Source organism: Lycium barbarum, chromosome 12, assembly GCF_019175385.1.
Source record: "Lycium barbarum isolate Lr01 chromosome 12, ASM1917538v2, whole genome shotgun sequence".
NCBI classification, from domain to species: domain Eukaryota; kingdom Viridiplantae; phylum Streptophyta; class Magnoliopsida; order Solanales; family Solanaceae; genus Lycium; species Lycium barbarum.
Window position 1 is genome coordinate 42,319,011 of NC_083348.1, and position 72,089 is coordinate 42,391,099.

The following is a 72,089-nucleotide window of genomic DNA, read 5'->3' on the forward strand; positions in this document are numbered from 1 at the left end:
TTTCTGTTTGGTCATTCCAATTTCAAAATCTTCTTCCTTATCTTGGTCTTGGCTTTATCATTTCTTTGCTGATTGAGTTTTAAATGGCATGTACTTTAAATTAGTTGTTTTCTTCTCCTCTTTGCTATTTTTGTTTTAGAACCAGTGATACTTTTGACTAAGTTATTCCCCTTAAATACATTTGATGAAGTTGAAGTAATCCATTCCTAAAGTTCGTGACCACAATCTCAGTTTATTTGTGCTTGTCTAGTATAGTGTTTCAGAATGTTTATTGTTTCGTTAGCTGGTGTATGGCTAAATATTGCTCATGTTTTACTAAAAAATGAGATAGGCGTTATACATAATCTATGATAATCTTTTCTAGTTTCTGATTGAGTAAGAGTGACTAGCCATTGACAATTTGGGGATTCAGATGAGAATCAATAGCGTTTTTGTTAACATGGAAATGTATCGAGTTGGAGATATGCACGGATAAAACAAAATCATGCTTAAATGTTGGATTCTTTTATCAGTTTGATAGTAAATTATTAGGCTGTGATGGAGTTTTTTTTGGCTAATCTGTGATAGTCTTAATAGTCCATTTCCTTGATTATTTTCCAGTAGACCATGACAATGTTAACATCTCCTTCCCCTTTAGCACATTGAGACTCATTATTTCTTTTCGTTAAAAATGCTATGCGTAGTTTCGACTTCCAGAATACTTGTCTTGCCTTTCCAGTGGTTTTGTCGTCTAGTTTTGGTTGATTTGCCTGTATGATTACTAGTTCTTCTTTAAGTAATGCTTTATTTTGTTTAGCCAATTTCATATGAGTAAAAGTTTTGGGTAAGCCAAAATATCTTTAGCTTTGTTGTTAGATGTTTATCCCTTCTTTTCATTTTTGCAGTAGTTCTCATTATAGGAGAAGATGTTCTCGATGACATTTGTAGAACTGATATATTCAATTTTGGGTTATAGGGGAAAAGGGTAGAACATCTCAAGTTTGGTCCCTATTTTGTTTCCCGTTCTTTGAATATCTGGAACTTTCTTTTTTTCGGAAACAAGTTTTAGTAACCAGCACATGAGTTGATCCAACTTTCTTATCAGCTTCATTCTTTAACAAACTATTTCAAAAATCCATTTGAAGTATTCTCAAATTGAAGCAATTTTCTTCTGATAGTTGTGGCTCAAACATTTTCTCAAGGCATTTTTCTTATTAAGTGTTGGCATTCAAATGTTTGTGGTTGATTAGTCAAGTTTAAGCCTCTCTTTGTTCAACTCTCTGTTTCTAGCAATCCCATACTTATGTGGCCTTAATAAACATTTCTGTTGTAAAGTGCCCGCAGTTCGTGTTCAATTTTGAATATGTGTCGAACCAATTTGGTTTTGGCAAGTCACTTGCATGCTGTTTCATTTTTTTTGAAGAACATTCTCGTTACTAATCTTTGATGTCTGTTTCTATGCATAAATATGAACCCGTTCATGTGTTTGAGAATTCCATAATGTTTGTTAGTGGAGCATTTTATCGACTTTTAGATTATTTATTGATTTATGATATCAATAGGTCTCTAATCCTTACCTTGTGTTTTTTGTTCCATACGAACTTCCGAATGAGTTCATTGGACTTCAACCATTGCATAGTCTGTGTTGGGCTTAACATCAATGTTAGAATTTTATCGAGTCAGCCTCATCCGGTCATTGGCATCAGACGCAGCCACAGAACAACGAATCACAGAAATGGGCCAAAGCTCGACTAGCTAACTCTTTCTCTACTTTACTTTGTTTTATGTATTCTTGTAGTGAAAATTGACTTAACATTTTTTTTAATTTGTTTTTACTTACTTAAACCAGAAGAATCTGTAAGCGTGAGTGCAATTAATTGATGGTGCCAAGAGTCATTGTTTTGAAATTAAAACGAGTTTCAGAGTGTTTCGGAAGGTTAATTAGTTTCAAACTTTATCATTTAGCAAATGATTTCAGAAACATGAATGGCATATGCGCTATATACGAACGTGCTGGAAAAAATAAGATTTTCTCAAAGGTCTCTAAGCCTAGAAGTTTATTTTTCAGAATTATCAAAATTAAAGGGTTCAAAACCCAGCACTTCACACGCTGAATGAATTGCAATAGTTCATGTTTTTTATTTTAGCTCAAATGTTTTTAGCTAAGATAAAGGTCTAAACACTCATGGTTAAATAAATAACTTGAAGATTTTTATGTCTTTTGAGTTAAAAACAAATGAGTTCGGATTAAGAAGCGGAGTTATAATTGTAATTCAAAGTCTTGATAAACCGTGCATATTTTGAAGAGATTCAATCCTTCATAATTAGCCAATTATATAATTAATTCACTAATTGAATTGAAGATATAATTGAAATGCTAAAAATAATTTTCAAAGTTAAAACACTTGTCAAAATAGCTTAAAATCTCTATCTTTTGAGTTATAAATGAATTCACTAATGAATTAAGAAGTTGGATTATACTTATAATTCAAAGTCTTAATAAACCGTGCACATTTGAAGGTATTAATTCCTTTATAATTAGTTCAATTATAGAATTAATTCATTAATTTGAAATTAAGGACATAATTAAAATGCTAAAAATGATTTTCAAAAGTAAAATGCCCCCCGAAAAGCTCATTTTCCAAAAAATAAAATATGCCTCCACTTTTAATTAACTAGCCATGAATATGCATTTTTTTTCTAACTTTATACATATGACCACATTTTTACAAACAAGTTATACAATTTTTAGCCATAAAATGTTAGATCCATAGGTAAAACTGCATTGGGCGGATCCTTAATAGCGGGGAGCCTAACACCTTCCTCAGGGGATCACCAGAACCCTTATCCATTTCTCTGGATTTTTATTTAAGGTTTTGTTTTCAAAAAATTACCTTTAAATTGGTTTCTTAATTTCCATTCAATGAATTAGGCGGCGACTCAGTTTGTTCACGACAAAGATGCCAAGTTATGAGAACCTTTTATGCGCGAGCGTAAAAGCCGACCGTAACAGCAGTCCGCTACAGCGGGACCGCTCCAACGGCTCTACTCCTGCTACCGCGAGTCTGCTACAGCGGATCCCTCCGCTGTAGCGCCTCACTACAATTTCACACAACCTCGCCATAGCGGCCAGGCCTCACTACAGCGGGACCACTACTGCGCATTTGGTGCTACTACGGCGGACACCAGACACCATAAAAATTCTGATTTTTCACTAACTCAATCCCAAAATCCGACAATCACCCGAGACCTCCATATACAAACTAAACATGCAATCATACATAAAAATACACCACTGACTCACTCATGGTCTCGAAATTCCCAACGGAGGCCTATTTGACTGGGTCAACACCCAATGGCTAAAGACCAACTTTCCAACCAATAACCCAAAACGTTCCCGAGTGCCTCGGGAACCGAACTGAACATCCCACCAAGTCATAATCAACCATCTTGACCTCTTGGAATTGACGAATTTTCGAAAAAGGTCCGTTTACTCAAAAGTTAACTATTGGTGAAATAATTTTCAATTTAAGGCTCTATTTCACTGAAGTCATCATAAATTCCGCCCGATCACCTCGGGGACCATACCATCCATCCCCACAGGTCAAAATCATCCTAACAGGGCTCAGGAAAGGGTCAACGGGGGTAAATGGATCAAAAGCTATAGCCACCAAAGGGGTTGTTACAATAGCTTCCAAATTTTATCTTATGCGTACAAGTGGAATAGGTTGTCGGCTTCGAAGGTATGTTTTTATTCATTAAAGTTTATCCTTTTATGTAGGGGTGTTCATGGTCCGGTTTGACTCAGTTTTTGGTTAAAACCAAACCAAACCAAACCAATTAAGTCGGTTCTTTCTAATATTCAAACCAAACCATTAAAGTATAAATTCTATCGGTTTCGGTTTTATCGGTTTGGTTCAGTTTTTGCGGGTTTTTTTTGGATTTAAAGAATGTATTAATACAAAGAACCTTTGAATCAAATGGTAACTAAATACGGCTTTGACAGTGATCCATTCAAATCTAAGAATCTTCTTAATTAATTAATTAACTTTATTTAGATATAGGCCTATGGCTATGGGTATAGGAATTATAGAAGCATAACATTTACTTTTCATTATTGTACTTACTTCCCTATATATAGCCTTTTGATATTACGCAGCCCCTCCGAAATTTTTGTTATCTAGATTCATCATGTTTATGAAGCATTGAGAAGAAAGCACAAAAGTTAAAACAAAAAATGATAAACAGAAAGACAAAGTCATGTACCAAATCTTTTTAAATTCCAATTGTGTTGTTTTCTTCCCTTTAATTTGTTACGGATAAAATGCTAGCTTATTAGTAGTCATTCAGATGCCATGTAAATGAGGGAACAGTAAAACTGAATAAGGGGGAAATTCTATTTTACCTTTAGCAAATTTCTTTTTATTTTACCTTAAACTTAAATGGGCTACACTTTTCTTACTAATTATTTGAATTTGTATTGGACTTGATATATATAAATATGTATATGTATGTATGTATGTATCGGTTTGGTTCGGTTTTGGTTCGGGTTTTTTAGGTTTAACACCAAACCAAACCAAATGTAATCGGTTTTTTAAAATTTAAAACCAAATCAAGTCAAACCAAGCCGGTTTTCGGTTTATCAAGTCGGTTTGATTCGGTTTACCGGTTCGGATCGATTTTTCGGTCTCATTTGAACACCCCTACTTTTATGTTGTTAATATCTTGGTTAAGTTTGTTTATTGTTTTAAAGGTGGACCTTTTCTTTGATTAATATCTTTCTATTACAACAATTTTCTTATATTACGTTAGTTTTTGTGTTGAATGTGTTTGCATGGACTTTTAATATGTGGTCCCAAAATTAGAGGGTCTACGGTTAAATTTAGGGTTTGCTTTTGGTTTTTGTTTTTGTAGGCTTAGGATTAGTTTATTTGTTGTCCCGGTGACAATGGTATTGCTGATTAAAGGGTGGTATTGTTGATTGAAGGGTGTATATTGTTTAGGGTTGTTCCCTTTTTTTCCACAGATTCTTTAGGGTTTTAGGCTATTTTTTGTTAAATAAAGGCTGAGAATTTAGGGGATGGGATATGTTAACAATTTCACGTATTAAAATCTGTCCCCTTTTGTTCTTTATACTTTGTCTAGATTTTTTATTGTTTAGTATATTTTTTGTTTGGATGTGTGTAATCTTGTGGTCCCTTTCTATTTTTTATTCTTTAGCGTTATTAACTCTATATTGCAACATCTCTATTTTTTTGTTTATTTATCGTTTATCTTTATGAAGTGGTCCTTTATTGTTATAATAATGTTTGTGGTCTCTAAATTTGACTTGTCTTTTCTTTTTCTAATCGCTTTTCTATTTTTTCTGTTTTGGTTTTCTCTTTTTTCTGTTTATTTATTTCATGTTTTTTTTTTTTTATCTATTTGTTAAATATTTGCAGGTTATTAATATGGTAAATGTTAACTTATTCTTCCATCACCACGTGTTGTATGACAAAAAATGGGTTCTCTATTTAGAGAAGGTATGATCTTGATCTCTTGTCTTTTATAGACATTGTGAATGAGTACACTTCTAAGTTAGGATTTGTAGGTGCCCAAAAACTAATTGTAGTTGAACCTTCTGGAAAGTACTTTGAAATAAAAGGGATGGTGGTATTGGGAAATTATTATCTTTTGTCTCTGAAGAATATCATGCCATTTATTTTTTTGCTATTAGTGAATGCAAGTTAGTTGTAGATGTTTTTAATATTCTTCATGATGAATTATCTTTCTTGGTATCTAATCCAGTTAATGAAGTTGGGACAGACTGTAGTGACATATATGGTGTTTGATTGTCTAGAATATGGTAGTGAGGAATTAGACGTACTTGCTATCCAAAAAAGAAAGGCTATAGGTGAAGGTTTGCATGATTATAAAGAGTTAGTTAAGGGTATGACCTTCAAGGACATACCAGAAGCAAGAAAAGACATTAGACTTTATGCAATGACAAACAAGGTAGAGTTACTTGTAGAAAAAAGTGATTGGCATAGGGTGAAATAGTCACGTGCTGGTGAAAGGTGCCCATTTATATGCCACATTTCTGGGGAGGGGAAGTCCTGGGGTGAGTAAGAAGACTCTAATGCCTCTTAATGAACGTGCTACAACATGTGATAACTCACTTACTGACTACAGTATCATAACTCAATATTTAAGGAAAGTTACAAGATAACCTAAAATACAAGGTTCAGGAAATGAGAGCTGACTTAAAAAGAGTTTTTGAGTTAAATGCAAATGAAAGAAAGTGCAAAAGAGCCAAAAGAGTGGTTCTGGAAATTCTACAAGGTAGCTTCACAGGTTAAAAAAACTGGAGGGTTATGCTAATGAATTGAGGGAATCCAATCCAAGAAGTGATGTTGTGATTAATTTATCTAAGGAGGCACTAGCTCAGGGTAGGAGAGAATTTCTCAGGACGTATATCTGCTTCAAATGAGTTTTAAGCAAGGGTTAAGACCATTTATTGGTTTAGATGGTACATTCCTTAAAGGAAAAGCCAAGGGATAGTTATAAGTTGTTGTTGGTCAAGACAATATGAACCAATTCTATCCTTTATCATGGGCAGTGGTGGATAAAGAGACCACAAGAACTTGAACCTGGTTCAGTAGTTTTTGCAGCAGACACTTGAACTCCAAAATAGTGAAGGTATAACCTTCATATCAGACATACGCAAGGTAAACTCAACTATTTAATTCAACCATTTTCGTTTAATTTATTTCATTTAGTTTATGATTACGGCATTACTTAAAATTTGATTTGTTTGCTTTGGTATGTAGGGACTGCTTGATGCAGTAAACAATGTTCCGTCTGAAGCACATCAGAAATTTTGTGTAAGGCACTTGAGATAAGCTAGTATAGAAGATGGAGTAAAGGTGAGCTTAAGAAGGTGTTATAGTAGAGTGCATGGTCCTCTTATTCAGAGGAGTTTGAAGACCAACTTGTTGAGATGAGGCAGTTGGATAGGATTTAATTAGCGGGTATCCTCCCAAAGCATGGGGTAGAGCTTATTTGGATACATTCTGCAAGAATCAAGCAATGGACAATAACCTAACTGAGTTATTCAATGCCTGAATAATTAAAGCATGGTATATGTCCATCATTGAGATGTTGGATGACATAAGGATAAAAGTGATGAATAGGTTGAGAGAAAAGAAGAAGTGTCACGACCCAAAATCCCCAAAATAATGACTAAGTCTTAAAACATAAATTAAATGCGGAATTTAGAAAAGAACAACCTATAATAAGTCTCATACTAATAACATAGAGTAAGTCTAAGTCAACACATATAGCAAAACCTCGAAGTTATAAGTACAAGAGCTACTACTCCGGAATACAATTATGAAGGTAATACAAAATACTGTCCGAAATGAAGAAAGATAGAATAAAAGATAGAATGAAGTCCAAAGCTATAGATCAGCCAACAGCTCACCCTAAACTCAAAACGCGCCTAAAAAATCGGTTGGATCTCGTCCTATACTTGAGCTAGGATCCGAACCTACACACAAAAAGATGCAACAAGTGTAGAGTGAGTATGAGAAGCGCGTGTACCCAGCAGCATCGTTGATCGACCTTAAACTGAAGGGACGACGAAGGTTGGTTCTTTCGATACTTCTATCCTTGCTTTGTTAGTATTAAGTTCCACAGTTTATAAACACTCAAGCACTTTGTTATATCCCGTATTTTGCACATTCGGATAAGTTGAGATAATTGTGACTAGCAAGAGATAAGGCAATATTTTGATCTTATTTAATACATAAGTTGTTCATGAAAATATTGATGCGGAAATATTGAGGAAGGTTAAGGGCAAAATTGAAAATTTGGAAAAATAATTTCATGAATCACAAAAGTTAGCCATGGAAAAATTAGGCTTGGAAAAAAAAAAAGAAATGAGCCCAAAGCCCAAGTGTGGCCGGCCAAGGCCCACTTGGGAATTTTAATCCAAGTCAATAAAAGGGATGACTACTATTATTATCATCCCATTTCAAGAACCTTCAAGAAAAAGAAACTTGAGAGCAAAGGAGATAGGGGTTTCGGCCAAAGAGAGAAAAAGAAAGAAAAAACAAATTCTTGAAGCCAACTATCTTGATCCAAAAAAATATATTCTTCTTGTATTCCTACTAATTCAAAGACCCTCTTTAACGTGGTATAATTGTTGAAGCAAGAAAGCTACTCTTGGTGGCAAGTTCAAAATTCTAGTCAAGTGGAAAGTTGAGGGAAAAGGTAAGAATTCATATTCTTTTATATGTTATGGAAGGTTTATGTATGTTGTAGTAAGTAGAATTGAATGAAAATCATGGAAATAGTGTGTGTTGTGTGTTGTGTGTGGCCGTGTGGGTGTGTGTGTTGAATGATGGTCGTGTGGTTGTTGAATGGTGGAGGAGAGGTGAATTAATTTTATTTAATATGTTAGTTGTGTTGTTGTGGACTTTATAATGCAAATGAAGGTTTAATGGTTCAAGTCGGCAGTGAAATTGGTTGTGGGTTGTTGTAGGAAATAATGTGATTTTAATATGGTTTTATGTAATTGTGAGAATGAAGTTGCTAAAGTATAAATTGTTGTTGTAGTTTATGATTTGGAAGAAGAAAATGTGTTGTTGTAGCTTTTGTTGCATTTGTAGAGTTTCGGGTGGAATAGAGTTTGGTTGGATCGTTTTGAATGTTGTGCGAGTTACTAATGTTAGAATATGTTCTAAATTGATTGTTGGTATTGTTGAAATGATTGTTGGTATGGTTGTTGATAAATTTGGCCGAGTTGAATTCTCGGGGTTGTTGTATTTACAGGGGAGATGCTGCCGAAATTTCGGTAGATTAAGTGTCGGCTTAGAATTGGACTCCTAAGTGTTTATGGCTAATGTTTGGTATATGTTAATATTGTTGTAGATCTTGCGAAGCCAAAGACTTAAGTTCGGATTAGCGTAGGAAGCGGGCAAGGTATGTGAGGCTTACCCTTTCTTTCTTGTGGCATGATCTTTATGGAACGAACAAATGACGCATATGTATGATTGCAAAGAAATTCCTGTTCTTAGAGCCACTAGGATGGCTAATATCCTTGATTTCCATAAGCTGTTTCATATGATCTTGATGCGTATTTATGTTGTCCGAAAATCTACCTGATATGTTTCCGAGTCTTTCTATGATTCTTATTTACTTCTGACATGAGTACGTTCGATATAGTTGAACTTATTGTATGGTTAAATAACGAGATGAGCATAAAGAGTTTTGTCCCTAAAAGAGTTCTGTAAGTTTCAATGTCCCTAATTTTCGAAAAAGGTCTCGGATTTGCTTTGAAACGTTCGCAAAGAGAGTTCTGTATGTTTCCGAATGGCATTCGAAAGATAATTGATATGACTAAAGTTTTGATTTTTCAAGTGATAGCATGTTTGATTATTCCAGCGAGTCTTTGATACATTTTGATGAACATATGGTTCCAAAAACTTTATTCGATTTGATCCATAACGATATCTGAAAGGTACTTGATATGTTTGTTGCTTCGATTTTCCAAAAATAGCTTCTGAAACGCTTGTAGAAGGTTCTGTACTTCAAACGCTCATAACTTTCTTATACCAAGTCGGATTGATCCGAAACTTGTTTCTGAGCCTTCAGATGTCGGTAAGTGTACGTATCTATCGAGTCTTGATTTGTGTGTATATGGTTCCGCACTACTCTGTTCGTGCAAGCCTCAGTATGTATTTCACTGCGCCCCGGGCCAGGTTCTGTTATCGTGCATCTTCCTCTGCATTGTTCACCCCGTCCCTCTCCCTTGCGGGCCGGGTTCTGTTATATGTACATCTGTATATGATGATATGACGATATGGGGGTGGCGGCCAGGATGGCATATGATGATTCTGTCCACCGCGTTCCGCAATAGAGGGCCGGGATCTGTTATGTGCATATATGATATATGATTTTGACTTGCATTGATGATTCCGTTCACCGCGTCCCTCACTAAAGGGTCGGGTTCTGTTATATGCATATATGATTTATGATGTCGATATATATGATGACTCCATTCACCGCGACCCTTACTAGAGGGCCGGGATCTGTTATATGTATATGTATACGATGACAAAAGATGTCGGCACACATGATCTGTGTTTGGAAAGTAAGTATTTTGATACTCTGGATGGTTTACTTATTTTCTGTACTTCTCTGATATATGACCTCGATATGTGTGATCTACGTTCGGAAAACAAGCACCTTGGTATTCTGGCTAATGTACTTACCTTTTGTACCATTGTTTCAGTTATGTTTCTATTTTCTGTGTTTCATGCCTTACATACTCAGTACATATTCCATACTGACCCCCTTTCTCCGGGGGCTGCGTTTCATGCCCGCAGGTACAGACGTTCGTTACGGTGATTCGTCAGCCTAGGATATCCGTTTTGCTGTTTGAAGTGCTCCCTTGATCCGGAGCCATACTTTTGGTACAATTCTATCTGTTGTATATATTTATGTATGTGTGACTATTCAGGGGTACGGCGGGGCCCTGTCCCGTCATATGATTCTGTTGTCTTTGTTAGAGGCCTGTAGACATGAATGTGGGTCATGGGTCATTTTGTCCGGATATGCTAATATGGTTTACGTCTCGCATTTCTCTAATCTACAATAATCTGATCGGTTTGTGTACTATGTTATAAGTAACGATATAAGTGATATGTTGCTTAGTTTGCACGAAAGTCTTTAATATGTTAAATACAAGTAAATTTTGGTTAGTAAGTATGTACGAGTGCCCATCTCGGGCACTAGTCACGGCCTACGGGATTGGGTCGTGACACACTTAAGATACGAAAATCCACAATTCAGATAATTCATAAAGCTTATTCCTTTTCAAATACTCATATAAGGATCTCAAATAAACAATATAGTCAAGTATGAATGTTATGATATGCAATGCAATGCAATGGAAAATATGCACCAGTATATACACACTCCTACAATAGGTTTCACGTAACCCATAGTGGACTCATGAGGTCCATATACTCACTCAATCTAATATCCTCTAGATTAGCATCGGGTCCCAGCCAATTTAACATCCTGTACTTTTGGGCTAAGGTTTGACCTGTAATATGGTGATATAATGGAACCAATATGGGAGGTGTAGGAAGTGTATTGAAGCCCAATCAAGTCATAAGAAGAGCCTTAGGAAAAAGCAAAGTTGGAAGCCACTCTACGGAGCATGTTTTGTAGTGAGTTTGTATAAAGGCTTACTTCAAGCGACTACAAATCCCTTATTAATTGGGAATTTAGGAAACCTTCCTTTATTGAAGTTGTAGCCCTTTGAAATACATTTCCATACATATACCATGGAGGTCAAACGGAAATCTGTACAAAATGTTATGACCGTTTTACTGAACGGACGCAGAGCCGTCCGCTTGACTGAAATGCCTCGCAGATGACATTATGCGGGCGTGTTTGCGATGCCTTTTGGACGCATCTGGACCAAAGAGTTGCCACATATTCTGTTTTGAAATGATTTCAAAATGCTCCAGCGTTTGGCGATATGCGGCGCAGAACGCTAGAGCAGATCGGCTCCACCTATAAAAACACCAGAACGTGTAGTTTTCTTAAATCTTTCATTCTACTTCATTTTTGTCCGACTTTTTGAGGAGAAAAGACCTTATAGCTTCCCCTAACCTCCTAAGATGAGTTCTTCTTCAAACCCCCAAGTATTATTCCATCACATTAACAAGGATTAACACTCATGTCACGTCCCAAACAGACGTGAGTGTCACCCACACTAGTCCTATAGTGGGCGAACCAATCCCTTAACTCATTATCAAGCCAATGCCAATTTCTGAAACCAATTAATAAACACTGCTAATAAATAATAGCATAAAATGTCTGATAATAAAATAAACTAAATAGTAAGTGCGGAAGTCTAGCTATTACATCCCTAAAATCTAAAAGTCACCGTACAAGGACTCTAACCAACAATGTATAAAAAAGAAGTACTGTCTAAAAATAACATAATGTCTAGGATGGAAATAGACATCTGAAAATAAAGGAAGATCTTCAGGCGGCATGGAACGGATAGGACCTCACCCTCGGATCTTGATATGAACAACCTCAACTAGATATGAGGTCTAGAAGACGTCTCTAGCTCAAAATCTGCACTCACAGAAAAAGTGCAGCAAGTGTAGGTTAGTACAAACAATACGTACTGGTAGGTATCATAGGTCGACTAAGATTAGTATCATGCATACATACATAAAATTAATGAAATAGGCAGACAAGCACAACAAACATGTAACCCAAATAAGATCCTCAATTTATCCACTCGCAGAATAAGTCTCCAATTATCAACAATGAAATACCAATGCGCAAGCCAAAGAAAGTAATATAAACAATAAAGTTCCAACTCTGTCACATATCTGTACACACATGCTAAATTGTGGAACAACAGTTCCCAATATCTACTAACAACACGTGGCATCAAGCCAACATAATAGAACAATCAAGTCACAACACAACAGGGTGGCTAGCCCCAATCACACAACAAGGCCCAACCTAAGGCAATATCTAACCCAACTTCATACCCGAAGGTTTACATGCTGTCACCGACAATATCATCTAAATATATGCTTCGCTACACGAAGTCTCACCAAGGGTAAGCCATAACCTACCTAGATGGCCGAACAACAAAACACCAACAATCACTCTTTAGCCTTGCCCTTCCGCTGAGCCTCAAGATCAAAGAAGTCTAGGCATATTCAAAATCTAGATTAGAAATCATGAAGATCGATACCTATATTGCTATAATTCAAATTAGGTCAAAACCAACCCTAGAATTTGGGGAAATTGGGCCCACAAGGGCAAAACGGGAAATTCGGGGGTAAATTATCCAATTAACACTAGGTGATCAAAACCCATCAACTAATTGCGAAATTAACTCAAGGATTCATCCAATTTCGAGATTCAAGCAAAACCCCCAATTTTGGGTATAAACCCTAATTCTTTGATTCAAGGATCCAACACTAATAATAAAAGATATATGATTAATAACCTTAGATACATCATAATCTAGCATAAACCTAATCAATTTCATCATTAAAAAGCCTAAGTAGAATATCCATTAAATCCACTTTTTATCTTTAATTACTAAGGAACTAATAAGGAAAGGTGAATTCTAAGATAATTAGGAGTAATGAATTAGTAAGGAGATTAGCAAGACTTACCACTAAGGTTTTCCCCCAAGAATCTTCTAGCACAGTTCCAGAGAGCTCCGTAATGGTGATAAATGATAGACTAAGGGATTTTTAATACACACTTAATGAAATAACAGGCCTGATCCGCCACGGCGGCATTGGGGCCGCCCCGGTGCCTTCCCAGACCATCGGGACGGTCTGGGCAAAACATACTTGGTCGCCCCAGCGGCCATCCCACCGTTATGGCGGTGCCGCTGGGACGGCACTGGTGCCGCTCTGGCGGACACCAAGTACCAGAATCCTACTTATTTTTCCAAGTTCCAACCGAAATCTCGACCAACTCCCGAGGCCATCTGCTCACAAACCACATACACAGACCTATATAAAAACACGCTACGAATGCACTCGTGGGCTCAAAATTTCCAATGGAGGACTTGTTGATCGATGCAACCCCCGATACCTCATTTCTAACTTCCCAACCCAAGTCCCAAAATGCATCCGAGTGCATTGGGAATCAAACTAGATATACACACAAATTATAAACAACCATCCGGACCTCTCGGAATCGACCTATGAGCCTCAGACAAGATCAATTGAATCAAATCCCCAACACGAGGAATGCACACACGACCTTTAATCCTCAAAATGCCCTCAGGATCAATCACGGCCTCCTTGGCCTCACCCTTCAAAACTCTATCTCGAATCTTACTCAACTGGTCCAATAAGGATGACCTCACCTCTACACAAGCCAAAACCTTGCCTGGGGCTGAAATATCAAGGCGAATGAAACTGTTGGGCAGAGTCTGAACCTCCATGCCCACCGGATGCTCAGAAACAATCAAATGAGCTAAACTCCCCATACTCACTGCCTTGCGACTCAAGGCATCAGCCACCACATTGGCTCTCTCGGGATGATAAAGAATAGAGATGTCATAGTCCTTTAGGAGTTCCATCCATCGGCGCTGCCTAGAATTAAGATCTCTCTGGGTAAACACATGCTAAAGGCTACAGTGATCGGTGAAAACCTCACAATGGACACCGTACAAATAGTGCCTCCAAATCTTCAAAGCGAAGACCACGGGCAACGACTCCAAGTCATGGGTAGGGTAATTCTTCTCATGAATCTTCAACTGACGGGAAGCATAAGCTATCACTCTACCCTCTAGCATCAACACAACACCCAAACCCATACTGGATGCATCACAATAAATCGCGAAATCCTTACCCTCCACGGGTAATGCTAAGATCGGGGCTGAAGTCAAAAGAAGTTAGAGCTTTTGAAAGCTCTCCTCACAATCATCTGACCACTGGAATGGAACATCCTTCTGAGTCAATCTGGTCAAAGATGAAGCAATAGTAGCAAAACCCTTCACAAAGTGACGGTAAGAACTGGCCAAACCTACAAAACTACGAACCTCAGTAACAGTAGTGGGCCTTGCCCAATCCCTCACAGCCTCAATCTTCCATGGGTCAACCATAATCCTATCCTTAGACACAATGTGGCCCAAGAATGCCACAGACTCCAACCAGAACTCACACTGCTTCTTCAACAACCTAAGAACAATATGAAGAAGGCTCTCATGCTCCTTTCTACTATTGGAATACACCAAGATATCATCAATAAACACAATTATGAAGGAATCAAGGAATAGCCTAAAAATGCCATTCATCAAAGTCATAAATGCAGCCGGGTAAGCCCAAAAGACATCACCAGAAACTCATAATGGCTGTCTTCGGAATATCCTCAGCCCTGATCCTCAACTGGTGGTAGCCTGAACGCAAGTTAATCTTCAAAAATATTGAGGCACCCTGAAGCTGGTCAAATAGATCATCAATATGAGGAATAGGGCACTTGTTCCGAATGGTAACCTTATTCAGCTGGCGATGATCAATGCACATCCTCATGGTCCTATCTTTCTTCTCCATAAATAACACAGGAGCACCCCAAGGGGAGACACTCGGTCTGATGAACCCCTTGCTCAATAAATCCTGTAACTGCTCCTTAAGCTCTCTCAACTCGGCAGGTGCCATCCGAAATAACGGAATAGAAATAGGTCGAGTGCCTGGATCCTAGTCAATACAGAAATCAATGTCACGATCGGGTGGCATACCCGACAGGTTAGACGGGAATACCTTCGCGAACTCGCTCACTATAGGAATGGACTTAAGGGGTGGAGATGCAACAGTCGTGTCTCGCACATGAGCCAGATTGGCTAAACACCCCTTATTGACTAACTTCTTCACCTGAAGGAAGGAAATGATCTTCTTCGGAGCGGGACTAGGTGTAACCCTCCATATAAGTCTAGGAATGCCTGGCATGGCTAAAGTAACTGTCTTACCGTGACAGTCCAATAACGCGTGATAAGGAGAAAGCCAGGACATACCCAAGATAATATCAAAGTCCACCATATCAAGAATCATCAAATCTACCCAGGTGTCATACCTCATAAAAGTAACCAAACAGGACCGGTAAACTCGATAAACAATCAGAGAATCTCGAACCGGAGTAGACACTTAAACAAGTATATCTATGCTCTCGCAAGGCAAATCCCAACCAACGACATGATATGTAGACACATACGAATAAGTGGATCTAGGATCAAATAACACAGATACTGCTTTATGACGGACATAAATGGTACTTGCAATAATAGCATCTAAGGCCTCTGCCTCTGGCCTAATCGAAAACGAGTAACAATGGGCCCCACCACGTCCAGTCTGAAATCCCCTTCTCGCATTCTGGGACCTACCTCTAACTTCCTGGGATCCACCTCTAGAACTCTGAGAACCACCGCGGCCTGACTGAGCACCGCCTCTCTGAGAAGCACCACCTCGACCACCAGACGATGTCAGAGTCATTTGTGGCTGATAATCTCGTCTGGGTCAGGAACATATCCTAGAAATATACCCAACCTCTCCACATGAAAAAATAGATCAGAGGGGACGAAGGCTGTTAAACTGAAGCTCAGGACCCGGATGAAACAACCATGTCTACCAGTCAAGAAAATGAACTCTCGGGAGCTCTCTGTCTGGGTGGCTCACTGGAGGAAACCTGGAAAGCTGAGTGCATAGGGCAGCCAGAATATGGCTGATACGGCTTAGAAGACTGATTGGCGCCCCTCGAACTAGAACCACTATCACTCCCAGTCTGACACAGTCTTTTGGCACCACTACCTCCAAATGCAGGGGCCTTAGCGACCTCAACCAAAGAAGCATGCTTGATGATGGACTGGAGGGAAGCCCCCATGGCCTCCATCTGAAGGCAAGGAATATGAAGAAGACCGACCAACCCACTAACAAAAAGCCTAATCCTGTCAGACTCAGTAGCGATCAAGGGGTGGAATAATGGTCCAGATACAGATAACGAGTCACATAGGTTTCACAGTCATACCCCTATGCGGTAGATGTAGAAACTCGTCCCTACGCGTCTCTCTTAAAGACCGGGGCACATATATCTCAAGGAAGGCCCGGTAGAACTGAGTCCAAGTCAGGGGAGGGGAACCCTCAGGTCTGCATCAAGTTATCCACTCGAGGAATGCACACGTGCCCCTTAATCCTCAACACGCCCTCTTCATCGATCATAACCTCGGCCTCACCACTCATTACCTTGTCCCAAATTTTGCATAAACCCGGATCATCACATTGTTTTGCCTTAATTTGATCTAGAAGAGATGACCTCGCCTCAATAAAAGCCAATACCTTGCCAGAACCGGATAAATCAAGCCGCACTAAACTGTTATCCAGAGCCTGAACTTCCATGGCTAACAGACGCTCTGAAGTGACCAAATGAGCCAAGCTTCCCATACTAGATGACTTCCTACTCAAGGCATCCACCACTACGTTTGACTTGTTCGGATGGTATAAAATAGTATTATGATAATCCTTCAACAATTCCATCCATCTATGCTGCCTAGAATTTAAATCCTGCTGAGTAAACACGTGCTGCAGGCTATGATGATCAGTGAATATTTCCCAATGGACACCATAAAGATAGTTTCTCCAAATCTTCAATGCAAATACCACTGATGCAAACTCTAAGTCATGAGTCAGATAATTCTTTTCATGAATCTTCAATTACCTGGAAGAATAGGAAATAACTCTCTTATCCTGCATCAACACAACAGCCAAACCTGAACGGGAAGCATCACAATAAACCACAAAATCCTTACCCTTCACGGGTAAAGCAAGAATCGGTGCTGTAGTCAACAGCGTCTTGAGCTTTTGAAAGCTCTCTTCACACTCATCGGACCATTGAAAAGGTACCTCTTTCTGCGTCATACGGGTCAAGTATTATGCAATGGAAGCCAATCCCTTCACGAACTGGCGATAGTAACTAGCTAAACCCACGAAGCTGCAGATTTCTGTCACTGATATGGATAGGCCTAGCCCAATATTTGATGGCCTCAATCTTCTTGGGATTAACCATAATCCCTTATTTCGAAACCACGTGTCCCAAGAAGGACACCAAATCAAGCCAAAATTCACACTTAGGGAATTTAGCATACAACTTCCTATCCCTCAACAATCCAAGGATAACTCTCAGATGTTTTTCATGATCTTCCCTGATCTTCGAATAAATCAGTATATCATCAATAAATACAATAAGAAAAGAATCTATGAATGGCTTAAAAATTCGGTTCATCAAATCCATAAAAGCAGCGGGGGCATTAGTGAGCCCTAAAGACACGACAAGAAACTCATAATGCCTGTATCTAGTCCGAAAAGCTATCTTAGGGATATCTTCCGCCCGAATCTTTACCCGGTGGTAGCCCGATCTCAAATCAATTTTAGAGAACACACATGCTCTCTGAAGCTGGTCAAACAGATCATCAATATGAGGAATTGGATATTTATTTCAGATGGTGAGTTTATTTAACTGGCGATAATCAATGCACATTCACATAGTCCCATCCTTCTTTTTCACAAAAAGCACAGGAGTGCCCTATGGAGAGACACTCGGGTGAATAAAACCCTTACCGAGAAGCTCCTGAAGTTGTTCTTTCAATTCCCTCAACTCTGCTGGAGCCATACGATATGGAGGCCCGGCTCTAAGTCAATACAGAAATCAATGTCACGGTCTGGTGGAATACTGGGTAAGGCCGTAGGAAATACCTCTGCGAACTCACAACCTACAGGAACTGACTTAAGTGGAGGAATCTCAACATCAGTATCACGAATATGCGCCAAATAAGCCAGGCACCCCCTCTCAATGAGTTTCCTAGCCGGAACATATGAGATAATTTTCATGGGAAAGGGATTAAGGTTTCCTTTCTACTTAAGTCTGGGTATCCCGGGCATAGCTAAGGTAACAATTTTAGCATGACAGTCTAGGATTGCATGGTAGGGAGATAGCCAACTCATACCAAGAATAACATTGAAATCTACCATGTCTAATTCATTATGGCTACCCAGGTACCATAACCCATAATTGTGACAGTGCAAGATCGAAACACTTTATTTACAACCACAGAAACTCCGATTGGAGTAGACACAAAATAGAAGTATTAAGCAAGTCACAAGTCGTATCAAAACTCCTAGAAAAATAAGTAGACACATACGAAGAGGTGGAGCCCGGATCGAATAGTAGAGAAGCCTGCCGGTGACAGATTGAGATAGTACTTGTGATAACCGCGACTGAGCTCTCGGCCTCTGGCCTACCTGGCATAGCATAGAGATAGGCACACCCACCACTAGTTTAAGAACCTCCACGGTCACCCTGAACTGTCTGAGTACCACCCATACCAGCCTGATTACTGCCCCTGTTGGGCTGAGTGCCACCTCAACCAGTCATGTGACCACCCCGTCCAGTCTGAGCATGGTTCCCACCAAAAGATCCCCCTCCTCTAGCCGGAGCAGCTGGGGGTCTGGAAGCCTAAAATTGACCACTCTGGATATCCTGCCTGAGTCTAGGACAAAACCTCTTGATGTGCCCCTACTCGCCATAATTAAAGCAGGCACGCTCAAGGGTGGGCCTCTTAACTGACACTGAAGAAGCTGAATAACCTCACTGATTTGGAACTCGGGACTGAGAGTCCCCTGCCTGGCTGGTAGAGTACTGAACGACTCCAGATGAGCCTCTAACCGAAGCCGGGATAGTCTGCTGAACCTGATGACCCGAGTAACTCTGGGATCCCCCTCCCTTAGAAAATGTACCACTGAAATTACTACCCTTTTGGGCCTTCTTCTCTGCATATTTATTGTAGCCATCTTGACAGACACCTTCAACAGTCTTTATGTGATCCACAACCTCTTGAAAAGTATAACCCCTAGTCACCAGCTGAAGAGTCAATAACTGAAGGGCAGTATTCAACCCTTTGACAAAACATCTAACCCTCTCCTCCTCAGTAGGAAAAAGCTGGAGAGCATAACGAGCCAATGAGTGAAATCGGGACTCGTAAGCAGCCACAAAAGAATTTCCCTGCTTGATATTACTGAACTCATCACGCCTCCTATCCCTCAAAGTATGAGGAACTTACTTTTAAAGAAAAATCTATTAGAACTAAGTCCAAGTTAATGGAGGCAAATTCGCTGCTCTACATTCTACAAACTCCCTCCACCATAGCTTAGCATTTCCCATGAGCTGAAAAATAACAAACTCTACTCCGTACTTCTCAACTGCCCCTATCTTGTGGATCCTCTCGGGGCAATTGATAATGAATTCATAGTATCCTTTGCCTCAGTACCAAAGAACTCTGGAGGCTTCACTTAGTGAACCTCCAAAACAAATCATGTTCGTCACCTGTCATCATCGGTCCTCTCATTGGCCTAGGAAATACCTCAGGTCCTGGGGTGATAACAACGCGGTTAGGGAGATCCCGAATTTATAATTAAAATATAAGAAGTGCGGAAGCAAATATAGAAAAGAATCTAAAAACTAGAAAATAAAAGATATGGGAAATTCGAAGGAACAATCCACGAATTTCCAAGAACGTTAGTTCTAAAGTCTTGACAAGATCCAAGTAACAACGTATAGATTTATAGGAAGAAATCTAACGCTTTTACTTGAGATAACAAATCAAAAACAATAGATTAGGATCCTGACCGCTTTGTGAGTAACTTAAGACAACAATTAGTATTTAGAACTAACCGCCTTCGAAAGAATACCAAAAAGAAATCAAAGATATCAAGGAAGAAATTATCTTACTACCTTGAACTAGGAACTAGTTAGGTTGAAAGATAAATCCAAAAGTAATGCCACAAAGGTTCAAAGAACTCTCAATATAATATATTCTTCAAAATCTGACTTACAATGAATGATAATCACCCCTATATATAGTTGTAAAGGAAGGAACTAGTCAAAATAGAAATAAATGGGAATTATCTTCCCTAGAAACATAGAAGACTTCCCACACTAGGACCAATGTAGTCAACATAGATTAAAACAACCTAGAAGACTACCCACACTTGGACCAATGCAAGTCAACATAGATTAAAACAACAATTAATTATTTATTCTAGAAACTAATTTGGGCCAATTTGGGCTGCTGGAAACTTCTTCTTTTGGGGCTGATTTGGGCCTCATTTCATCTCACTTTGGACTTTAATTTGGGCCTCCAAATAGGTGTAAGACTTGAGGAAAAAAATCTGAATAGGGCTGGAGGTCTTCTACCATCACAAGACAATTTTTTTAATTGCTAATTGAAGCCCGTTGATCTTGACATAACATTTCCTTGTCCTTCAATGGAGTTGAGCTTCCATGGCTGCTATCATTCTCCCCCTCTTAAAGAAGATTCGTCTCGAATCTTGGTGGTGACCTTATTTTCTATTTAATGCATTTGAGCCTTCATGGTTGCTATCATTCTTCCTCTCTTAAAGATTATTCTCGTCCTTGAATCTTGATATTTTCCTGCAACCAACATGATAATCACAATAAGTAGAAAAACACAACAACCACTTGGTATGAGTAACACAAGGTAGTGACCATGCAACCATTTAATCCACTTATTATTTTTATGCACAAACACTCCTTTTAAAAGTCCAAGTATAACATCAGCTAACAGGAAAATGTAATCACCAACACAAGCACTAAAAACACAATTCATAAGATCTTTAAATTGCAGAGGTTCATTAGCTAGACCAAAAGCGTATGAATACAAGGAAAACATACCATATTTGCTCTTGCTAAATAATTTAACCTCACCATTAGATATACCATAATCAAGATATGGACCAAAAGTAATTTCCTCAAGAAGTGGCTTGGAATAAACCTGCAAAAAAGGATCGACGAAACAAGATAAAGATATTGTGAAATTAGCAATGTGTGAGCACTTGTCCTTTTCCACACTTGAACTACTACATTCTGCACCTAGCTCAACTTTCTCAATATCTACGGCACCAAAAGCTTCATGTGTCTCAATGTCTTTATTGGAAACTTCATCACCTTTGCTTCCTTCATTGGAATCCCAAAGTGGACAAAAATGTACAGTAAACTCATGTTTAGTATCATCCCACAATGGGTTATCCCACACTTTAAAACCTTGACTAATGAGATTAGTCATATCCCCTTCCATTGCTACAACTAAAAGATTACTAGCATAGTGCACATTAGACATGAATGAGTTCTCATCAACAACTGCATCACTAGAGTCAAATAAAGAATGACCTAAACAAGGAGAATAACTCTCATCCATAGGTGATGAAACAACAGATTCAAAAATTGAATTATCACAACTCTTACCTACAATTCCTTCACATTCAATGGCTTTTAAAGCACATAAAGTATTAGGTTTAGCCATTTTACCACAAGTTGCTTCCTTAAAGGATCCTCTACCTTGGTCTACATGTGATGTAGCACTTGAAAATTTTGCGGAATCTTCTTGGCAACATAAGTTCTTTATCTCTTTTCTTTGCTGTTCTAAAGACCGCATGGGCGCTTGTTCCGAAACCTGCAATGTAGATTCAAAAACACTAGAAAGACAAAGAGTAAGGAGGTTAGAAGATAAACTAGAACCATTCTCACTTAAGCTCTCTTTTGATTCTCTCAATTCTTGTAACAAAACACTTTTTGTTCTAACATCTCTGCCTTCACTCTCATTCTTTTCACTCTTGCTTTTGTTTTTATCTCCATTCTTTTCTTGTGACAACTCACTCGCTTTTCTCAACTGAAACTTTCCTTTTTCCTCTCTTGAGTTACCATTTTGCACTCCCTTACTCCACCCAATTTTGTATCTCTCTTCCTTATAATTTTCTTTTTCACTCAGTTCTTTTATTCTCTCATCTTCTCTTTTTTCTGGAGGTTTAGGAACTTCTGTTAGTGTAAGAGAAGTTACACATGATGAAGAGTCACTCTTTTGTTCACAACTTGACTCCTCCTCTTGGAAGATTACATACTTAACCATCTTATTGGAACGAATAGGAATTTTGGAGTTAGCTTCATCTTGGGACAGTGTTATAGAATGAATGCGCCTCAATTCCTCCTTTAAATCACTCCACGTCAAAAGTAGCCGATTAAATTTCACCCAATGAGGGTTACGATAATCATCGACTATCTTCCGTAATTTCAAGGACAATGCCCTTGTGGCAAACTCCAATTTTTCCATCTCCCAAAAATTGTTACAAGCAAATATATGCTCCATATAGTATTCCCATTGTAGGTAAGTTTCTTTACTAGCACACATGCACAATCTTGGTAGTACCACATGATTACTGCCGCACTTGGCCAATCCTTCATAATCATAGATTCTTGCAATTGTGAAAGACATAGTTATTTTAAAGAAAATGTATCACTCAGTTTTTTTTTTTTTTTTGGCTTTTTTCCTCAATTATTCTCACCCACTCTTGCCTTTTTCCCCTCAAATAACCTTTGGGAAAACACTTTGTGGATTTATAATTAAACCCCACTAGAATCAAGCCCTTAGTAGTAAAATAAAGAATTTTAGGGCACTAAAAAAAAAAGTGAAGAACCAATGCTAGAAAGAATTAGAATTTAGTTGAAACAAGACTCGAACAAAAAGGACTTTTTTTTTAAAGGAGCAAGAAAAAAATTGATTGGTTCTTAGCTTTAAAGATCTAGGATCCCCTCTTCTTGTTTTCTATCTTAATCTTTAGAAAACAAATAAATGGAAGAAATTTCTTGAAGAGCAAACACTAAACTTTTTTTTTTCTTTTTTTTTTCGTCACTGTTCACTGCTACAGTACTTTTTATTATTTATTTTTTTGCTCTTTTTTTTTTTCAAGAAATCCCCAAGATTATCAAGAACGGAATCTTGATAGAACCGCTCTGATACCACTTGATAACAACGCGGTTAGGGAGATCCCGAATTTATAATTAAAATATAAGAAGTGCGGAAGCAAATATAGAAAAGAATCTAAAAACTAGAAAATAAAAGATATGGGAAATTCGAAGGAACAATCCACGAATTTCCAAGAACGTTAGTTCTAAAGTCTTGACAAGATCCAAGTAACAACGTATAGATTTATAGGAAGAAATCTAACGCTTTTACTTGAGATAACAAATCAAAAACAATAGATTAGGATCCTGACCGCTTTGTGAGTAACTTAAGACAACAATTAGTATTTAGAACTAACCGCCTTCGAAAGAATACCAAAAAGAAATCAAAGATATCAAGGAAGAAATTATCTTACTACCTTGAACTAGGAACTAGTTAGGTTGAAAGATAAATCCAAAAGTAATGCCACAAAGGTTCAAAAGAACTCTCAATATAATATATTCTTCAAAATCTGACTTACAATGAATGACAATCACCCCTATATATAGTTGTAAAGGAAGGAACTAGTCAAAATAGAAATAAATGGGAATTATCTTCCCTAGAAACATAGAAGACTTCCCACACTAGGACCAATGTAGTCAACATAGATTAAAACAACCTAGAATGAATGCGCCTCAATTCCTCCTTTAAATCACTCCACGTCAAAAGTAGCCGATTAAATTTCACCCAATGAGGGTTACGATAATCATCGACTATCTTCCGTAATTTCAAGGACAATGCCCTTGTGGCAAACATATATAGGGGATCTACCCCTGGTGCCTCATCCAAATGGAGAGCCACAGCTGCAACATGTTCTACCCCTGGTGCCTGAACTGGAGCCTGAGCCAGACAACCTACTCTCGCACCCTAATTACGTGCTGCTGCTGGCAACACACCTGCCTCTGCTAAGCCATTCAATAGGTTTAGCACTCGGACCAAAACATCTGACAGCACAGGAGTAGCAATTATATCTGGCTGAGCTGGTGCTGCTGCAAACTCTGCCTCCTCATCCTGAACAACCGGAGGCTCAGGGGACTCAGCGCGTTACTGACTAGCCGCAGGAGCCCCGTCTCCGGCTGGTGCTGCTGCTCCCCTGCCTCTATCACAGCCACGGCCCCTGGCTTGGCCTCTTCCTCCACGAGCTGCGGCTATAGCGGCCTGACCTCCCTCACGAGCTACTACCCTAGCGGCCGGCGCGGGTGCCTCGTTTGCTGTTGTTGCCACACGAGTCCTCACCATCTATGAGAGAATAGAAAGAAAAGTCAGATACCAATTTGAATCATCTAGATACCAATTGGAATCAAGTAGCACGAAAGAAAGAAAGAATTTCCTAGTGTCCCATAGCCTCCCGAAAATAAGTATAGACGTCTCCGTACCGATCTGCAGTACTTTACTAGACATGGCCTAGTACGATGAGATCAACGAACCTAAAGCTCCGACACCAACTTTGTCACGTCCCAAACAGACGTGAGTGGCACCCACAACGGTCTAAAGAATACAATTCAAGTTTATCAACCTCAACAATGGGGAAACACTTCATACAATTTAATCATGCAACTAACAACAATCACCCAAACTCCATGTCCAAAGTCCTAGACATGCTTTCTCTCATAGATTCTATGACATATACAATCAACTAATCAAAGTCTAATTCAAGTAAATCGTAACCTACCTCACAGCCGAACTGGAACAATGCAATCACTCTGGAACAATGCAATGCAAATCTTCAGAACGTTTAAAGTCTAGAATTACAATTCTAATTTAGTAAAGGATCATCAACTTAATAATAACAAATTAGGGATGACAATCCTACCAATTTTACCCTTAATCAAATGGTTTAATTATCCTTAGGTTCATAATAATCCTAATGCTAGTCTCAAGCATCATATTGAATCAATTAATGGGTTCTCTAATCATTTTAACCCTTCTAATCTGATTTCTAGCCAAAGTTCACATTTTTATTGGAACCCTAGGTCTCAATAACCAATTTCCATCATTGAATATCAAGTTCTCATGCTATGAAGCGATAATCTCTACTCCTAGATAGTCGAACAATCAATAATACTCATTAATATTCTAGCGTTTCCTTGGTATGTGTGTTCGACCTTTCAATTCCCCTTAAAGGTCCTTTGATTGAAACAAGAACACCAAGAACATTACGCGTAGAAAGTTAGTGATTAAGGCTTACCTTTGATGAAGAATAGTGCCCTAGACTTAAAAGGTCGCCTCTGTGCTCTTGGGAATTATTTTTGGGATTATGTGAGGAGTGGGGTCGAAATAAGGTATTTAAATCGGGATTCTGACTTACTGAGGTCCGCTGTAGTGGTCCCCGATTTGCTGCAACGAGACACCCCCTCGCTGTAGAGACCATTTGGAAATCAACCCTTCGTTGTAGCGGGACCCTTCCCCGCTGTAGCGGTGCAATTTAGGCAGTGAGCTCAGAATTTTTTTGCTTTTCATACTTAGTCTCTAAAAATCATTCTAAGGCCTTATTAACATAGCCTAAACGTAGACCAAGTTAAAACACATCGCATAGTCACTGTTACGATCCGCTTTTACACTTGTGTATAAAAGCGTACCAATAACTTGGCTCTTTGTGTGAAAACAGAGTCGCCACCTAATTTTAATGGAATTAGGAAACCATTTTGGAAAAAAGATTTATTAACGGAAAAGAAACCTTTTAGTACCAAAGAAATGGTAAGGGTTGTGATAATTTCCCGAGGAAGGTATTAGGCATCTCGGGAAATCCGCAAAAGCGGTTACCGGCAGATTTTAAATATTTGGCTAAAAAAAATATAACTTGTTTAAAGAAGGCAATTTAGGGAGGAAAAGTTATTAACTCAATGAAATATTTTATTTAGAAAATATTGGCTATAACTCGTTTAGAAAGTGATTTAGAAAAGAAAGGTCATTAACTTAAAGAAATATTTTTTTTAAGAAAGGTTCCAAAAGAAACGATAGAAAATTACTCAATACTCAGACACTTATATTACTTCCACTTAGTGAAATAATGTAAACGTTAAATATTTCATGTAAACGCAAAACCTTATAATTATCCGGGTTTCGATCTTGAACAAATTCAATTTCACGAAACTAGACAAACAAAAATATTTTCAAGACTTTTAAATAAAGAAAACCTTTATGAAAACCTACAATTTGCCTAATGCAAAAGAATATATTTTTCACAGAACTGTAACCTTAAAAAAAAAGTCAAGACTGTGATGATTTCAAACAAAGAAGATTTGATTACTTAGAAAAATAAAAGACAGATTTAGAAGTTTTAGACAAGAACTATTTTTAGAAATTTTCAGCAAAAAAGACTATTTCAAAACTTTAGGAATTGACCACTAATTAATAGAAAAGAAAAACGAGCAATCTTGCTTTTAGATTAAACCTGCTGATTTTAAAAATAGTAACGAAGAAAAACTCCAAAAGAATTTGTAAAACTGATAACGGGACAGAATTGACGAAAGCTGAAAACGTAAAATAGCAACTTTAACGTATTTCAAATGCCTGCTGGGGCTTTATTTAGTTCTCAAAAGGGGTTTCCACAGAAATACAAATGATATCAGAAGTTAAAGGAGAAAGAGTTAAAGAGACTTGGATTTTTGGCTCAATCCAAGATATTATAATACTCGGGCTTAGTCCGAGAGAGTCTAAAAGCCCTGTCCTAGGTTCTCTCATACTTCTGCCCGAGATTTGCAATATTTTTGTCACTGCGAGGCTGCTGCTACTGCATGTGCTTTTTGCCTGCTACTGTTTAGACTTGAGAGAGAATGCAAGGATTTAATGTCAGGCCCGAGTAACAGGCCCGACTCACGATGAAAATAATCTAGTAGACTCCCGATGATATGTGCACAAAAGGAAAAAAGAAGGAATTAGCAAGTGTAATAATAACTCATTAATGCTAATCCTAATTCTACATTAAGTACTTAGTAAAGGAGACCAGCGGGATCAAATGAAATTTGACTTGACACCATTTAAAACAATAATCTTTTAAATCTTGGACACAACAGACATCTAATCAGAGCAAACCTTTACAAAATAATAGATGTTTTTAGATGGGCCTAAACTTCGAGTAACATAGTTGACACATTAACTTAGCAAACAAAGAGTAATTATCCTTCACCCAGATTCTGAAAAAAAATCTAGTGGATTAGCAAAAATTAACTTGGAGAAATCAAGTGTTTCAAAATTGTTTTAGCAAAAAAAAAAAAAAAAAAAAAAAGGGGAGGAATCATATTAATCTGAAAACCAATTCTCTTGGAAACTGAAATACCAAAGTATCTCTTGTGAGTAAAACACCAATGCAAGGATATGGTTTCAAGATACTTAACATACTTACAATGAGTAGAACATCCTCTCTATTATCAAATAATGTTTCTCAATTACTGGACAATAAAAAAAAATCTTGGGAGTAACTAGTTTTCAGATAAAAGAAATTAACTTCTAACTTTAACAAATCCATACGTAAACAAGGATTAAAACAATAGCATTAATGTTGAAAGAACCATAAAAACGAGCTAGAGTAATCACATAATAAAGCTAAAATAAAGGGGTGGACAGAAAGTAAAAGAAACAGAAGTTAGAACTTATAAACTTAGGCAAGTTACAAAAAAAAAAAAAAAAAAAGACAGAGCCGAAGTTAAGCAAGCTCAAGAATAGAGGATTAAGGCCATGGATCCAAGGGTAAGGAATGAGAGGTTTAAAATGCCAAACGCACTTAAATCTTCTCAATCTAAGTCCAATAACCAAGCAACCTTTAATCACATAAATAAGACAATGATTCGAACAAAGAACGACTGAAAAGGAAATTTCAATGTCTTATCAAACATAGAACTTAATGTAGGTGGAAGATGGGATATTCTGTCACGACCCAGCTAGGGGTCGCGACGGGTACCCGGAGCTAGCCACCGAGCACCGCTTGGTCTACTACTCATCTTACTCATTTAATGCCCTTTTTATCAACTTGTACATGAAATTATAGGAAAACATAATTTATATAGAAACATAAATGCTCTCGGCCAACAAAAATATATATACGTATGATAACATCTTGAGAGACCATCTAACTCACACTGCGTATTTACGAGCCTCTACTGACATACTGTATACACAGACGGAACAAGACTTCGTCGTGCCCAAAATATGCATATATATACCAAAACAATAATCATAATCACCTCCGGACAATGGAGTGCTTCCAATCAACTGACAGCTCCTAAGAATCTGGATCAAGCTCGCCTCCCTGTCTACCTGTGGGCATGAACACAGCGTCCAAAGAAAACGGACGTCAGTACGAATATTGTACTGAGTATGAGAGGCATAAACAATGAATAAAGACAACAATAATATAATGAAAACATCAATATGAAACATCTGGATCCGAATGATCATCATAAAGGAAGTAATGCATGCTGTCTTACTCATACTCATTATCATGTCATATATGCATAATATGTAAGCTGCCCGTCCATGTCGGAACAGTGTGATAATCAATAACATTAGCCCGCGTCCAGGCCTCCCGCGTCCGGGGTACCATCTCATGCCGCCCACTAGTGGTGTCTGCCCATGCCAAAAGGTCATGGTGTATCCGTATAGCTGCCCGCCTTGGCGGTGACTGCCCAGCCAACTAGGCCCGGTGTGATGCAATCATGTCATGCTCATCATAAAATGCTTATAATAATATGCTCATCGAAATATACTTGTCATCATACATGCATAAAGGCTCTAGACAACTGCGCTCTATCGAGGTGACGTAAGGTCGTGAACCCTCGATTCCATTATGGACATTTATGAACATTCTGCCTCACCTTGAAGGAAGTAGTGCATAAGGTGAGTGTTAGCAATAAATAACATCATTATCAACATGGCATCATCATATCATATCTCTTTATCTTATATGAGCACTTATGGATATAGGCTTTTAGCTTTCCGGAATATAAGCACTCACGAAGAGGAAAGGAATTCATGATATAGGATTCATGCCATTAGAAAGAAAGGACTAGCCTCACATACCTTTGTCATTTAGCTAAGCTATCGTCCACTTGTTCTCCTTCGATATCACGTTGTTACCTTCACGAGAGAATTCGGACTAACGTTAGTTAATTGACTACAAGAACGCATCGTGATTTCTAGGGAAAATTGGGCAGCATTTCCTTTATTTCTACTACTTTTCCCATATTCTATATCAACTCCCAACATTCACAACAACATCCACGATATAGAGACCAACACTCATCGTTTATATACATTGAGTAAAATCCACCATTTCTCTCCAATTTTTCCACATTTAATGGTTATAGCTCGTTATCGCATTTCCTCTTATATAATACTCATTTCATGGTCTAAACATCATTTACAACGTATTCATAACCATAACGCATCAACATTCATGATTCCATTCCACTATCATTCAATTGTGACACTATTCACTCAGTAATGGCCCATTTTCTACATTCTTCTACATTTCAAGTATCTAAGCCTTCCAATGCCTTGAACAACATGGTATAGTCATGAAACATACCTTAGATGTTGGTGGAACAAGTCTAGAGTGGAATCCTTCCTTTTGCACCAAAACCCTTCTTCACCTCTTTTGGGATTTCTTAGTTTGGATGAACTTTACTTGAGTCTCACACACTTTTTTTCATGAATTTAATGTTGTTGATCCTTGATTTCCTTGGTATTCTTGTGGTTGAAGTGTTTGAAGACTTTTCTAGAGAATCTTGAGTTGGAGAGTGGAAGATGAAATAAGATGGAATGGAAAAATGATCCCTTAAGTGATTTAAAAAGCTGGCCGACCAACATTATACGGACCAACATACGGTCCGTACTATTTATACGGACCGTATGTATGGGAGTACATTTGGTCCAGTGGCTGGTGGATTTCTTGGCCAATTATACGGTCCAATCTACGACTGGTATAAATTATACGGTCCGTAGATTGGGCCGTATAATGCCCAATGATTCCGTTTCATTCTCGTTGTCTCGTTTGATCTCCGATCCTTATGGAACCTTCTTGGCACTTGTTTAACATCTCAACATCAACCTAAAGGGCGTTATTACACTTCTCTAAGACATCATTATGCCATCACAAAATCATTGCTCGTTATTCTTACCCGATACACCACATATGGTTTGCTTTTCTTAGCAACTATCTCTCCTTATCTCCCATGCCTTCAAATTCTCGTTTAGGATCGTCAAATACTACTTCTTACTCATCAAAACACCGTATACGTCATGACCTTCATTGTCCTATTCACAGTACATGTAAGGGGAATTTTTCGAGGTGTAACATCCTTCCCCCTTTTGAAACATTCGTCCTCGAATGTTAAACACTCGGGATTCTACGAAAATTTTGCCAGAGTTTCCCCTGTAATTGGGCTCTACCAACCTGTCACAACAACCCATAATATCATCACCTCACAGGGCTGCATCTTAATATCAACATATCTATGGCCACACACGACCAACAGTATAAAATAAAGCATACGTACCTCATCTCGTCGACGTTGCATCTTGAATCTCCTCTGGGGGTTGGAATAAATGCGGATATTTGGCTTGCATATTCTCTACCGCTTCCCAAGTCATTTCTTCCCGATTATTGTTTCGCCACAAGACTTTGACTGAAGAAACCTCTTTATTTCGAAGTCTTCGCACCTGTCTATCTAAAATGGAAACCGATACTTCTTCATATGTCAATTTTTCTGTCACCTGAACATCATCCACCGGAACTATTCTTGTGGGGTCTCCGATACACTTGCGGAGCATTGAAACATGAAAAACTGGATGTAGGGACTCAAGCTCTGAAGGCAAGTCCAGTTCGTATGCTATACGACCCACCTTACGGATAATTCTATAAGGTCCAATATATCTTGGGCTCAACTTCCCCTTTTTTCCAAACCTCATTACCCCTTTCATTGGCGATACTTTAAAGAATACCCAATCATTGGCTTGGAATTCCAAGTCTCGTCGGCGGTTGTCCGCATAAGACTTCTGGCGACTTTGGGCTGTCAATAATCGATCTCGTATCACCTTGACTTTTTCGACTGCTTGTTGAATCAGGTCGGGGCCTATTAATTGTGTCTGTCCGGTCTCAAACCGTCCAATTGGAGATCTACATTTCCTTCCATACAAAGCTTCATATGGAGCCATTTGAATACCGGAATGGTAGCTATTGTTGTATGCGAATTCTATAAGGGGTAAATGCTCCTCCCAACTACCGCCAAAATCCAACACACACGCTCGTAGCATATCCTCCAAGGTCTGAATTGTCACGACCCAGCTAGGGGCCGCGACGGGTACCTGGGGCTAGCCATCGAGCACCACTCGTTCTAATGCTCATCTTACTCATTTTATACTTCTTTGCAAATTTTATACACGAAATGCAGGAAAAATCATATTTTAAGTAGAAACATAAATGCTTCATATACATTTGCCTCTCGGTTATCAAAATAATATATACATATAGTAACATCATGTGAGACCATCTAAACCACACTGCGTATTACGAGCCTCTACTGACAGACTGAATACACATAGAGGGAACAAGACTCCATCGTGCCCAGAATATGCATCTATATCACAAAAGAATGAGCATAAGCACCTCCAGACAATGGAGTGCTCTCACTCAGCTGACCGCTGCTATGGATCTGGATCTAGCTCACCTCCCTGTCTACCTGTGGGCATGAACACAACGTCCAAAGAAAAAGGACAGTACGAATATTGTACTGAGTATGAGAGGCACGAACAATGAAGAAGGACAACACAATAATATAATGAGAACATCAATATTAACATCTGAATCTGAATGATAATCATAAGAGAAGTGATGCATGCTGTCTTACTCATACTTATCATCATATCGTGTATGCATGACATGCAAGCTGCCCATCCATATCGGAACGGTGTGATAATCAGTAATATTAGCCCGTGTCCAGGCCTCCCGCGTCCGGGGTACCATCTCATGCCGCCCACTAGTGGTGTCTGCCCATGCCAAAATGGTCATGGTGTATCCGTATAGCTTCCCGCCTTAGCAGTGACTGCCCGGCCAACTAGGCGCGGTGTGATGCAATCATGACATGCTTATCATAAAATACTTATAATCATATGCTTACCATAATATGCTTATCTTATCATAGTACATGCATAAGGCTCAAGATCATCTATATCCTATCGGGGTGACGTAAGGTCGTGATCCTCCGATGTAATTATGGAGCAATTATTGACATTCTGCCTCACCTTGAAGGAATTAGTACATAAGGTGAGTGTAATCAATGATTAATATCTTTATCAATATGGCATCATCGTATCATATCTCTTATTTTATGTGGATAGTTATGGATATAGGAACTCATGAAGAGGAAAGGAACTTATACTATAAGATTCATGCCATTAGAAAGAAAGGCTAGCCTCACATACCTTGTCGCTTAGCTACGCTATCGATCACTCGTCTTCCTTCGAGGTCACGTCGTTACCTTCACGAGAGAATCGTATTAACATTAGTTAATCGACTTTAAAACGCGTCGTTATTTCTAGGAAAATTGGGCAGAACTTCCTTTATTTATACTACTTTTCCCATAGTCCCTATCAACTCCCGATGTTCTCAACAACATCCACATTATTACAATCAACAACCACCATTTATATGCCTTAAGCAAAACCCACCATTTCCCTCCAATTTCCTTCACATTTATGGTTATGGCTCGTTATCACATTTCCTTGTATATAACTTATTTCATGACCTAAACATCATTTACAACGTATTCATAATCATAGCATGTCAACTTTCATGATAAAACCTAGCTACCACCCAACTATGGCACTTTTTTTTTCTCAATAATGGCCCATTTCCTATAATCTTCTACATTTCCAGTATATAGGCCTTCCAATACCTTGAATCACATGGTATAGTCATGAAACATACCTTAGATGATGGTTGAACAAGCTTAGAGTGAAATGCTTCCTTTTGCACCAAAACCCTACTTCACTTTTTTTTTGGAATTCTTGAAGAAGATGACCTTCAACTAGGTTTCATACACTTTGTTGCTTGGATTTGATGTTGATGATCTTAGTTTCCCTTTGATTCTCTTGGATTCTTATGGAGGGAGTGTTTGGAGAGTTCTAGAGCATTCTTGAGTTGTATGGATGAAGAATGAAATAAAATGAGGCTTGGGTCCCTTTTATTAATTCAAAGTTTGATTTTTAATGATCAACAGTCGGGGTGAACAGTGGTCGTAAACCATAGTTTACGGACCGTATACTGGTTTACGGACCGTATAGTGTGGTCATATTTACGCACATCAAAACAGAAAGTTTGGCTGAGGATTATGGCAGTTTACGATCGAGGTTTATGGTCCGTAAACCAGTTTACGGGCCGTATTCCAAGTCGTTTTTAACCATTTCCACACTTAACAGAAATTTGAAATTTTTGGAAGGCTGGAGGACGATGACACTTTACGGTCCGTAATTCACTTTACGGGCCGTAAAGCACTTTACGACCACTGGGCTGAATGAAATTCCGCAACTCCTCATTCCCAAATTCAGGTATGGTCATTCCCTACTTAGTATAACATCGCACCCTCATACCCTTCGTTGGTCTATTCATTGTACGTATACGAGGACTTTTTCCGGGGTGTAACATGAATAGTACGTTCGGATTGTCCATCCATCTATGGATGGAACGCCGTACTGAGCTTGACTTGGGTACCTAGACCTTCCTGGAAGGACTTCCAAAACTTGGCTGTAAACTGTGCCCCTCTGTCTGTAATAATGGCTAATGGAATTCCGTGAAGTCGCACAATTTCTTTCAAGTACAACCTGGCATAATCTTCCGCTGAATACGTGGTCCTGACTGGAAGAAAGTGAGCTGCTTTGGTTAATCTATCCACGATCACCCATATAGAATCGTATTTGCCTCGGGAGCGAGGTAATCCTACAATGAAATCCATATTAATCTCTTCCCATTTCCATGTAGGAATCTCCATTGCCTGTAATAAGCCCCCTGGCTTCTGATGTTCGGCCTTTACTTGTTGACAATTTGGACATTGAGCTACAAATTTCGCTATGTCCCGTTTCATGCCATCCCACCAATACAGTGATTTGAAGTCATGATACATCTTGGTTGCACCCGGATGAATAAAATACCGAGAATAGTGTGCTTCCTCTAAAATTCGTTAGCGCAAATTTGCCACATCCGGTATGCATAGCCTGCCCTGATATCTAAGGACCCCATCTATGGAAACTTCAAATGGAGACTTCTCTTTTTCACGAGATAGGTCTCGGTAATGGCTTAACTGAGAATCTTCATATTGCCGTTCCTTCACTTCTATACTCAAAGCTGACACTGTGGGGTCATTGATGCTAATACTTGTGCTACCCGAATCAATTGCACGTACTCCGAGATTTGCTAATCGATGGAGCTCATGAACCATTTCTTGCTTTTCTGAAGGAACTTCACACAAACTACCCATTGATTGACGGCTAAGCGCATCGACTACCACATTCGCTTTTCCGGGATGATATAGAATATTCACATCGTAATCCTTCAGTAATTCTAACCATCGCCTCTGCCGCAAATTTAACTCCTTCTGTTTGAAAATATGCTGGAGACTCTTGTGATCTGTATAAATATCGACGTGCACACCATACAGATAATGTCTCCATATCTTCAAGGCATGAATAACCCCAGCCAATTCGAGATCATGAGTTGGATAATTCTTTTCATGTTTCCGCAATTGTCTCGAGGCATATGCAATAACTTTTCCATGCTTCATCAATACACATCCTAGTCCCACACCGGAAGCGTCACAATATACAACATAGCCTTCTGGACCTTCTGGAAGTGTTAACACTGGGGCTGAAGTCAATCTGTCTTTCAACTCTTGGAAACTACGCTCACAAGCATCGTTCCACTGAAATTTCACCGACTTCTGGGTTAGCTTCGTTAATGGAGCTGAAATAGACGAGAAGCCCTCTACAAATCTTCTATAATAACCTGCCAAACCCAAGAAACTACGAACTTCCGTAGGCATTGTAGGTCTTGGCCAAGTCTTCACAACTTCTATTTTTCTGAGTGTCGACTCGGATGCTGTCATCTGAAATAACATGACCTAGAAATGCCACAGAATTTAGCCAGAACTCGCACTTTGAAAATTTTGCATATAATTCCCGAGCTCGAAGAACGCCAAGAGTAATTCTTAAATGATCTGCATGTTCTGATTCTGTGCGAGAGTACACCAGAATATCATCGATAAATACTATCACGAAGAGATCCAAGAATGGCCTGAACATATTATTCATTAAATTCATGAACACTGTCGGGGAATTTGTCAACCCAAACGACATCACTCGGAACTCATAGTGGCCATACCTCATCCTGAAGGTTGTTTTGGGAATATCTCCTTCTCTAATTCTCACTTGATGATAACCAGATCTCAAATCTATCTTGGAGAACCACTTAGCGCCCTGTAATTGATCAAACAAATCGTCAATTCTGGGGAGGGGATACTTGTTCTTTATTGTTACCTTGTTCAGCTGTCTGTAATCGATGCACATCCGTAGAGATTCGTCCTTCTTTCTTACGAAAAAGACCGGTGCTCTCCACGGCGATGAACTGGGCCTTATAAACCCCTTTTCAAGCAAGTCCTTCAACTGTGCCTTCAGCTCTTTCAATTCTGCCGGAGCCATTCGATAAGGAGGAATAGAAATAGGCTCAGTGTCAGGTGACACATCAATAACAAAGTCAATTTCTCTTTCCGGAGGAAGACCTGGAAGTTCGTCTGGAAATACATCTGGGAATTCATTCACTACCGGAACAGACTGGAAAGTTGGCACCCTTGCTTCTGTGTCATGAACCTGAACTAGATGATAAATATAACCTTTAGCTATCAAGTTTCTCACCTTAAGGTAAGAAATAAACCTACCCTTTGGAGACGCCGTATTACCCTTCCATTCAAGCACGGTCTCTCCTGAAAATTGAAATCGAACCATCTTCGTCCGGCAATCAACATTAGCATAACATGAGGCCAACCAATCCATACCCATAATTACATCGAAATCTATCATTTCAAGATCAATCAAGTCGGCTTTAGTCTGGCGATCACATATCACAATGACACAGTTTTTGTACACTTTCCTCGCTATTACCGGATCACCAACCGGAGTGAATACCTCAAAAGGTTTAATTGGCTCGGATTGCACCCCAATACAATCAGCAACATACAGAGTGACATAAGAGAAAGTAGAACATGGATCGATCAAAGCATATACATCACGGGAAAATATAGTCAATGTACCTGTGACAACATCTGGGGAAGACTCAAGATCTTGTCGCCCAGCTAAAGCATATACGCGGGGCTGAACAACACCTGAAGTAGATGCTCTCCCTCTACCTCTGCCTCTACCTGCTGTAGTCTGAGAAGTCTGTGCTGTCGGACGTACTGAAGAAGACCCAGCTGCTGATCCTGTAGGCTGAGTCCCAACTCTACCTCTCGCCGAAGGACAATCTCTCATCATATGGCCAACTTGCCTGCAGGCATAACATGCATCCGAACCCTGATGGCACTGCCCGGAATGCAATCTACCGCACTGGCTGCACCGTGGTACTGGAGGTCTCCGCTGACTAAAATCTCCCCTGAATTGAGAATCTGAGGCCCTCGAACTCTGGCCCTATCCTGACTGAAAAGAACGATCAAACCTCCTATCTGAGAATCTGGGAGGCGCACTAGTCGCTGACTGACCTGAGTTTCTAGAGTGCATCTGTCTCGGTCCCCCTCTATATTCACTGCTCGCTCCCATAGATCTAGCCCTCTTACCTTGTCTTCTGTCACTATCACGATCACTTCTTTGCAGCTGTTGTCATTCCTCAAGATTCTGAGCATAGGCCTGTATTTGGGAAATATCCATCCCGTCTTGCAAAGAGGCCGTCGGACAATCTCTAAACAAATGTGGCCCCAAACCACTCACAAATCTATGGACCCGGTCTCCCATGTCAGCCATCATAGTTGGGGCATATCTAGCCAAAGAATTGAATTGCATACTATACTCTCGGGCACTCATACTTCCTTGCTTTAGGTTGAAGAACCTGTCCGCTCTAGCTCGACGGACCTCGGGTGGAAAGTAATGATGAATAAAGGCATCCACAAATTCCTGCCAAACTAGAGGAGGCACATTCTCTCCTCTTGATGCCATTCAATTGTTATACCATAATACCGCCACATCGCGGAGTCTATAAGAGGTCAACTACACGGATTCGGTCTCGGAAGCATGAATAATCTTTAAGGTCCTCAACATTTCATCAATGAAGTTTTGCGAATCTTCGTTCGGCTTCAACCCAAAGAATTCCGGAGGATTTAGAGTCATAAAATCACGGGCTCTCGTACTAGCTGAACGATCACTCGGGCCCGCATTCTGTCGTTGTGACTGAGCGGCAACCAATTGTGTCAATAAATGTATGGCCTCGGTCACTTGTTGACCCGAAGCACCCGGTGGATGGACCGGAGCTGAGGCTCCTCCTTGCTCTTCTACATTGGGCGAGGCCTCATTTTGTGATTCACCTTCCCCTACATTCGTCGGGAGATCTCATTCCGCCCGCCTTTTCGTCGTAGCTTTTCCCTTCTGGGCGGCTGTAGCTTTTCCCTTTGGCGGCATTCGGAAAGCACAACACACTTTTAGGAAAAATGAAATCTTATATATGGCTCTATCGCACGATCTAATAAGAAGAAAGATGGTCATTTTTCTAAATGCCCTGTAGCCTTTTGTTTATTAGCGTGGCGCACAACACACCATAAATAAGACTCTACTAGACACGGCTCGTAGACACTTCCTTGGACAAACTGCTCTGATCCCACTTCTGTCACGACCCAGCTAGGGGTCGCGACGGGTACCCGGAGCTAGCCACCGAGCACCGCTTGGTCTACTACTCATCTTACTCATTTAATGCCCTTTTTATCAACTTGTACATGAAATTATAGGAAAACATAATTTATATAGAAACATAAATGCTTTATCTACATTTGCCTCTCGGCCATCAAAAATATATATACGTATGATAACATCTTGTGAGACCATCTAACCCACACTGCGTATCTACGAGCCTCTACTGACATACTGTATACATAGACGGAACAAGACTCCGTCGTGCCCAAAATATGCATATATATACCAAAAAAAAAATCATAATCACCTCCGGACAATGGAGTGCTTCCAATCAACTAACAGCTCCTAAGAATCTGGATCAAGCTCGCCTCCCTGTCTACCTGTGGGCATGAACACAACGTCCAAAGAAAACGGACGTCAGTACGAATATTGTACTAAGTATGAGAGGCATAAACAATGAATAAAGACAACAATAATATAGTGAAAACATCAATATGAAACATCTGGATCCGAATGATCATCATAAAGGAAGTAATGCATGCTGTCTTACTCATACTCATTATCATGTCATGTATGCATAATATGTAAGCTGCCCGTCTATGTCGGAACGGTGTGATAATCAATAACATTAGCCCGCGTCCAGGCCTCCCGCGTCCGGGGTACCATCTCATGCCGCCCACTAGTGGTGTCTGCGCATGCCAAAAAGGTCATGGTGTATCTGTATAGCTGCCCGCCTTGGCGGTGACTGCCCAGCCAACTAGGCCCGGTGTGATGCAATCATGTCATGCTCATCATAAAATGCTTATAATAATATGCTCATCGAAATATACTTGTCATCATACATGCATAAAGGCTCTAGACAACTGCGCTCTATCGAGGTGACGTAAGGTCGTGAACCCTCGATTCCATTATGGACATTTATGAACATTCTGCCTCACCTTGAAGGAAGTAGTGCATAAGGTGAGTGTGAGCAATAAATAACATCATTATCAACATGGCATCATTATATCATATCTCTTTATCTTATATGAGCACTTATGGATATAGGCTTTTAGCTTTCCGGAATATAGGCACTCATGAAGAGGAAAGGAATTCATGATATAGGATTCATGCCATTAGAAAGAAAGGACTAGCCTCACATACCTTTGTCGTTTAGCTAAGCTATCGTCCACTTGTTCTCCTTCGATATCACGTCGTTACCTTCACGAGAGAATTCGGACTAACGTTAGTTAATTGACTACAAGAAGGCATCGTGATTTCTAGGGAAAATTGGGCAGCATTTCCTTTATTTCTACTACTTTTCCCATATTCTATATCAACTCCCAACATTCACAACAACATCCACGATATAGAGACCAACAATCATCTTTATATACATTGAGTAAAATCCACCATTTCTCTCCAATTTTTCCACATTTAATGGTTATAGCTCGTTATCGCGTTTCCTCTTATATAATACTCATTTCATGGTCTAAACATCGTTTACAACGTATTCATAACCATAACGCATCAACATTTATGATTCCATTCCACTATCATTCAATTGTGACACTATTCACTCAGTAATGACCCATTTTTTCTATATTCTTCTACATTTCAAGTATCTAAGCCTTCCAATGCCTTGAACAACATGGTATAGTCATGAAACATACCTTAGATGTTGGTGGAATAAGTCTAGAGTGGAATCCTTCCTTTTGCACCAAAACCCTTCTTCACCTCTTTTGGGATTTCTTAGTTTGGATGAACTTTACTTGAGTCTCACACACTTTTTTTCATGAATTTAATGTTGTTGATCCTTGATTCCTTGGTATTCTTGTGGTTGAAGTGTTTGAAGACTTTTCTAGAGAATTCTTGAGTTGGAGAGTGGAAGATGAAATAAGATGGAATGGAAAAATGATCCCTTAAGTGATTTAAAAAGCTGGCCGACCAACATTATACGGAACAACATACGGTCCGTACTATTTATACGGACCGTATGTATGGGAGTACATTTGGTCCAGTGGCTGGTGGCCTTCTTGGCCAGTTATACGGTCCAATCTACGGCTGGTATAAATTATACGATCCGTAGATTGGGCCGTATAATGCCCAGTGATTCCGTTTCGTTCTCGTTGTCTCGTTTGATCTCCGATCCTTATGGAACCTTCTTGGCACTTGTTTAACATCTCAACATCAACCTAACAGGCGTTATTACACTTCTCTAAGACATCATTTTGCCATCACAAAATCGTTGCTCGTTATTCCTACCCGATACACCACATATGGTTTGCTTTTCTTAGCAACTATCTCTCCTTATCTCCCATGCCTTCAAATTCTCGTTTAGGATCGTCAAATACTACTTCTTACTCATCAAAACACCGTATACGTCATGACCTTCGTTGTCCTATTCACAATACATGTAAGGGGAATTTTTCTAGGTGTAACATATTTAAAGTATAGGCCATCACCAAAAAATGACGTAAGTCATTACCATTGGCACCCAAGCTAATCCCATGTCCCTCCAACAAAACATAAGATAAACAACTTCTTAAGGAAAGCAGAGTAAAACTAACTAACTAACCAAGAATCTAAACTTATTAGAAATAAACTAAAAGAAAAAAAAACAAACTGGACAGCCCTTGGATGATAAAAAGAGGAAGAATTTGGGAATTCAAGCTAGCCAAGAAGGAAAGAAATTAACTTCACCTGTGGCTAGTAATCGACCAAATTAGTTTCTTCCTTTCTAAAGAACTACAACAGAAAAAAGAGGCAAATAAATGATGACATAGAGACTAAAATAAAATCTCATAATCTTAAACAAGCCGAAAATAAGAAACTGAACAGATTTTTAGAATAAAGTTTTTAAAGATAGAGGAGAATTATTTTGGGAGTAAAAAAAAAAAAAACCAGTGACAAAGGGAAAAAGATTAACTTCTCCTTCACTAGTACTCAACCAAAATATTTTCTCCTGTTAACAGACAATGTATGTAAGTAAACCAAAAAAAATTAGCAAACAAAGTGAAGGGAACCATAAGAAGAACTAAAGTGAAAAAAGAAAGGGAAAAAAAAGAACTGAAACAAAGGGGCTGGACAGAAAGAACAGATATTAAAACTTTTAAACTTTAGACGATTTATGAATATAAAAGCTGCGCAGAATTGGAACTAATCAAGCTTAAGGATTGAGACGGGATTAAAATAAGAGAGTTACTAGATAACAATGGAAGTCATGGAAGTTTCTATTTTGGGGAGCCTTCATGATATGGGTTTGAGGTGAGACCTCAACACCATTCATATTCGAACCAAACTTGACTTTCTCGTTCCGTTCAACACATCAGCTGCTAGCACAGAGAGAAAAAGATACAGAATCTAGCTTAAGTGCTAAAAGAAACGAAGAACTGGTCCTGGAGGATACAAGCTTTGGGAACTAAAACTAGTAGTAAAGGGAAGAGATTAACTTCACCTTAACCGAGTATTCAACCCAATTGTTTTCCTCTACCAAAAAGATATGAATTTTAAAAGGAAACAGAGTAAAGTAAACTAATTATCTAACAAAGAAACTAAAGAGCTAAACTTTATGGGAATTTAAGCGAACCAAAAAAAAGAAACTGGACAATATTAGTTAAACTAAAGAGAGGAAGATTTGGGAATTCAAGCTAGCCAAGAAAAGAAGAAATTAGCTTCACCTTCGGCTAGTAATCGACCAAATTAATTTCTCTCTTTTAACCAACTGATACAAATTAAGCTATACATATGAATTAAGGAGCAAAGTAGTAACAAATTCTCAAACTAAGAGAAGTATAGCTAATAAATTTCAACCGATGTTAAGGCGAAAGAGAACTGGATAAAAACTGAGGACTACAAACAAACTCCAACTTTGTTAAAGAAAAGAGAAGAACACTACAATGTAATCTTAATTCACAAACTTAGAACCAAGGCTACATCGAAAATCACTTTTTAGGCAGAACCTAGGAAAAACATAATCAAACCATATTGAATGTTAAGATTTTCTAATATTCTTGGTAATACATCCCAATTGCATATCTCTGAATCAGAACAAAATGAAGAAAAAAAAGCAATTAAACAGAACCTAAACTAAGGCCAAATTTAGACAACTAAACCTTTTTACATAAGGTAAAACCCCAAAACAGTCAAACATCACAGAACAGTAACAAATCAGTATTTCGATCGGGATTTCAATCGTCTCAACAAGATCAGAAAATAATACATATTCCAGTCAGGATTTCAACCGTTTAGCAAATAACACATATTTCAGTCGGGATTTCAACCGTCTAGCAAATAACGCATATTTCAGTCCGGATTTCAACCGTCTAGCAAATAACACATATTTCAGTCGGGATTTCAACCATATAAAATAATAAAATGAGAACGATGACGAATAACATTTTTAAGCTAAAAACAGTAAAAAAGTCAAAGAGAAATGGGAAGCGATTTTACCTGATTTTGAGCAACGAAATGGGTCCAAGAGTGTTTGAATCGATTTCAACTTTGATTCCCTAGATTCGAAACTCAAACGAGAAATGAAAGGAACTTAGAAGAGAGATATTTTGGCTAAAAATTTCTTCGAAAAAAAAAACTTTCAGATTTTACTACTTGTTTTTTTAGAACTTCCAAGACTGAAAACTTAGACTCCAAAAAAAACCCTCCTGATGGAAGCACCAAGAGCCTCTATTTATACACGAAATTTTGAGGGTTGGGTTCGATTTTGAATTTAAAAAAAATGCAAGGAGAGGGGGCGGGGTCTGTTGATGAGACAAAAAGAAATAGAGGGGAAAAGATAGGGTACTTACTCGTTGAGGATTCGGCGGAGTGGAAGATTTTGCCATGGCTTCGAGTACCATGGTGACGTTGTGAATAGTGAGGAAAGGACGAGAGGGATGTGGGCTTCGTCTGCCATGGTTGTCCTTTGGCATGGGGAAGGAGGAAAAAGAAGAGAGGAGAAGGTGGGAGCAGGCGGCGATGGGAGAGGTTTGTGGGTGTAAGGGTTTCTATGTTTTGGGGATCTGATGGGATTAAAGGTGGGGATTTAATTTGGGCCGTTGATCAAATATTGATCGATGGTCCAGATTAAAAGAAACATTTAAATGAAAAGGAATATATATATATATATATATATAAAGGAAAAAAGAAAAAGAAAAAAAACAAAACAAATGGGAAAAGTGAGGACCATCGGATTAAATAGCTGGACGACCCAGATCAAAAGAAAGGCTTGATCCGCGTCATGCCCACGTGGCAAGCGCGGATTGGGCGAACAGAACTAAAGGAATTTTTAAAAAGTACTACGTGTTGAGCATTTTGCAAATGTGGCCAGCGTCATTTAAGAGCTAACCAAATTGATTTAAATTGTAACCAAAATATTTTAAATAGGGAATGACTCAAAATCGGTGATTCAAAATGTGTACCAAGTAAAAATGAATATTCTTTAAGATGAAATTTGGTTTCCCTATTTAATAACATACTTTAAAATTAAGAAAATAATATATATATATATATATATATATATATATATATATATATATATATATATATATATATATATATATATATATATATATATATATATATAGTGATATTTTGCCACATGAAATGTCAAATAACACTGAAATTAGTTAAAAGAATATTTTTTCCTTCCGCGGACGGTTATTTTACTTTATTTTAAATATAATTAATTAAACATGTGGAAGGCCAAAATTGGGTGTCAACAGTCACTTATAAGTCAGAAAACACAACATAAAACATGCCCCAACTTATTTAGGTCCACTCATTCCTAACCTCGGGAAAGTACTAGCAAGGGTAGAATGGTCAACGCACACATAACGACCATGCGGGTCGTTATATCAGATACCAATTAAACAACCGTTCGTCCTCAAAGGGACAAGAAGGAAAGAAACAAGGGAAAAGGTACTTGATTCAGTGGAAAGATGGGGATACTTATTATCCATATATGTCTCGGTCTCCCAAGTAGCTTCCTCAACAGGATGATTCTTCCGCTGGACCTTAACTGCCACGATTTCCTTCGATCTCAACTTACGCACCTCCCTATCTAATATAGCAACAGGCTCTTCTTTATAGGAAAATTTCTCATCTAATAGAACCGAATCCCAACAAATGATATAGGATCCATCACCATGATACCTTTTCAACATAGAGACATGAAACACCGGGTGGACACCGGGTGGACTTGGGGGTAAAGCTAATTCATACGCTACCTTCCAATACGAACAAGAATCTCAAAGGGGCCGATATATGTAGGACTAAGCTTGCCTTTCTTTCCAAATCTCGTCACACCCTTCATGGGTGAGACTTTCAACAGTACTTGTTCCCCTACCATAAACTCAAGATCCTGGACCTTTCGATCCGCATACTCCTTCTGCCTACTCTGAGCTGCTAAGAGCTTTTCTTGAATCACCTTGAACTTATCTCGAGAATCTCTCAACATATCAGTACCACAAGATCTCACTTCGAACGTATCAAACCACCCAATAGGTGACCTACACTTCCTCCCATAGAGTGCCTCGAATGGAGCCATATCAATGCTTGAATGATAACTATTATCGTACGCGAACTCCGCCAATGGTAAAAACTGGTCCCAATGACCACCGAAATCAATCACACATGCACGAAGCATGTCCTCAAGAACCTGAATCGTCCGCTCAGACTCCTCAAGAACCTGAATCGTACGCTCGGACTGACCGTCTTTCTGGGGGTGGAAAGCTGTACTAAGGTCCAACCTAGTACCCAATTCCAAATGCAGATTCTTTTAAAACCGAGATGTAAACGTCGTGCCCCTATTGGATATGATAGAAATAGGAACCCCATATAGTCTAACAACCTCACGAATGTATATCTTGGATAACTTCTCAGCATTATAAGTAAGCTGGACCTGGATAAAATGTGCAGACTTAGTCAACCGATCAACAATGACCCAGATCGAATCAAACTTACCCATGGTCTTTGAAAGACCCACCACAAAATCCATGGCGATCCTCTCCCACTTCCATTCAGGAATGGGCATCCTCTGAAGAGTACCACCGGGCCTTTGGTGCTCGTACTTAAGCTGCTGATAATTTAAACATTTGGAAACATAATAAACTATATCACGCTTCATCCAAGCCCACCAGTAATGCTACCTCAGATCACGGTGGTTCTTCATAGCACCAGGATGAATAAAATATCTAGAGCCGTGGGCCTCATCTAAAATCGTCTGAATCAAGTCATCCACTTGAGGAACATACACACGCCCTTTATTACTCAACACACCCTCTTTATCGATCAAGACCTCCTTGGCCTCACCACTCATTACCTTATCTCGAATTTTTCATAGACTCAAATCATCACATTGATTTACCTTAATCTGATTTAGAAGAGATGACCTCGCCTCAATAAAAGCCATCACCCTGCCAGAACCGCATAAATCAAGCCGCACCAAACTGTTAGCCAAAGCCTGAACTTCCATGGCCAACGGACGCTCTGAAGTGACCAAACGAGCCAAGCTGCCCATACTAGCTGTCTTCTTACTCAAGGCATCCACCACTACGTTTGACTTGTCCGGATAGTATAAAATAGTATCATGATAATCCTTCAACAATTCCATCCATCTCTACTGCCTAGAATTTAAATCCCGCAAACACGTGCTGTAGGCTATGATGATTAGTGAATATTTCCCAATGGACACCATAAAGATAGTTTCTCCAAATCTTTAATGCAAATACCACTGCAGCAAACTCTAAGTCATGAGTAGGATAATTATTTTATCCTGCATCAACACAGCACCCAAACCTGAACGAGAAGCATCACAATAAACCACAAAATCCTTACCCTCCACGGGCAAAGCAAGAATCGGTGTTGTAGTCAACAATGTCTTGAGCTTTTGCAAGATCTCTTCACACTCATCGGACCACTGAAAAGGTACCTCTTTCTGCGTCAAATGGGTCAAGTGTGATGGAATGGAAGCAAATCCCTTCACGAACCGGCGATAGTAACTAGCTAAACCCACGAAGCTGCAGGTTTCTGTCACAGATATGGTCCTAGCCCAATATCTGATGGCCTCAATCTTCTTGGGATAAACCATAATCCCCTCTTTTGAAACCATGTGTCCCAAGGACACCGAATCAAGCCAAAATTCACACCTAGTGAATTTAGCATACAACTTCCTATCCCTCAATAATCCAAGGACAACTCTCAGATGTTTTTCATAATCTTTCCTGCTCTTTGAATAAATCAGTATATCATCAATAAATACAGTAAGAAAAGAATCTATGAATGGCATAAATATTCGGTTCATTAAATCTATAAAAGCAGAAGGGGCATTAGTGAGCCTGAAAGACATGACAAGAAACTCATAATGGCCGTATCTAGTCCGAAAGGTTGTCTTAGGGATATCCTCCGCCCGAAGCTTTAACTGATCGTAGCCCGATCTCTAATCAATTTAGAGGACACACATGCTCCCTGAAGCTGGTCAAATAGATCATCAATGCGAGGAATAGGATATTTATTCCGGATGGTGACTTTATTCAACTGGGGGTAATCAATGCACATCCGCATAGTCCCATCCTTCTTTTTCACAAAAAGCACAGGAGCGCCTCACGGAGAGACACTCTGGCGAATAAAACCCTTACTGAGAAGATCCTGAAGCTGTTTTTTTAATTCCTTCAACTCTGCTGGAGCTATACGATATGGAGGGATCAAAATAGGGCGAGTCCCCGGCTCTAAGTCAATACAAAAATCAATGTCAAGGTCTGGTGGCATACCAAGTATGTCCGCAGAAAATACCTCTGCGAACTCACAAACTACAGGATCTGACTCAAGTGGAGGTATCTCAGCATCAATATCATGAATATGCGCCAAATAAGCTAGACACTCCCTCTCAATGAGTTTCCTAGTGCGAAAATATAAGATAATTTTCTTGGGAGAGGGATTAAGATTTCCTTTCTACTCAAGTCTAGGTATCCCGGGCATAGCTAAGGTGACGGTTTTAGCGTAACAGTCAAGGATTGCTATTTAGGGAGATAGAAAAATCATACACAGAATAACATCGAAATCTACCATGTCTAAAATCATTAAGTCTAGCCAAGTACCATAACCCATAATCGTGACGGTGCAAGATTGAAACACTTTATTTACAACTACAGGATCTTCAACTGGAGTAGACACAAAAATAAGAGTATTAGGCAAGTCACAAGTCATATCAAAACTCCTAAAAAAATAAGTAGACACATACGTAAACGTGGAGCCCGAATCAAATAGTGCAAAAGCCTACCGGCGACAGACTGAGATAGTACCTGTGATAACTGCGTCTGAGCCCTCGACCTCTGGCCTCTTTCTCCACAAGCTATGGCCCCAGCGGTCTGACCTATCCCGCGAGCTGTGGCACCAGTGGCCGGCGCGGGTGCGTCGTTAGCTGCTGCTGCCGTACGAGTCCTCACCATATGTGAGAGAATAGAAAGAAAAGTCAGATACCAATTTAAATCATCCACATATCAATTGGAGTTAAGTAGCATGAAAGAAAGAAAGAAATTGATGTTTCCTAGTGTCCCATAGCTTCCCGAAGATAAGTACATAAGTCTCCGTACCGATCCGCAGGACTCTACTAGACATGTCCTTGTACGATGAGATCAACGAACCTAAAGCCCTGATTCCAATTTTGTCACGTCCCAAAAACAAACGTGAGTGGCTCCGACACTAGTCCTATAGTGGGCGAACCAATCCCTTAACCCATTATCAAGCCAATGCCAATTTCTTAACCAAATTAATAAACACTGATAATAAATAATACCATAAAATGTCTGTGTCACAACCCGGCTAGGGGCCGTGACGGGTACCCGGGGCTAACCGCCTAGCACCGCTCGTACTAGTACTCCTTAGGCTTATTTAACAATCATTTATCAGATTCATGCTCAATTTATAAGAAAACCCGTTTTCCTTTAGAAACATAATGTTTTTATACACATGAGCCCTTAGGCTAGCAAAATAATATATTTGTATATGTTTACACAATGACCACGCCATGAAACCACATGACCCACATTGAGTATCTACGAGCCTCTATGAGATGACATCTACAATTGTACGCAAAAGAATCATCATAGGCACCTCCGGGACAATGGGGTGCTTTCAGCAGCTAACAACCTCTAAGAATCTGGGGCAAGATCTCCTCCCTGTCTAGCTATGGGCATGAACACAGTGTCCAAAGAAAACAGACGTCAGTACGAATATTGTACTTAGCATATAAGGCAGGAATGAAATAAACAAACATAATAGAGGGATCAAGAATCATAAGAGAAGCATATAACCTGAGTGTATATCGTGGACAACCTACTCTATACATATATCACATTTTACAAAATCATAGTATACATGTTATCACATCCCATACATCATCACATACGTCATATACATCATCACATCATAATTCGCATCGTTACCAACGTCCGGGTAACCCTCATATGCCGCCCACTAGTGGCGATCATGCCCAGCCCTTTGGGCTCGGTGTAAACATAGCAGCCCGCATTAGCGGTGACATGCCCGGCCATATAGGCACGGTGGAATCATACGCAGCCCGCATTAGCGGTGACATGCCCGGCCATATAGGGGCGGTGGAATCATATCGTCACAAAATCAGTCATAACACATCACTATTACACATCTCATGCCATAGCATCATGTTATCCTTTCTTGGTATTCCATGCATCCCATAGTCATATTACAAGTTAGCATTATTCATCATCTTTTGTCATAGCATACATTAGCATTAAGAGCATACATTAGGCTTTAAGAAAACCACACTTGTCGGGGTGACGTAAGGTCGTGAACCCCCGATTGTATTATGGACATTTTATGAGTATCATGCTTCGCCTAGAAGGAAATAAAGCATAAGGCGAGTGTTAACAATAATAACATCATTAGCATTGTAGGAATATCGTGCCACAATTTCTTGAATCCCTATACTCTAACTCATGGTCATTATTATCATGCTTATAGGTGATTCGATATATAGAAGGACTCATAAGCTTCATCTTATAGAAGGATTATGGAAAACTTGAAGGGTTCATGCCTTTTGAAAGAAGAGTTAAGCCTCACATACCTTTCTCGATTAAGCAATCTAGCGTTCGCTTATTCTCCTTCAATGTCACGTCTCTACCTTCAAAAGAGGATTCGTGCTAACGTTAGTTAATCAACTATAAGAACGCACTACTATTTCTAGAGACAATTGGGCAGCACTTCCTTTGTTTATACTACTTTTCCCATATTACATATCAACTTCCAACACCCACAACAACAATTACAATATAGTAATCAACAATCATCATTCATATACAATGACCATGATCCACCATTTCTCTTTATTTTTCCCACATTTAAGGTTTTGGGTTCACTATCGTATTTTCTCATGTATCACACTTATCTCATGGTATACATGTCATTTATAATGTATTCATACTCACAACACACTAATATTCATGATTCAATTCAACTACCATTCACTTATGGCACTATTCACTCATTTATGACCCATTTGCTATGCTTTTCTACAATTCAGGTATCTTAACCTTCCAATACCTTAAACAAAATGAAATGGTCATGATACTTACCTTGGGTGATGGTGGAACAAGCCTTGAGTGGAGTTTCTACTCTAGCACCAAAACCCTACTTCACCTCTTTTAGTTTTCTTTGAGGAAGATGAACTTGAGCTAGGTTTCACACTCTGGTTTTCATGAATTTGGCGTTGTTGATCTTGATTTTCCCTTGATTCTCTTGAATTCTTGTGGATGAAGTGTTTTGGAGTATTCTAGAGAGTTCTTGAATTGTGAAGATGAGAAATGAAATAAAATGAGCTTGGGGTCCCTTCTTCTTAACATAAAAATCTAATTTTTGTGAACAGTAGTCGGGATGCACAGTGGCCGTAAACCCAGTTTACGGGGCCGTATTATGGTTTACGGTCCTGTCACACCCCGAACTTACTAGGGTGTGATGGGCACCCGACCCCATATTCGGAGACGAGCGAACCCGCTGACTCTTATTGCATACTTAATCTCTGTAGATTCTTACATCTATAAGAAATGAAAAACATAGTTAAGCCTCCAGAATCTTTCTTTTGTCGTTCTCAAGTCAAACAAAATTTGTGGTCATGTGGAGTCTGTAACATAAAATATAAAGACACATCGGCTGGTGAATTCGCTTTGTAGACTGGCATACTACGCCCACGACTCTGTCTGCAAAGTCTCTAACTTCGACCAAGACACCATAGCATAATACTCTGACCCGGCAACACTCCAGAGCAAATGGAGCTTGCCAACTCCGCTGGAACATCCTCTATAATAGCTTATACTCATCTGGGTGTACCTGCGCGGCATGAAACGCAGCCCCCGAAGAAAAGGGGTCAGTACGAGCAATGTACTGAGTATGTAAGGCATGAATAGTAACATAGTAAGGGATGTAATTATAAACCATACAGAATGGGAACATAGAGCATATCATGAGATAAAAGAGTAACCTGTACATCTGAGTGCCTCTTAGGGCGGATGCCATGCATTCTTAGCTCTTTGAAAAACATTTCTTGTTCATATATAGAAAATAGAACATATCATATCATAGCGCCGAATACGTCGGCTCCCCTACATATGTCCCGCGTCCGGGATGATATTACGCCAACTGACCAGGTGGCAATGCATCTATAGCGCAACATATGGCCCTTTTCCCCATATCCCCCATATACATATACATATATCATATACATATATCATATAAGCAGCATGCATGAGAGCCCAAAGAAAGTCATGTATCCATCGGAGTGACGTAAGGTCGGTAACCTCCGATTACATTATGGAATAACCATGGCCGCTTTGTCTCATCTTGAAGGAACAATTATTATAAGATGAGACGAGCAACGAATAACAACATACATAAACCGACACCTGAAGGCTCAGAAACAAGTTTCAGGTCAATCCGATTTAGTATAAGAGAGTTATGAGTGTTTGAAGTACAGAACCTTTTACGAACATTTCAGAAGTCATTTTTGGAAAATCATTTTTATCATAGTCATCATAGAAATATTCTCATCTTTGACATCATCATTGTAATCGTGAAACATATCCATCATTATGGTCATAAAAACTTACAAAATCATAAACCTCTGTTTTGATAGAGTACAGGCACTTTGGAAAAAAAACATTTACGAGTTATCGGGAAGAGAATCATGCCTTGGAATCATACACATCTAACTTTTGAAAAACAAGTAAGATATGGAAACAATTATGAAATCATAACATCGGGATCATGCCTTTGAAAGAAAGGGACAAGCCTTAACATACCTGTCTCACGTCCTATTAGTTACGCTTATTTGTCCAAGCTCGCTATCGCTAGTCTACATTCAAGAAGATTTACACAATCATTAGACTCATCATAATATACTTGTCTTAGTCCTTCAAATAAACTCATTTATAATCTGCCGAAATTTCGGCAGCATTTCCCCTGTAATTATAACCATCCCCGAGAATCCAACTCGGCCAAAGTATCAATCTACAACCCGAGAATTTAACTCGGCCAAATTATCCATAACAAATCCGAAATCTTCCAAACTTAATAAGGGCAACAACAACACATTTCTCATTTCCAAATTCATGAATTACATCTACAATCCACACATTAGAAACTTTATTCTTACAAATATAAGAATTCATGCTAGTATCACATTAACTTCTCCAACAATTCCACAATGATTCCAACTTCATTTCAAACCATCAAACCTTCATTTTTATTATGAAATCCACAACAACAACAATCAAAATACTAAATAGAATCAATTCATCACACCTTACCAACATAGCCCTATATTCGGCCACAACCTACAAACAATTGAAATGCCAACTTAAACCATTAAACCTTCATTTGCATCATAGAACCCTCAACAACAACAACTAAAATACCAAGTAAAATTAATTCATCACTTCTACACAAGACAACCACCCACACGACTACAACCAACATGCATATATTTCATGAATTTCATCCATTTCTCAATACTATAGCATGCACAAATAACTCCTAACACATGTGGAAGAAGATTGAATACATACCTTCTTCACTTAACTCCTTCATTCGGCTAGGCTTATGAATTGCCCAAATGAATGCTTTGCTTGTTCCAAAAACTACTCCATGTTAATAAGGGCCTTCCATTTAGTAGAAAAGCTAGAAGAAATAATTTTTTTTGGATCAACTTTCCATGGCTCCATGTTCGGCCACCATGGCCGAACCCCTTTTTTTTTTTTCTTTTCTCTCTAAGCTTCTTGATTTGGAAGATGAATATATCTTATTTGGTCATCTCTCTCTCTCTCTCTATATATATAGCTCCTTCCAATACCAAAGGGACATATGTCCCTTCTCCACTTTTCTTGAAATTTCTTAAGTTAAAACAATGAAGACTAATGTCTTGCCATGCAAGCTTTGTCCATATGCATAATTTGCCCCATCAAATAAAAATGTGGGCACATGCCACACACATGCCACACGGCCATCTTGGCTTTTTCATGAACTTTCTTGAATATTTTGTGAAATTCCCATTTTGCCCCTAGCCTTTCCACAATATTACCATGAACCATTTTGCGAATTTTCCTTTTTACCCTTAACCTTTATCAATATTTCCATACTAATAAACAACTTGTACATTAAAATAATTTTGAAAATAGTCCTACCCTTAACTTACCACGACTTCCTTTAAATATCCGAATGTACAAAATACGGGCTATAACATCCTCCCCCCTTTAGAACATTCGTCCTCGAATGTTCAACTGATCTTATGGGGTCTTGTATCACTTTGGGGGGGGGGGGGGGTCCCTTTTTATAGTTATCCTTTTCTTCATGCCCATTCCTTATCCTTTACCCTATTTTCTTTAGCATCGAACTCCTCGGTCTTTACATGAATCTTCATTCCGTGTCGTGGGTTTTCTAATCCACTGCACCAACTCGTTTCTACTTCTTTCATGTATCCTCTTGATATGTTGATATGTTTTGAACCCTGGCCCTGAACTAATAAATTTCCTTTTCTGGCGCTTGAAATTGTTGTGATTCCTTTTTAAGCCTAATATAATATGGTCTCCCCCCTTTAAGGGGCTCCTTATGCGCCAACAGTCCTTTTATGAAGTCTTCGTTTATACCTTATTCCTCGTCTTTCTTTCCAACTCCGTGCATATCATATCGAAACTTCTCATCCTAAGTTTTTCTTTTACTTCCTGTCTATGTCATCATTTTGTCCACATTTCCATACCCTTTCATCCACTGTTCGTCCTTTCGCTTGCTTAGCTCACTTGCTCGTAATTCTTCTTTAACTACGTGTTTGTGTTGTAGCTGTGCGTCCATATTTCTCAAGCGTCCCGCTACTTTTGATCTTAACACAGAATCCTTACAACCTTTACTCTCCCTATCCTTGTTCATCGAACCTCTCACTACATTAATATAGCTACACATTTATTCTTTTATAGATCTTTCAAGGCCAAAGTCTTATAACATCGTCACTAAGCTTAGTCATTCCTTCTCTTACTTCACATTCCTTGTCGTGGTTACTATTCCCTTAACCCTACTTACTGAAATTGGTTCTCGAACCTCATATACTCCTCTTTTGTTCCGTATTACCATACTTTATCCTTTTCACGTGCCTACCTTTGAATTTTTATCTAAATAGTCTCGTACTTTGCCGGTAATTTCTCTCGGGAGCTTCACTTACTGAGGTTTCTTACCTTTCACCTCCTTTCGACACTTTGATCTCTTTGTTTTCCATCTATTCACTCTCTTCCTTTTCCAAATATCGTTATATTAGAATTTTCGATCTTAACCTGTAGTAAAATAATAGCAGCTTACCTCGTAACACTGGTACCATTTATTTTTGTCGTCCCTCGAACTTCGGTACCCTTGCGTGATCAATGCCTTCCTTACTGTAGCGCCGATTGCTGGAACTCACATGTCCACCGATACAATCATATGTGGGATATCCTACGCAAACATATATATATCCAAACGCTATTCGAGCCTATCCAAATTTCCAGAGCTGTGACGCACTTTCTGTCTCTTCTCCAGTCTAGCCTACCTCGTCTTACACGACCTCTTAAGGTTTCCAGCCATCCCGTATACTCTAGTTTCCCTTAGGTTACTCTAACTTCTCATTTGTCTCTTATGTCTGGATATATAGAATTTCTTGCATACTTCCCAGGGGGTCACCCATCCTAAAATTGCTCCCACCTTTGCACGCTTAACCTCGAAACTTTGATGGAATCCGATGCATTATTACTGATATAATCGCATCCACTTCCTCGCATGACCTTTATTACATGATCTGGAGCATGTCGAGGTCTTATAGATTCCGAGACATTCCCATAACACGTCCTTCCCTTTACAATTACTATTTTACCCTTCACCTTCGTGTATCACTACCTTTCGTCCTAGATTCCCAGATTCCTAATGGTAACGAATATACCTTCGTCGCCGTTACTTACGCATACCCGATTATCAGCCAGTTCGGACTTCCACCCACCATCCTTACCTAATAATCCACATCAAAACTAATTGTCGACTTTCTCTGAATCCTTTAGCAGACCTTGCTCCTACTAAGCCTCGAACGTTATCCATTTTAATCCTCTGGGCTGCTAATCGTCTTTCTCGCTATTATTCTTCGTTTCATACCAAATCCATAACCTTTCTGAAACAACTCATCCCACTTATCGTCCGTTTACGATATTTCCTTTCCACGCTTCCTTCTGTTAGACGTACTTACCTAAATGACCTGATTTTTGAACAATTCCGGCAGAATCTCCTTTGCAATCCTTACTATTCCAAATTTGTACGCAGCAAATATCGACAATACCTTACAGGGCATACATACGTATACGACACATCTCAGCCATCCAGAGCCTCCAGTTTCAGGTAACAGAACAGAATATCAATACTTACCCCTGTGACTTTCCATATCGCTACTCACCTTCTTCTGTCGTAGGTAAGGCTTGTATTTGGAATTCCATTTTCCTATGACTTGGCTCTATCGCACGATCTAAGACAGAAAGAAGGTCAACAATCCCTAGATGCCCCGCAGCCTCCTGTTTATAAATGTGGCCGGCTTCACAACCATAAACAAGACTCTACCGGACACGACTTTGCAGACAACCCCTAGGACGACCTGCTCTGATACCACTTTGTCACACCCCGACCTTACTAGGGTGTGATGGGCACCCGACCCCATATTTGGAGCCGAGCGAACCCGCTGACTCTTATTGCATACTTAATCTCTGTAGATTCTTACATCAATAAGAAATGAAAAACATAGTTAAGCCTCCAGAATCTTTCTTTCGTCGTTCTCAAGTCAAACAAAATCTGTGGTCATGTGGAGTCTGTAACATAAAATATAAAGACACATCGGCTGGTGAAGCCGCTTTCAAGACTGACATACTACGCCCACGACTCTGTCTGCAAAGTCTCTAACTTCTAACAAGACATCATAGCATATTACTCTGACCCGGCAACACTCCAGAGCAAATGGAGCTTGCTAACTCCGCTAGAACATCCTCTATAATAGCTTATACTCATCTGGGTGTACCTGCGCGGCATGAAACGTAGCCCCCGAAGAAAAGGGGTCAGTACGAGCAATGTACTGAGTATGTAAGGCATGAATAGTAACATAGTAAGAGATGTAATTATAAACCATACAGAATGGGAACATAGAGCATATCATGAGATAAAAGAGTAACCTGTACATCTGAGTGCCTCTTAGGGCGGATGCCATGCATGCTTAGCTCTTTGAAAAACATTTCTTGTTTATATATAGAAAATAGAACATATCATATCATAGCGCCGAATACGTCGGCTCCCCCACATATGTCCCGCGTCCGGGCATCCCGCGTCCGGGATGATATTATGTCAACTGACCAGGGAGGTGCGCTAGTTGCTGACTGGCCTGAATGTCGGGAATAAGTTTGCCTCGATCCCCCTCTATAATCACTGCCTATGCCCATAGATCTAGCCCTTTTGCTTTGTCTTTTATCACTGTCGCGATCACCCATTTGTTGTTGTTGTCGCCCCTCCAAATTCTGAGCATGGGCCTGTATCTGGGAAATGTCCATCCCATCTCGCAGGGAAGCCGTCAGACAATCTCTGAATAAATGTGGCCCCAAACCACTCACAAATCTATGTACCCGATCTCCCATGTCGGCCACCATAGTCGGAGCATATCTAGCCAAAGAATTCAATCGCATGCTATACTCCCGGGCACTCATATTTCCTTGCTTCAAATTTAAGAATCTATCCGCTCTAGCTCGGCGGACCTCGGGTGGCAGATAGTTACGAATAAAAGCATCTACAAACTCTTGCCAAACCGGAGGAGACGCGTTCTCTCCTCTTGATAACACCCAGTTGTTATACCATAACACCGCCACATCCCGGAGTTTATAAGATACCAACTCTACGGATTCGGTCTCGGAGGCATGGACAATCTTCAATGTCCTTAACATCTCATCTACGAAACTTTGCGGATCTTCATCCGGCTTTGACCTGAAGAATTTCGGAGGATTTAAACTCATAAAATCATGGGCCTTTGTACTCGCTGCCCGATCGCTTGAACCTACATTCTGTCGTTGTGCCTGTGCGGCAACCAATTGTGTCAACAACTGGATGGCCTCGATCATTTGTTGACCCGAAGCAGTCGGCGGAGGAATTGGAGCTATAGCTCCTCCCTGCTCTCCCACATTAGGCGGGGTAGATGAAGAGTTGGACAAGGCCTCGTTATGTGATTCGCCTTCTTCTACATTCATCGGGGGCTCCCTTTCTACCCGCCTTTTTTGCCGTAGTCTTGCCTTTCTGGGCGGCTATAGCTTTTCTCTTTGGCGGCATTCTGAAATCATGACACACTATTAGGGAGGATAACATCTTATACACGACTCTATCGCACGATCTCTTGAGAAGAAAGATGGTCATTTTTCCTAAATTCCTTGTAGCCTCTTGTCTATTGATATGGCGCGCAACACACCATAAACAAGACTCTACTAGACACGGCTCGTAGACACTTCCTAGGACCGAACTGCTCTGATACCACTTTTGTCACGACCCGGCTAGGGGCCGTGACGGGTACCCGGGGCTAACTGTCGAGCATCGTTTGTACTAGTACTCCTTAGGCTTATTTAACAATCATTTATCAGATTCATGCTCGATTTATAAGAAAACCCGTTTTCCTTTAGAAACATAATGTTTTTATACACATGAGCCCTTAGGCTAGCAAAATAATATATATGTATATGTTTACACAATGACCACGCCATGAAACCACATGACCCACATTGAGTATCTACGAGCCTCTATGAGATGACATCTACAATTGTACGCAAAAGAATCATCATAGGCACCTCTAGGACAATGGGGTGCTTTCAGTCAGCTAACAGCCTCTAAGAATCTGGAGCAAGATCTCCTCCCTGTCTACCTGTGGGCATGAACACAGCGTCCAAAGAAAACGGACGTCAATACAAATATTGTACTGAGTATGTAAGGTAGGAATGAAATAAACAAACATAATAGAGGGATCAGGAATCATGAGAGAAGGATATAACCTGAGTGTATATCGTGACCAACCTACTCTCTACGTATATCACATTTTGCAAAATCATAGTATACATGTTATCACATCCCATACATCATCACATACATCATCATATACGTCATATACGTCATCACATACATCATCACATTGTAATCCGCATCGTTACCTGCGTTCGGGTAACCCTCATATGCCGCCCACTAGTGGTGATCATGCCCGGCCTTCTGGGCTCGGTGTAAACATAGCAGCCCGCATTAGCGGTGACATGCCCGACCATATATGCGTGGTGGAATCATACGCAGCCGGCATTAGCGGTGACATGCCCGGCCATATAGGCGCGGTGGAATCATATCGTCACAAAATCAGTCATAACACATCACTATTACACATCTCATGCCATAGCATCATGTTATCTTTTCTTGGTATTCCATGCATCCCATAGTCATATTACAAGTTAGCATTATTCATCATCTTTTGTCATAGCATACATTAGCATTAAGAGTATACATTAGGCTTTAAGGCAACCACACTATGTCGGGGTGACGTAAGGTCGTGAACCCCCGATTGTATTATGGACATTTTATGAGTATCATGCCTCGCCTAGAAGGAAATAAAGCATAAGGCTAGTGTTAACAATAATAACATCATTAGCATTGTAGGAACATCGTTCCACAATTTCTTGAATCCCTATACTCTAACTCATTGTCATTATTATCATGCTTATAGGTGATTCGATATATAGAAGGACTCATAAGCTTCACCTTATAGAAGGATTATGGAAAACTTGAAAGGTTCATGCCTTTTGAAAGAAGAGTTAAGCCTCACATACCTTTCTTGTTTAAGCAATCTAGCGTTCGCTTATTCTCCTTCAATGTCACGTCTCTACCTTCAAAAGAGGATTCGTGCTAACGTTAGTTAATCAACTATAAGAACGCACTACTATTTCTAGAGACAATTGGGCAGCACTTCCTTTGTTTATACTACTTTTCCCATATTACATATCAACTCCCAACAGCCACAACAACAATTACAATATTGCAATCAACAATTATCATTCATATACAATGACCATGATCCACCATTTTTCTTCATTTTTCCCACATTTATGGTTTTGGGTTCGCTATCGTATTTTATCATGTATCACACATATCTCATGGTCTACATGTCATTTATAATGTATTCATACTCACAACACACTAACATTCATGATTCAATTCAACTACCATTCACTTGTGGCACTATTCACTCATTTATGACCCATTTGCTATGCTTTTCTACAATTCGGGTATCTTAACCTTCCAATACCTTAAACAACATGAAATGGTCATGAAACTTACCTTGGATGATGGTGGAACAAGCCTTGAGTGGAGTTTCTACTCTAGCACCAAAACCCTACTTCACCTCTTTTAGTTTTCTTTGAGGAAGATGAACTTGAGCTAGGTTTCACACTCTTGTTTTCATGAATTTGGCGTTGTTGATCTGGATTTTCCCTTGATTCTCTTGAATCCTTATGGATGAAGTGTTTTGGAGTATTCTAGAGAGTTCTTGAATTGTGAAGATGAGAAATGAAATAAAATGAGCTTGGAGTCCCTTCTTCTTAACTTAGAAATCTGATTTTTGTGAACAGTAGTCGGGATGCACAGTGGCCGTAAACCCAGTTTACTGGCCGTATTCTGGTTTACAGTCCGTCCTTCATGACCGTATTTAAGAATATTAGAAACAGAAAGGTTTGGTGTAGGTTATGGCGGTTTACGGTCACAGTTTGCGGGCCGTATTTCGATTTACGATTTGTATTCTGAGTCGTATTTAACCACTTCAACATTTGACAGAAAGTTGAAGTTTTGATAGTTGGAAGACGATAGCACTTTACGGTCCGTAAATCACTTTATGGGTCGTATTATGTTTTACGACCATTGGGTCGAAATGCAAATCTGCAACCTTCGCGTTTTGAATACTCATGGGTAGTCATTCCCTTCTTAGTAAAACATCGTACACTCATACTCTTCGTTGGTCTATTCATTGTATGCTCACAGAAAATTTTCTGAGGTGTAACAGTCTGATAATAAAATAAACTAAATAGTAAGTGTGGAAGTCTAGCTATTACATCCACAATATCTGAAAGTGTTATATCCCATATTTTGTACATTAGGATATTTCAAGGTAATCGCGATAAGTTAAGGGCAAGGCTATTTTTCGGTTTTGCCTTACTGCACAAGTTGCTTATAAATATTGGTATGGAATATTAAGGACAAAGTGGAATTAGGAATTTATTTGTTCATGAACCACAAAAAGCCATAAGTGGTCGTGTGGGTCCCACCCATGGCTTGGCCAATTAACTCAAGCCATGAGTGGGGGCATGTGTCCACCTTGTATTTGTAGGGACTAAGTATATATATAGTTGAGAGATGACATAGCAAGATAATTCTTCATCACTTCATAAACTCAAGAAACTTGGAGAAACTTGGAGAAGTATTCGGCCATGGCTAGCCGAATTTGATGCCCTTGGAGTTGATCAAAAATATAATAATTTTCTTCTAGTAGTATTCCAACCAATTGGAAGGCCCTTATTAACGTGGAGTAGTTGTTGGAGCAAGCAAAGCATTTATTGTGCAATTTATAACCCTAGCCGAGTCGAGAAGTTTAGTGAAAAAGGTAAGGTTTAATCTCCTTTTCTATGTGTTAGGGATGATTTGTGAGTGTTGTAGTATGTAGAAATGGATGAAATTCATGAAACATGTGTGTGTGGGTTGTGGCCGTATAGGGGCTGCTTTGGTAGGATGTGATGAATTGATTTTATCTAATATTTTTTGTTGTTGTTGTTGTGGATTCCATGATGAAAATGAAGGTTTGATGGCTTAAAATGAAGTTGTAATCGTTGTGGGTTGTTGTAGAAGTTATCATGGTTTCTTATATTGCATGAATGATGTTGTTAACGTGTGGTTGTTGGTATAATTCATGAACTTGGAAGCGAGGAATGTGTTGTTGTTGTTTTTATTGAGTTGAAAGATTGTGAGTTGGGTTGTTGTGGTTAATTGGAATATAAATGGAATGCCGTCGAATTATGTAGAAAGGAGTTACCAACGTTAGAATGCGTTTTGAATTAATTGTTGATGTGGAAAATATGATTGCTGGTATTGTTGTTGATGATTTGGCCGAGTGGAATTCTCGGGGTTTGTTGAATTTATAGGGGAAATGCTGCCCGAATTTCTATAGGTGAAGTGCTAGCTTAGAGTTGGATTCCTAAATACTTATAGCTAATGAAAGATTATGATCCTCTTTACTGTATTTCATGCCTTACATGCTCAGTACATATTCCATACTGACCCCCTTTTCTTCGGGGGCGGCGTTTCATGCCCGCAGGTACAGATGCTCGTTGTGGTGACCCGCCAGCCTAGGATATCCATTCTGCTACTTTGGCGTGCTTCCTTGTTCCGGAGCCTATACTTTTGGTACAGATCCTTCTGTTGTATATATATATGTCTATCTAGGGGTACGACGGGGCCCTGTCCCGCTATATGACAATGTTGTTACTCTTAGAGGCCTGTAGACATGTATGTGGGTCATGAATGGTTGTTGTCCGGTTGTGTCAGCATGATTTACGATTTGGCATTTCTCTACATTACGACAGCCTGACCGGCTTGTATGTGACATTATACGCAACAGTTTCAAACAACGTTTTGTCTTGTATTTATAAAAGCCCTTAATATGCTAACCGCAAGTATGATAAGTGTCCATCTCGGGCACTAGTCACGGCCTACGGGGTTGGGTCGTGACAGTACAGGTTGAACGATAGATAGTATGATAAGGGGTGCTCGGTAGCCAATACTGGGTACCTGTCATGGCCCTCTGGTTGGGTCGTGACAGAAAGTCACCGAACAAGGACTCTAACCAACAATGTCTAAAGAAGAAGTAATGTATAGAAATAACATAATGTCAGGGATGGAAATAGACATATGAAATAAAAAAGATCTTCAGGCGGCATGGTATGGATAGAAGCTCACCCCCGGATCTTGATACGAATAACCTCAACTAGATGCGTGGTCTGGAAGACGTCTTTGGCTCAAATTCTGCACTCACAGAAAAAGTGCAGCAAGTGTAGGTCAGTACAAACAACACGTACTGGTAGGTATCATAGGCCGACTAAGATTAGTACCATGCATACATACATAAAATAAATGAAATAGGCAGACAGGCACAACAAACATGTAACCCAAATAAGATCCTCAATTTATCCACTCGCAGAATAAGTCACCAATTATCAATAATGAAACAACAATGCTCAAGCCAAAGAAAGTAATATAAATAATAAAGTTCCAACTCTGTGACATATCTGTGCACACATGATAAATGGTAATGTTTTCCCCAAATAGCCATGACCTACAGGGGACCCATGGTCCATGTACCACTCGTTCATAAAAGACCATCGACCCACGAGCTCACAACTAGGCTACATCGTCACCCCCGTCAAATGTGCCTTAAGAGATGTATACGTTCCCTCAATTATCATCAACAACGTCTCATAATCAAATCACAAGGGATGACTCAAGAACACGTATCAAGTCAACATCAATGAACTGTAATCAATAACACAAGTCATAATAAGACCCACAAATAATCTGCTAAATGAGAATATAATTTGAAGTTATCTCAATCAGTCTCTGAAGGGTATATATGAACACCTTCCTTACAACGGTTTCAAGAATACAATTCAAGTTTATCAACCTCAACAATGGGGAAACACTTCACACAATTTAATCATACAACTAACAACAATCACCCAAACTCCACATCCGAAGTCCTAGACATGCTTTCTCTCATAGATTCTACGACATATACAATCAACTAATCAAAGGCTAACTCAAGTAAACTGTAACCTACCTCGAAGCCGAACAGGAACAATACAATCACTCCGCAATAGCTTTTCATTTCCTCAAAGCTTCAAAACATTCAAAGTTTAGAATTACAATTCTAAGTAAGTAAAGGATCATCAACTTAATAATAACTTATTAAGGATGACAATCCTACCAATTATACCCTTAATCAAATGGGGTAATTATACTTAGGGTCATAATTATCCTAATGCTAATCATCCTAATGGTTGAGACTTATGCTAGTCTCAAGCCTCATATTGAATCAATTAATGGATTATCTAATTATTTTAACCCTTCCAATCTGATTTCTAGACAAAGTTCCCATATTTATTGGAAACCTAGGTCTCAACAACCAATTTCCATCATTGAATATCAAGTTCTCATTCTATGAAGCGATAATCTCTACTCCTAGATAGTTGAACAATCAATAATACCCATTAATATTATACGGTTTCCTTGGTATTTGTGTTCTACCCTTCAATTCCTCTTAAAGGTCCTTTGATTGAAACAATAATCACTAAGAACATTACGCGTAGAAAGTTAGTGATTAAGGCTTACCTATGATGAAGAATAGTTCCCTAGCCTTAGAAAGTCGCGGCTATGCTCTTGGGAACTGTTTTTGGGATTATGTGAGGAGTGGGGTCGAAATAAGGTATTTAAATCGGGATTCTGACTTACTGAGGTCCCTGCAGTGGCGATTTTAAAAGCAACTCTTCATGCAGCGGGACCCCTCCCCGCTACAGCGGGCTCGTGGCAGCGAAAAGTCTTCCGCTGTAGCGGTGCAATTTAAGCAGTGAGATCATAAGTTTTCCACTTTAGGAAACCTTCCTTTATTAAAGTTGTAGGCCTTTGAAATACCTTTCCATCCATATACCATGGAGGTCAAACGGCAATCTGTACAAAATGTTATGACCGTTTTACTAAACGGACGCAGAGCCGTCCGCTTGACTGAAATACCTCGCAGATGGCATTATGCGGACGCGTTTGCGATGCCTTTTGGACGCATCAGAACCAAAACTTTGCCACATATTCTGTTTTGAAACGCGTTTCAAAATGCTCCAGCGTTTGGCGATATGCGGCGCAGAACACTTGAGCAGATCGGCTCCACCTATAAAAACACCAGAATGTGTAGTTTTCTTAAATCTTTCAGTCTACTTCATTTTTGTCCGACTTTTTGAGGAGAAAAGACCTTAGAGCTTCCCCTAACCTCCTAAGATGAGGTCTTCCTCAAATCCCAAGTATTATTCCATCACATTAACAAGGATGAACACTCATGTCACGTCCCACACAGATGTGAGTGGCACACACACTAGTCCTATAGTGGGCGAACCAATCCCTTAACCCATTATCAAGCCAATGTCAATTTCTGAAACCAATTAATAAACACTGCTAATAAATAATAGCATAAAATGTCTGATAATAAAATAAACTAAATAGTAAGTGCGGAAGTCTAGCTATTACATTCCCAAAATTTGAAAGTCACCGTACAAGGACTCTAACCAACAATGTCTAAAGAAGAAGTACTGTCTAAAAATAACATAATGTCTGGGATGGAAATAGACATCTGAAAATGAAGGAATATCTTCAGGTGACATGGCACAGATAGGAGCTCACCTTCAGATCTTGATGCGAACAACCTCAACTAGATACGAGGTCTGGAAGACGTCTCTCGCTCTAAATCTGCACTCACAGAAAAAGTGCAGCAAGTGTAGGTCAGTACAAACAACACGTACTGGTAGGTATCATAGGCCGACTAAGATTAGTATCATGCATACATACATAAAATTAATGAAATAGGTAGACAGGAACAACAAATATGTAACCCAAATAAGATCCTCAATTTATCCACGCGCAGAATAAGTCACCAATTATCAACAATGAAATACTAATGCGCAAGCCAAAGAAAGTAATATAAACAATAAAGTTCCAACTCTGTCACATATCTGTACTCACATGCTAAATGGTAATGTTTTTCCCAAATAGCCATGACCCTCAGGGGACCCATGGTGTCCATGTACCACTCGTTTCGAAAAGAACCTCGGACCACGAGCGCACAACTAGGTTACATCATTACCCCTGTTAAATGTGCCTTAAGAGATGTATATGTTCCATCTCAATTGTCATCAACAACGTCTCATAATCAAATCACAAGGGATGACTGAAGAACACGTATCAAGTCAACATCAATGAAGTATAATCAATAACACAAGTTACAATAAGACCTACAAATAATCTGCTCAATGAGACTATAATATGAAGCTATCTCAATCAGTGTCTGAAGGGTATATATGAACACCTTCCTTACAACGGTCTCAAGAATATAATTCAAGTTTATTGTCACGACCCGACTAGGGGGCCATGACGGGTACCCGGACTACCGAGCACCACTCATAATACTAGTCATCATACCTAACCTGAACATACACAATCTCGAAGGAAACATATGCATATATAGATATCTATACAAGCCCTCATGGCTACAAAAACGATATACAAAATGTACACCGATATATCCATTTGACATCAACTACCCATGTATTCGTATCTACGAGCCTCTACTAGAGTATTGTGACATAAGGACGGGAGAGGACCCCGTCATACACAAATACATATGCAAAGGAATACATCAATAGCTGGCACCTCTGGAATAGTGGAGTGCTCCTATGTAGCTGCTAATAAACTCCTATGAATCTGGGCCACCCCCATGTCTACCTGTGGGCATGAACACAACGTCCAAAAATAAAGGACGTAAGTACGAATAAATGTACTGAGTATGTAAGGCGTGAACCATAATAACATATCGAAAGGATGAGGAAACATCAAGTAAGGAATCAACCTGTAACGGAATGTCACTTAAGATGGAATAATGCACCCTAACTTATATCATAAACAATATCACATTAAGTATGTCTATATATATATATAAGCTGCCTGACCATGTAGGTACGGTGTGATCATCATGAGCCCGCGTCAAGGCCTCCCGCATCCGGGTTAAATATCTCATGCCGCCCACTAGTGGTGTCTGCCCCTGCCGTATAGACATGGTGTAATCATCATCATAGTTGCCCACTACGTCTGTCGTAGTGGTGAATGCCTGGCCATATAGGCACGGTGTAATCTCATTATCATATACTTATCACGAAGCATGCATTAGAACTCAAGGACAAGTTATAACTCTATCGAGGTGACGTAAGGTCGAGAACCCCCAATTCCATTATGGAGTAGTCAAGATCATCATGCCTCACCTTGAAGGAACTAGCATTAAGGTGAGTCTAGCAATAATGAATAACATCAAAGAATCATTAGCTTCATAAGAATATCATATCATAATCTTTGAGATCTCTAGACTTAGACTCATCATCATCATTGTCATATTCACAATGCATCTATTGTTTTATTTCATGAGAAGCTCTTAGTGATCATAGACTCATAGTTTCCGGAATATAAGAGAGTCATGGGAAGATAAGGAAGTCATACTGTAAGGATCATGCCTTAGAAAAAGAAGGGACTGGCCTCACATACCTTTTCGCCTTTCTAACTTACCGACTAAACGCTTCCTTCCAAGTTTGTAATTCTATATTCAAGGGAATTCGTACTAAGATTAGATAATCGGAAATATATTTGAAGCTAAGCTAAAGCTAATGAAAATTGGGAAGCATATCCTTTGTTTCTATAACTTTCTTCATATAATATAATAACTCCCAAACATCAATAACAACATTCATAATATCATAATCGATAACTTCAACAAGTTCGACATTATCCAATTCTCAAATTTCCCTCTCAAAGTCATTCATAACCATAGTCATAATCTAACACCGCATTCATCATCATATAATGCTTCCCCAATATTCTTAGTACCATATATAACAAGATTATACTCATAACATGTCAAGAATCATGATTCATATCAAACAACTATTCAAGAATACCATTATTCTCATATTTGTAACCCATTTTCTACTTTCTTCCATAATTCAAGTCCTTCAGCCATTCAATATTCTTAATAACATGAAATTATCATAAAACTCACCTTTGATTGTGAAGGAATTGGTTTTGGATGGAAATACTCCACTTGGAGAAAACCCTAGCTTCAATTCCAACGAGATTTCTAGCTTTCATCAGCCCTAGAGAGCTTTCTTGCACTTGATTTCCTTGGATTAATGATGTTGAACTTTGATTCCCCTTGAATTTATGTTAGTGAAATGTTAGGAACCTTCTAGAGCTCTTGAGAGAAGTGGAGAAGTTGGAAGAATCAAAAATTACAAGTGGGAACATGTATTTATACTTGGAAAATACTCAGCCCGTCGGGACTTATACGGACCCTTATACAGTCCGTATAACATTATACGGTCCATATAAGTGGCTGTATTCACCATCAGGGAAATCCCCTTTTTTGTTGGGGTTATACGGACCCTTTATACGGACCGTATAAAGTTATACGGACCGTATAAGTGGTCGTATAACTCCATTTTCTTGAAGTTACTCTCATCGTTTCGTTTGATCTCCAATCCTTATGGAACCTTGTTAGCACTTATTTAACACTTCATTAAAAATCTAAGGAGCTTTATAACTTTTCCTCAAGACACTATTACATCAACATTAGCTCGGTACTTTGCAAACCCTTTTTCAAAACACGAGTTATGCTGACATTCTTCAATGAACTTTCTTCTCTTGCCTCAAATGTCTTTTGCATCTTAGTTAGAATCGTTAAGTACTTCTTACTTGTAGAAACCTCATATACTTCTTACCCTGCGTTAGTCTATCTACCATACGACGACATGAAATTTTTCGAGGTGTAACACTCTTCCCCCCTTTAAAAGCATTCGTCCTCGAATGTTACGTTCTCGGGAATTCTCCAAAAATATCGCCAGAGTTTCCCCTGTAATATGGTGCTACCATCCTGTCACAGTAGCCCACAATTACATCGCCTCACAGGGCTACAACACAATAGCAAGAAATTATGGCCACACACGACCAAAAGCACTAAAAAGAAAGCATTACATACTTTATAATATTGATGTCTCATCTTGAACCTCTCCCAGGGGTGGAAACAATTGCGGATATTTTGACCTTATGTTTTTCTCTGCTTCTCAAGTCATTTCTTCTCGATTATTGTTTCGCCACAAGACTTTAACCGAAGCCACCTCTTTGTTCCTGAGCTTCCGCACTTGCCTATATGGCAATGGGCACCTCTTCATAAGTCAACTTCTCAGTAATCTAGAGATCATCTATCGGCATGATTCTAGTTGGATCTCCAACACATTTACGTAGCATTGACACATGAAAAATCGGATGGACTGATTCAAGTTCTGGAGGTAAGTCCAGTTCATAAGCTACTTGGCCTATCTTGCCAAGTAGTTGTTATATGGAATTGTTAAGTTAAAAAGATTACAAGTGTGATTTATGTCGTATGTTGTTATTTGTATTGTTGTCGTGTTGTCGTTAATATGGCTTCTAAATTTGGAAAGAAGAGGTGTATAACGTATCGTATATAAAGCGTATGTTGGTCTATTGGCGTGTGATCTTAAACATTAATGATTTGGATTGGAAAAGGATTAAGAAGGGTTATTGGATTGTTTGAATTGTTTACGGGCTGAATTGTAAGGGTTTTATAGGAATATTTATATTACTGTCATTGTTGGTATTTCTGTGATAACAGGAGGTTAATTGGAAGTCCGGGTTAGGCGAGTATATAGGGGAAATGCTGCCCGATTTCCGTTAAGTTCTTAAATCCTAGTTAAGAAAGTATAAATTAAAGAATGAATCCTGTAAGCGATTGGTTATAGATTTATAAGCTAGGAAGTATAGTTTACTAACGATAGCGTTACTTTCATATTAAATAGGCTAAAGGGGCGACGAAGCGAACGTGATTACGATTAACCTTTAACAGGTATGTAAAGTTATCCTTTCTTTCTTTTTGGCATGATCCATATCATATGAACGAACTTAGTGAGCAAGCAAGTTCCAAAGACTCTGTTCTTAGAGAGTGTAAAGATATTTGTATCGTTGGCCTCCTATGTTTTATGTCCATAACCCCCAGACACTTTTTATATTAGCTTCTTATGTCACCAGAGGGGTTCAGAGTATCCTTTTCCGAGTTTTACATGCATTTGTATATATTATATTATATATGGATCGGGCCGTACGTTCCTCGGCACTAACATATTATATTTATGGATCGGGCTGTACGTTCCTCGGCACTAACATATTATATTTATGGATCGGTCCGTACGTTCCTCGGCACTAACATATTATATTTATGGATCGGGCCGTACGTTCCTCGGCACTAACATATTATATTTATGGATGGGCCGTAGTTCCTCGGCACTAACATATTACATTTATGGATCGGGTCGTACGCTCCTCGGCACTAACATATTATATATATGGATCGGGTTGTACGTTCTACAGCACTATCAGTTATATTATAATCTATGCCTAACATACGCCGTAGAGTCAGTTTCAGTCATATAGAGTTACGCAGATATTCTCAGATGTTAGCCACAGATGCATTCAATTATTGAGACTGGTTTTCATGATTCGTTTGTACTTGATGTTCTTACGCTTTATATACTCAGTGCATATTCCATACTGACCCCCTTCCTTCGGGGGGCTGCGTTTCATTCCCGCAGGTACAGACGCTCAATTCGGTGATCCCCCAGCTTAGGATTTCCAGTCAGCTGCCTTGGAGAACTCCGTTGTTCTGGAGCCTAGACTTTTGGTACAGATCTTCTTATGTATATATATATATATATATATGTTTGTCCAGGGGTACGACGGGGCCCTGTCCCGTCACATTTCACTGTTGATACTCTTAGAGGTCTGTAGACATGTGTGTGGGTTGTATATAGAGTATGATCAGCTATGTCTATATAGTTGTTGTGGATGTTTCTGTTTGTTGTGGCAGCCATGCCGGCTTGCATATGTTATCTATACGTAGTGGCAGCCTTGTCGGCTTACGTAGTATATTGACATGTTGTGGCAGCCTTGTCGGCTTGCGAATTATAATGATATATAGTGGTAGCCTCATCGGCTTGCGTATTTTATTACATTGTGATTGGTTGAGACTCCGTAGGAGACAGATTATCATGATCTGTGACGTCGAGGACCTTTGGGTCTATGTCGATTCCCATGTTGTCTATAGTGTCAGTCTGATTGTGTCTAACAGGTATACATATGAGTGTCCAGCTCGGGCACTAGTCATGGCCCACGGGGCTGGGTCGTGACAAAAGTGGTATCAGAGCAGTTCATCCTCGGAGTGTCTATAGACCGTGTCTAGTAGAGTCTTGTTTATCGGTGTGTTGTGCACCACATTTATAAACAGAAAGCTACAGGACATTTAGGATGTTATCTTTCCTTCTTATCCTAGATCGTGCGATAGAGCTATATTATCAGGATAATTCCTTCCTAACAGACTATTATGTTTACAGCTATGCCTCCAAAGAAAGCGACAGCTGCCCAGAAGGGCAAATCGGTAGCAGGGGATACTAGCCAGACTCGGAGAGTTACTAGGGCCTGTGCCCAGTTTATGCCTGAGATTGTGTTCCAGTCCGGGAGTTCTACTACACCGCCACTTCCAGAGGAACCTAGGGCAGCGACAGCTCCAGGTCAGGGGCGGCACCATCGCCAGCTCCCGAGGTTCCAGCACCTGAGCCTCCAGCTTCTCAGCCAGGGGGGGGGGGAGGATAGAGCCATGAGAGATGCAGTTCAGTTGCTCACCAGATTGGTGGCAGGACAGGCTCGCAGGCATGGACTAGGGGTTGACCAGGCCAATAGACATGACAGTTTGAGAGCCCGTGACATCTTAAGTTGTAATCCTCCAGGGTTTTTCGGGTCAAAGCCCGAAGATGACCCGTAGGAGTTCATTCGGCAGATGCAGCGTACGTTGAGGATAATTAAGGCTTCTGAGACTGAGTCTATTGAGTTGGCTTCGTATCGATTGCGGGATGTAGCTGTTAATTGGTAAAAGTCATGGGAGTTGTCTAGGGGCGAGGATGCTCCTCCAGCAGTATGGGATGAGTTTGTGGAGGCCTTCTTTGGCCACTTTATGCCTTCAGAGATGCGGCGAGCTAGAGTTGATAGATTCTTACAGTTGAGGCAGAGGGGCAGGAGTGTTCGAGAGTATAGCCTTGAGTTTGACTCGTTGGCTAGATATGCACCTACTATCGTAGCTGATATGGCTTATAGAGTGCATCGCTATGTGATGGGGTTAGATCGTTATTTGGTTGATCGTTGTATGGCAGTGGCTCTTTAGCCAGGTATGGATATTGCTCGGGTACAGGCATATACACAGGGGGTGGAGGATCGACACAGAGGACGCCAGCCAGATAGAGATTATGATAGAGGCCAGCATAAGAGGGCCAGATCGGCTGGCTATCCTGGCGAGTTTCGAGGCGGGCAGCCTCAGCAGCATATTAGATATCCGTCCCAGCTAGCATAGAGTGCACCTCCACAGTTCACAGGTAGAAGGTTTGACAGTACAGGGTATTCAGGAGCCGGTCAGAGCTCTAAGGCTTCGAGTTCGCAGATGAACAGACGTTTCAGTCAGTCGAGGCCACCTTTGCCTCGGTGTTCTCGGTGTGGTAGGCATCATCCTGGGGAATGTCATCGTTCTGCAGGTGCTTGTTTTTCTGGCGGCCGTCCAGGCCATATTATGAGAGAGTGTCCATATAGGGGCGATTCAGGTAGTATGGTTCAGCCCACTGGGTCGGTTGCTGGTTCATCTTCTTCTGTAGCTATGCGCCCTATGGGGCAGGGGGTTCAGGTACCAGCAGGCCGTGGTAGAGGTCATGCTTCCAGTTCTAGCGGTCCTTCGAACCACATATATGCTTTGGCTAGTAGACAGGATCAAGAGGCGTCAGCAAATGTGGTTACATGTATACTATCGATTTTCTCTCGAGATGTATATGCATTGATAGACCCAAGCTCCACATTATCGTATATTTCTCCCTTTGTTGCTAGTAGAATTGGGATAAAACCTGAATTGATAGAGCCATTTGAGGTAGCTACACCGGTAGGAGATTCTGTTATAGCAAGGCAAGTATATAGAGATTGTTCGGTGATTATATATAGTTGTTGCACCAAGGCAGATCTGATAGAGTTAGATATGACTGAGTTTGATGTTATTATGGGTATGGATTGGCTAGCTTCTTGTTATGCCAACGTTGATTGCAGAGAAAAGGTATTTCGCTTTCAATTCCCAATTATAGAGTGGATGGGAAATACAACATCGCCGAGGGGTAGGTTTATTTCATACCTCAAGGAAAAGAAGATGGTTAGAAAGGGGTATATTTATCATCTGGTTCGGGTGCATGACCTGAAGGTAGAGGCGCCAACTCTTCAGTTAGTGTCGATAGTTAGCGAATTCCCAGATGTATTCCCAGATGAACTTCCAGGCCTTCCTCCTGAGCTGGAG

At 39.6% G+C, this 72,089-nt stretch overlaps 1 long non-coding RNA gene across 1 annotated transcript; it reads right to left on the bottom strand.

Annotated features, from left to right (window-relative positions):
- Positions 1-26,827: 26,827 nt before the first annotated feature.
- On the bottom strand, positions 26,828-43,525 carry LOC132625021 (uncharacterized). Its single transcript, XR_009576613.1, has 3 exons — positions 43,027-43,525; positions 42,674-42,744; positions 26,828-27,130 (listed from the first exon to the last, which is right to left on the bottom strand). It is a non-coding gene; the product is annotated as an uncharacterized LOC132625021 (long non-coding RNA).
- Between the last annotated feature and the right edge of the window lie 28,564 nt (positions 43,526-72,089).